This window comes from Castanea sativa, chromosome 4 (assembly GCF_040712315.1).
Source record: "Castanea sativa cultivar Marrone di Chiusa Pesio chromosome 4, ASM4071231v1".
Taxonomy (NCBI): domain Eukaryota; kingdom Viridiplantae; phylum Streptophyta; class Magnoliopsida; order Fagales; family Fagaceae; genus Castanea; species Castanea sativa.
In genome coordinates, this window is record NC_134016.1 from 31381078 (window position 1) to 31453166 (window position 72089).

The window sequence follows — 72089 nt, forward strand, 5'->3', positions numbered from 1 at the left end:
TATTACTTAGAAGATCAAGATGAACATGTTGTTCCACGACCATGGAATGTAAATAATTTTCGAAGATATTATTATTAATAAAAGTCTTGTTAGCCATCTGTTGATCTCTATATGGTTATTAAGTTTCTTCCTTTGGCGAATGTCTATATAGGTTAGGACTTGTTATTTGTTTAAGTGTTAAACAGAACCTTGGTCATGCTTAGTTTCATGGACCACATGTCTTGGGTAAATTAATACTTGCTATTTGCTTAGGGGTTAAATAGAACCTCAGACATGCTTGGTTTCTCAGACTATATGCCTTGGGTAAATTAATACTTATTAATTGCTTAAGTATTAAACAGAACCTCGGTCATGCTTGGTTCCTCAGACCACATGCCTTGGGTAAATTAATATTTGTTATTTTCTTAAGTGTTAAACAGAACCTCAGCCATGCTTGGTTCCTCAGACCACATGCCTTGAGTAAATTAATACTTGTTATTTGCTTAAGTGTTAAACAGAATCTCTACCATGCTTGGTTCCTCGGACCACATGCCTTGAGTAAATTAATGCTTGTTATTTGCTTAAGTGTTAAACAGAATCTCTGCCATGCTTGGTTCCTTGGACCACATGTATTGGGTAAATTTATGCTTGTTATTTGCTTAAGTGTTAGACAGGACATCGGCTATGCTTAGTTCCTCAGACCATATGTCTTGGGTAAATTAATACTTATTATTTGATTGCACAATAAAAGGGAGCTTGTCCAAATCAAATCCCTTAGATTACTTGTTTTGGATGAATCAATAACTCTGGAATAATCGGGTATTAGCCAAAATCCCAACTACGTTGGGTTCTTAGGAGCAGATTTTAAGCTGAAAGGAGCCCTTTTGAATTAAGTAAGTTTTATATGTGTCATCAAATGCAGTATTTGGTATCAAAAAGTTTCTTGTGTTAACAAAGGGACCTAGACTTATGGGGACAAATGAACGTTCCCACCTTAGCCAAATTTAATATATATATATATATATATATATATATATATATATATATATATATATATATATATATATAATATAAAATAAAGGGAAAGAGGTGCAAATAATTAAGTAGCTAGGAGTACACAAGTGAACCAAATTCAAAATTTTCATTAATATCAACGAAATACAAAGCAAAAAAAAAAAAAAGCAACTAAATTTATATTGTTCCTACTGAAAACATAAGTACAAAAAATGAAGGAGATCCCCCCTCCCCTTAAGAAGTAATTTTTGGGTTAGGGTTAGCTGGTTCTTTTTCTCCCTCTTTGGCCGGTTCGGAAAAGAAGGTGACTAGTGGAGTTGTGGAAGGAAGAGTGGTGGTAAACAGTTGATTAGCGGGCAAAGATGTCGAGGTACTAGCCCCTTCAGCGACTCCGTTGGTAACTACTCTCAGGGCTGGAGGGTAAAAGACCTTTTCGGGTTTCCTTAACTCCAAGGAAGAATCCATCTCGATGAGGTTTAGGGCCTCAGTCCAGAGTTGGAGGCAATAAACACAGCAGGCTTCAGTCACTTGGGCCCTAAATGTCTCCTCTGTCTCTATCACCCCTATATAATATTCAGCTTGCTCTGCCTTGGCCACCGCCTCCTCCTTATCCTCTATCTCTTTCAATTGGGCCTCAATTTTTTCATGAGTGATGCCCAACTACTCCTCAGCCTTTCGGAGGTGTTAGCACTAATCCTCAGCTTGCTTCTCGACGCTGGCCATAACAACCTTAGCACTCTTTCTCTCCCTATCAGCCTCGGTCAATTTAAGGGTGAGGTCTTTGATTTTCTTCTCGGCAATAGCTAGAGTCTTCGCAGCTGAGACCCGGCACGCCTCCTCATCTTTCAACTTGGAATGGGCATGGTCTGCCCATTCCTCAGCCACATGAGCTGTTTGGACTGCCTAAGTGAACTGAAAAACATAAACTGTTAAATCATTATTTATATATATACACATGCATACAGGAGGGAGGACAACGCTAAGCCCTTACCATGGCCAGATCTCTCTTGAGGGTTAGAAAGATCTCATGCTTTTTTAGGCTCTTCAGGTTAGCCATATCTTGAGAGAGAAGTAGAGGCTGCTTTAAGGTGTTGGCCACGTAGTTCACTTTCCCTTATTGGAAGTCCCTGATGGAGGAATCAATGGGCAAAGGGGCTCCATCCAACTCCAATAGTGAGTTCCACGTTGTAACCTTAGTACGGCGATTTGGCACCACTTTGGCACTAGAGCCTTCAGCAGAACTCCTCCTTGGCTAACCTTTTGGAGTTTTTGCCCCCTTAGCAGGCTCTTGTTCCTTGGAGGGTTGAATCTCACCCTCCTTGGATGTCTCCTTTCCCCCATTTTTGTCCCTTTTCTCTTCTTTTTTAAGGCTCAGCAAGAGAAGTTCGGGAGGGAAAAGGAGTGGGCGGACGAGAATTAGCGGCCACCCCAGGCATGGTTCCCCCAGCATGGGACTCCAATAGCTCGAGTAGGCTGGAGTTCTTCTGTTGCAACACCATAGCTTACGGGATGTCAGTCGTTCCTTGATTGCTACTTATTTAGGCAGAGGGCAAATGTCTTAAACTGACGCTTGGGGACTCTGCAAAATCTGGCCGGTCAAATATGTGAAGTCCTCCTCCAATTCCACTACCTCGAGTACTCGGATAGTTTCTTCTCGTTCTTCTTGCTCCAGAACTGGATGGATCACTTCCTCATCAACAGTATTTTGGCTAGTTATGTCAACGTGATGGGTCCCTTAAGAGGGAAGGTTAGCAATGAACCTAGGAACTGCAATGTCGGTAAAAGGTAACCAAGGATCCTTCGCCTTGATTACGTGCTTAGGAGATTGGACGCTAGAAGAGATAGGCTTGTACCTGAGAATGACGTGAGCAACACATAATTGACTGTCTTTGTGAAGGAAAATCTCAGACCGAAGTATACTATTAAGATCCTCTCGGTTGACCAAATTGAAGTTTGGCGCTGTAAATTGTTTGTCTGCAACAACAAAAGTGAGGATATGATTAGAAACCATGAGTTACTTAAAAAGAAATGTTCTCGTTGAAGAGCAAATTGCCCGTGTATAAAAAATAAAAATAAAAAGAAGAGGAAGAACAAATCAAAGGAAAAACTTTGCTATCTATGGGAAAAACGGCTCACTTAAAACTATGAATACCCCCACCTAGCTATCCGTCTTGCGTTGGACAATGCAAGTCATCGTGCCATTCACCCAAGACGATCAGAAAGTCTTGGTCCAGGCCCTTGTTGGATTCGGGAAGACACGAGATTAGCCTGACTAAAAGAACCCTAGGTTTAAAGTAGTACCCTGTGTCTTTGAGGTATTGAAAATTGTATACCCAATTAACATCATGATGGGTGAGGTTAGCTCCCATCTTATGATTTAAGGCATCTACGATACCTAATATCCTAAATAAGTTAGGCGAACACTGGGTCAGGTAGAACCTATGAGAAAATAGAAAGTCCCTAGTCATTCTACCAATGAGAATTTGCATTCCACCCTCTATAAATGCAATCATTGGTATCACTACGGCCCCCTCAGGCCTAAAGGCATGTAAATCTTCTAAGAGGCAATGCTCTATCGTCACCTCGGGTGGTATATTATACTTAGCCTTAAAAGCTTCTATACCCTCAGGTGTGTCAACTAAACTAGCGAACCTACCCATTTTTGGAAGTAAGAATTGTAAGACGAGGAAGGGAAGGACCCTAAAAATTATGTGCAAGCTAGAAGGTACTTACAAAGAAATAGACAGGGGCACCTCGGACTGCTTCTTTGAGAGACTGAAGGTTGGGAAATGGAGAAAATGGTCCCCTCACATCCCTTATATAGGGAGAAAATATGAGCGGGAAAACTCCAACTCGAAATCCTATGGAAGATTTCCACCATAGGATCTTCATCGCGTCGTAGAACATGGGAGACAGTGCCGTATTAAGCAATAAATGGAGCCTTGCGAATGCCAAAGCGTCAAGGATGTGTGCATAGTAAGCGAAAAGACACTTCCACGAGAGAACACTCCCAGAACGTGTGAGAGTGGAATATAATAATCAAAACCCTATCCTCAAGGAAGAGGAATGGAGTTTTGAGGGGCTATTATGGGAGCGAGTGATCCGAGCATGTCAAGAGGCTTTGGGCCCTGTCCGAGGATGACTAAAGACTCAAGGATGGTTAAAGATCCATAAGCACGTAAATAGGCAGTCCAAGGAAGAAAGGTACCTCGGGAATACTTTGAGTGATCAATTGTATCGTAAAGTAGAACCTCAGGGAAGATATTAGAGTTGTGTAGGCAACGGAAAAAAGAGATATTTGGGAAGGTGACTATCATCTCTACATTTAATGTACTGCACCAATTGAACTGGCCGCATTTATGAAGAAATGACACCTGAACAGTGTTTTCACAGCTCACAGCCCCTCCTATCACCTCCAGAAGGGTCTTGATGGAACAAGCATTCAAAAAATTTTCTAAAATTTGGACAGATAGAAGGCTGAGATGCAAGGAGAGGGACTATATAAGGAAGTGATCTCCACGAAAAGAGAGGATCAGAAAAATTAGAGGTAGAGAAATAGAGAGAAGCATAAGAACTCATTGTAAAAGAGATATTCTTGATCAATATATGAACATTTCATCCTCGGATTTACTCGAGAAGTATATTTCCGCTATCCCTGTGTTTCTCACTCTAATACCTTGGGCCCAATTGTTTTGAAGTATGAATTTTTACTTAGCAAATTTATTGTTTTGAGCTTATTGGGCTAGTCACATTATTTTTAATGGGCCAGACACCTTACTTTTCGGCTCTTACAAGGTACATTACTTATGTTATTATTTTAATATTTATATTGAATGAAGTGACGAAATTTCGATTCAAAAAGTAAGGGTGAAACAAAGAAAATGGTCAATTCAAGCATTTTTCAAAAAAAAAAATTTTATATATATATATATATATATATATATATATATATATATATATATTTATATATATCCCACTACTACCATCTAGTCTCCCCATCCCATTGCTCGCTCACTCCACCGTTGTCTCCGTCATGGTGCTTAGCAATGTTCGCTTGAATATGTCTTTTTTAATTCATTTTGCTCTTTAATTTCTGTTCTTTCCTTTATTTAAAAATATATTTTAATATATTTTTTGTGGAAGGTTGGACTGATAGTTTGATGCACAAAGATGTTGAAAGGTCCATAACAAAGGTGTAATAAGGGTTTTAGGGTTTCTTTTATTTTATTTTAAAAAAAGAATTAAGCATAAAAAATGATATTTTTGTGGATAAATTTTAATTTTGATAATTTTGTGAATGAGGTTTATGATGGATTAAAAGGAAGAGAGTTGATATAAGTATTTTGTAATGGGATATAATATAGTCTTATTTTTTTAAATATTTACAAGATCATATATTAAGATTAGAGTTGATATAATTATTTTGTAATGGGATATAATATATAGTCTTATTTTCTGAAATATTTATAAGTTACATATTAATATTATTCATCTATAACAAACTATTTTTCTTTTATGAATGTTATTTTTTTTAGGTGTATTAAACTGGTAATTAAAAAAAACAATTTTTTTTTTATCTTGCCTTTAAATGCCCAACCAAGGGCAAGGATCTTTTTTTTTTTTTTTTTAACTAAAATAAATGATGTCACATTGCTCTCTTTGTCTATTAAAGAAAATTATGTGTTCTCTATAAATAAAAAAAATAGACTTTTTACTTTTTTTTATTATCTAATTATGTGTTCTATAAAAAAAAAAAAAAAACTAAACTTCTTTTATAAAATCTTTATCTGCTCTGCTAATGATAGAATATAGTGAGAATTAAGTTTTTCTAGATAGTTAAAAAGACAAGAAAAATAGAGTTCCCAGTCCCGCCATTAAAAAATCTTCTACTTAGTCCTATATTTTAATGTTGTCGTTAATCCAAAACCACTATATCATCATCTTATACTATAGTTCTATCTCCTTTAAAGAATAGAAAAGTGTTGTCTCAATTATTGTTTACTAGCCTCTGAGCACACGCATGAAGACGTGCTCAGAGATTCTTCTTTTTTTTTTTGTAAAAGTTAATAATTTGCCTCTATTATAATTTAGAAATATATATTTTTTATTTTTCAAACAAATAAAAAGGATTATTGTAGGGAAAAGACTTGGCTGTAAGAAATTGTTATTAATGGAAGAAATGAGTTTATTTGACCATCGAAGAAGTGCATTGTGAATTCCAATTGAGAAGACAAAAATGAAGCCCACAAAATTTACATGAGAATTAATTGGATTTTATAGATCTAATGGAGAAGTTGTTTAGTGTTTGTCCCTGAAAAACAAGTAAGAGGCGAAATTTAGGTGAACAGTGAACTTCACTCATGAAAAAAAAATGAGGACTTATAAATAAGGAAGAATCTCATTAGATGAAGAGAATAAATATTGTATACCTTCTTTTAGAGAATAAAGCTAGTTGTATGAACTGGTTTTTTGAACATGCTCCAAAACCAATTTTTTTGAAGACGCTGGAAGAAATTTAAGTGAGGGTAGAAGCAGTTTTTCCTTAATCTAATAGGTGGAAAAGAAACGTAAGTGTCGGAAATAACTGTATTTGAGAACGAGTAGGGGTGTTCGTGGGATGAAAAGATTTTTTGTGTTTTTTTAGAAGAGAAATGATATGTTCACAACATTTTTACAACAAATCCTAAGTGGCAGGTTGTTACTGGTTGTTATTGTTGGGGCAAAAAATTAATCTTAGTGTTAGATTCAAATTTGAACCTATAACAACTAACCACCTATAATTTGTTGTAAAATTGTTGTAAAAATGTTGTGGATGTAACACCTCTCTTTTTAAAAATAGGAGAGAAGTTTGAATCTATTTAGGACTCTAGCGAGAAGTTATACAGAGAATTATCTAGTAGTTTTTTTTAGTTTTTTAGTTTGAATTTATCTATTATTAGTGAGTTTACAGGAAAGAATTTTTTTTAAAATACCCTAAAATTTAGGATTTGAAATGGAGTTAAACGGCTGGTTTAGTGATTACTATTTTTTAGGAAAAAAAATGTATCAAATGTGCATGAGATGTATTTTTCTATTTAAATAGAGGGTGCTAATTTTTAGGAAAAAAGTTTCTCTAGTAGTTTTTTTTGTTTTTGAATTTTACTAAATTACAATATTAACCTCATTTTTTATTTTCTATACTATTATTTAAGGAGTTTTCTCCATTTGGATTCCTCATTTTTTAGTTCAACAATGCCCCTATATCCCTATATTTAAGTAGAGACAAAACTAAAGGACACTACGGTAAAAATGCAACTCTAACTCCTACTAAAATATTGCCTAAAATATAAGATCACTCTCCTGTTAATTTTCAAATTACTTTATCTACTTATGAATTAAATTTTCATAATAAAAATTATATATATAAAATAAAAAAACACAGATTTTTTCTACAAAATAAAACCACTAAAAAAAAAAAAATCATTGTACGCACGAAATGCGTGTGATAAGGCTAGTTTAAGAATAAAGCCTATCTAATTAGATTAGGGTATTTTTTACCGTAAAAAAACAATAACTAACTTTTTAAATCCTCTCAATATATACAGATAACTTCAATTTCTTGGAAAAATAAAATTTTAAGCGACGAAAATGCAAACTACAGGAAGCACATAGTTCTCAACTGTAATCGTAGAAAAATATTATGAAATGATTAATCGAAAGAAACAACTGGGCAAAATTTTTTAAATAACTATAAAACTCAAACAATATCATTAGTAAGCAAAGGTTTGAAACAAATTTGGTTTCTAACAAATCGAGTCCGATGGACTCGATTTTACTGTAGCAAATCGAGTTCTAAAGACTCGATTTCCATGAGATGCGTTGCTGACGTGGAGAAAAAATCCACGTGGAAATCGAGTCTCTAAGACTCGAGTTCCTTCAAAACAAACCCAACGCAGAAAACCCATCTTCCTCCTCTGTTCTTTTTCTCTTTTTTTTTTTTTTTTTTTTTGGTTCTTTCTCCATCTTCTGTCCGAAGAAAGTTCTTCCTTCTTCTTCTCCTTCCTCAAACATCCAAACCCTTTTCTCAAAATTCCAAACCCAAAAATCACGATCTCGAAATCGGAGCAAAAACTCAAACCCAAAATTCACGATCTCAGCACCGAAGCACCATGGGTTTGACGATCTCGGCACCGGAGCGGCTTGGGTTTGTTGATCTCGGCACCGAAGGTTCCTTTTCTGTGATTTCTGGTTTGGTTTGTCTCTTGATTCATTTTCTATTTTTTCTGGGTTGATTTCTGGGTTTTTTTTTTCATTTTTGGTTGGTCTATTTGTGTTTTCTGGGTTGATGTTCTCGGTTTCTGGTTTGCCAAAGAAATATTGGCGAGTTCTTGGGGGCGGTGATCGGAGGACATGGCGAGTTCTTCATTTTCTGCATTGATGATTTCTGCTGTTCTGGGTTCTGGGTTTTGGGTTCTGGGTGATCGGAGGACAAATCGTGTTCTGGGTATTTTCTGAGGGAAATCGAGTCTTAGAGACTCGATTTCCACGTGGATTTTTTTCCTCCAAGTCAGCAACACACCTCATGGAAATCGAGTCTTTGAAACTCGATTTACTACAGTAAAATCGAGCCCTTCGCCCTCGATTTGTTAGAAACCAAATTTGTTTCAAACCTTTGTTTACTAATGATATTGTTTGAGTTTTATAGTTATTTAAAAAATTTTGCCAAACAACTGCAAACAAAAATACATCTAATTAACTAATTTTTGTGTCACTACAATTAGACCCTCATATTAAATCTCTACTTCTAGACATTGCCGAAAGAATCTACAAAATAAAACAGGAAAGGAAACTTTTCAGCATGTTTCAAAAAGCGCAGAATACAATCTCTATAATTTGTTAAGCGTTCGGGTTTTCAATCTAATTCGGATTTTTGGAGCAGCAGAAGTTCCTTCTGATGCCTCAGGTTTGACATCAACCTTTTTGGTCATAACATCAGCTCTAGGTTCATTTGGATTTAATTGCCTGATATCAACCCTTTTGGTCACTGCATCGGATGCACTGGGTTCCTTTGGATTCAATTGCACTGATGCCGACTTGATTCTAGGTTCCTCTTTTTTAGTTGGTTCTACTGAAGATGAATTTGACACCTTGAGCAGCTTTGCCATCTCCTTTTCTTTACGCTTTTTCTCCTCCTTCAAACGTTTCCGTTCCAAATACTCAGGGTCATCCCGGTGTCCTTTATGGTCTCCCCGCTTCCTTTTCTTTTCCTTGTCTTTCTTCTTACTCTTCTCTTTCCCATGCCGAGAAGATTCCATCACAACAAGCGAACCACCATCAGAACCATGTCTACCAACTGAAAGAGTTTGAAGACTCACATATTTGTGTGCATCAGCATCTAAATTATTGTCTTGCGCGAAGCTAGATGATAATGGAACATCAGTCTGAACTTGTACAGAAACTTTGCTTGAATCAGCAGTGCACTGGAGTTCCTTTCCAATTTCATCACCATCACTAGTAGGTTTTGCACTACCTATGCTGGCAGTCAAACGGGAGCCATGATCATGACATGAGTTAACTTCCTCAAGAATTTGATTGCTAATGCTCACAGCCTCTGTCAAATTCCTTTGAGGTGCATCCACAGAAACAGAACTGCTGGCCCCATGATCAGTTTCATGTTGCCCACCTTGAGATTTTTCGAAAGTTTGATTATCAATCTCCTCGGCTCTACTGGTAGCAGCAGACTGTCTGACCCTGATCTTAATAGATGGCATCTTTCGTTCACGACTGTTTGAAACAGTATCTGATTCCTTGGAAGCAAGCGGAATGGCCATACCATCAAATGAAGAGTTTGGGATGACAGAACGGGGTTCCAAAGGATGTGGAGTGTTGGAAAGTGGCTCTGGAAGGTTTGGGATGTCAGAAGGTAGTTCTGAAGGATTTGGGATGTCAGAAGGTAGTTCTGGAGGATTTGGGATGTCAGGAGGTAGTTCTGGAGGTTTCACTTCAGGAACAAGAGCAGAAAATATGTTCTTCTGTTCAATGCAAGTCTCTGCATCACCCACAAGCAATGTTCTAGTCTCTCTGGGCACTCCGTAGAGAGTCGGGGGCCTGAAAATAAGAGCTCAGATTCAAACCAAATTCATTTATGAAGGAAAAAGAAAGGAATATACCTTACATGACACAACAATACTATCCTCAAACAGAGCAGAAAGTAAAAGGCTATTTGCAACATATATAAACCATCGAAAACCAAAGGAATTGCCAGAACATTGGACAAAAAGATACAAATATTGCCACTGAGCCCTAGCTCAACTGGCACTTCTTCCTTCATAATGGGTTGGAGGGTGAGGTCATGGGGTTCAAGACCTACTGGGTGCATGTGTAATTTACCAATTAAAAAAAAGGTAAAAGTAACTTCTATACTTCTTCAGCTAAAACATGAAGACGAAATAGGTTAACCATACCAATCCATTCAAATAAAACCAACCATTCCTGAAAGTTGAAACAATCATGAATTAGAGAAAAAGGAATTTAGACTAAAAGAAAAGGAGAAGCATGCCCACCTCCCTGAAAGGATTTGTATAATGCAGAATATGTGGTGACGAAGAAAGATACTGTTGAATGCTATACTGCTATCAAGCAGGGAAAGTAAAGACACGAGAGTGTCATTCTTTATGTTAACATTAGAACCAGATCCACTACTTATCTGACATAACCGCATAGCATGTATGCCCAATTTCACCTGTCCTGTAATAGTAAAATTTAATGTAAGTATTATAACACTGTCCAATGACACACTTCACCTTCTTACAAAACCACCACCGAAAAAAAAAAAGCCTCAAGGATTTTGTGAAGAAAAGCACCCCAAGGAATAATCAATTAAAAAAAGACATGAAAAGAATGACTTTCACACAGAAGAAGGTACTACAGACCTCTTAAAGATGGCTCTTCCTCTAGATATTTGACAAACAATGACAATGTGGCGTCAATGCCTTGGCAGTGGAACTCCAGATCAAGAAGTGCCTTGCTTGCTTCAATTCGAACTTGCCATATCGTCTTCAAATCCCGAAAAGGTCTTATAAGTTCTAAGACACGATCCTGCAGCCATTCCCACAAACTAGCCATGAAGGCCAAGAACTTTGAAAAGCAGTTAGATGGGGACGAGAACACTTACAAGAGGTATGAACTCTGAAAGCTTTAATGCAATCTGTGTCAATGTCCGGATACAGCTGACCGTTAAGATCCCGTTGTGGCTAGGCATCAGCCTGATACATGCCATTTCCAAGTACATGAAATCAATTACAATTATTACTATAACGCACTTTATGAGATATGCAATGAGTTAAATGCACCTGTCAAATTGCAAAAGTCGGTCGATCCGCTTGAGGAGAGAAGTTAAAAAGATAATACTCTGTAATGAATTAAAGAAACAACAAAGCTGTCAGAACAGCCTATGGTGGCAGAGAAATAAAAGTTGGATTTCTGAAGACAAATAAAACATTTGTGTTCATATGATTAATAATTGAAGGAGAAAGAAATAACATCAAATTCTATGTAATTTAGCATCAAGTGCAGTGGCACTTCTAACAAAGATTCAGGCAGGCCAAGCAAGACTAAAGCAGAATATAGAAACTCATGTAAAGATTAGTCATTCAATTCTATAAAAGTCAAAGAATAAGCTACAATATCTCATTTCTAAAAAATTGTTAAATCTGGTAAATATGTTAAACTGTAGAAGACATGAAATACATTGAAAATATAGAAAACACAATTTTGTTATAAACCACATCCAAAAGAATGTTGTTAGAAAACTGATCAGACATTAGCAATTAGTGTGACAACATAAGATTGAAAAGCACATAAGACAGCTCTTGGATCACCATATGCTGTACAATGACTAGGAATAGACCTGTATGCTGTATGTTTGTCAGTCCCTTCACCAAGTAATTAAAAACAAGCATTCAGACCTCTTGTCATTAAAAAAAGAATTGCAGAACACCAAAATAGAAAAGCAAAATTCAAACTCACAAAAGGGTAAATTCTTAGAGTTCAACACCCAAAACACTAAGTATTTGAATATACTGAAATTTAATTTACAGTAAATTAACTGTCATCATCATCAAAAAAAAAAGGTAAATGTGAGAATTCACCATTCCTCAAAACCCATTTTCAAAATTACAATGAATAAACTAAATACTGATTTAACAGGTAATTTCAAACCAAAAACTGAAAACTTAAGGATGCCCAAACTTAAATAACAGATTAAACAAGCAAGGTTTCAAGCATTTTTGGGAATTCACCATTCTTTGACTCAAAACAAACAAACATGTCTCATCGGACAGTTCAAAATTGCTTTCAAAAATGTAAAAATCTTTTGACATGTGAGGAAAAAAAAGTAAAATGACAATTTCAACAATATAACAGTTTGATAAAAAGTTGAACACTACCACCAACACATGATGAAAATGACAAAACAGTTGGTAAATTCACTTTAGCTTACCATTAGCAGCAAAGTTCAAATTATTACACAAGGGAACAAGAAACAAATACTCCATTGCATGTTTTCTTGTGTGTGTGTGTGTGAGAGAGAGAGAGAGAGAGAGAGAGAGAGAGAGATGATGATGATTACTAGTAAATAGCATAAATTCACCCAAAACAATTTTATATTACGTACTGAACACAGACAGGACAAGTGTAATAAGAGCCAAAAAGTGACCCAAAAAGAAAATTAGGCAAGGAGGAAAGAAAATAAATGGCAGCTTGAAATGGGATACCACTGGTAAGAAGTTACCATTGTAGTCGAGCATTACCAACTTATCAAAAACTAACATGTAAGTATAAAAGAATCAAGGAGAATAACAAGATTTGCAAACCTGTTGCCCAAATTCAAGCTCACCAACTGACTGGACCAGTGCAGCAAGCCAGAACACGTCAGAGTAAGGATTCCCATTATTGTCATTATACTGTCAGAGAACAAACAACCAGAAAAGGCAGACACAAAATCAGGTTAAACAATGAGCACAGTGAAGATTTAAGGGGATGAACATATAAAGATGAGTGCTGGTTTTGGACATGGGCAGGGAAGGAGAGGAGGGGAGGGGGACTAAAATGATGCATCAAATCACATGCCTATGGAAATGGTCATCCTCCAGTCAATCTCTATGGTGATGTACATTCAAGGCCAATATGGTCGTAAAGTGATCTTAGTGTAGCTTTTAAGGTACACAGTTTCTTCAGACAATGAAGATGTATAAGATAAATGATTATGGAGAAAAACGAATACTTTATAATCAATGAGAAAAGCAATGTGGTTATCAACCAGATGGTAGTAGAAGCAGCAAACAGGGGTGCATGATCAGTTGAGGTCAAAGTTGCTAAAGAATGTTCCATAAAGGGCAGGTATAGAGGTTGGGATAGTCAAGAGCCGTGGTCTGTGAGAAGCTAGGGACATTGGAATTGAAGAGAAGTAGGAAAAACAGGGCAAGGAGGAGATAACAATAGGATGTAGTGAAGTAGTTGGTGTTTTTCTTTTTATAAATTTTATGAATAAGGTCATTTGGTTTTAACTAATAAAAGGAGATAAATATGTAAAACATATCATTGTCAACCCCATACATCCAACACGTCTGTTTTATGCAAGATCAGTACATTTAGTTGGAATACTTCCTAACCTTTTTCGTTATGAATAATAAACTATATTAAAGAGAAAAAGACTCAGCACACAAGCAATATACTGAATGAGTAAAAATCATGGAAAGGTACAACTATCAACAAAAGTAAGGAAAGAAATAGGGGACTGAGTGGCTGAAGCAGCCCTCCACTCAATATAGTAGCATGCAGCAAGAACATTTTCAGATCCGTTAGAGAATGCTCCACCACCTCGAATGCTCTTCGATTTTGTTAATGCCTAACCTCATAGGACGTGAGTAAGATACCTTCTAAGAGTAACGATAAAAATTTATGAGAAAACAATAGGCCAGAGCATATATATAGTACTCATGATGCAACATCCACATCCTAAATCTCTCATCCAGGACTGAACCCAAGGCCTCTCTCCCTCTCTGTTGCTATAGGAGGCACTGACTTGGGCTGGTATTTACATGCAAAGTCATGGGTTGTAATATCCATTAATTTTTTTTCTTTTTTTATTATAATAATTTTGTAATTTCCATTACTTGTCATCATTAATTCATTTTTAATGATCCAACTAAAATCTTCTTCTTCAGTGCAACTGTGGAAGTGTAATATCATATATATTTCTTTTTGGGTTAAATTTGTTGGCACATGAACTATTTTACACAATTTTACACACACTCCCAACAACAACTGAAATCATGACTTGATGTCACAATTTTCAAGTTAAAATCATTACTTCAAATCACAATTTCAGTTGCCAAATCACGATTTCAGTTGCTTTTGGGGATGTGTATAAAATTATGTAAAACAGTTTGTGTGTAACAAACACTATTTTTTTGTTTTTGATAAATAACAAAACTTTTATTGAAATCACAAACAAACCCAAGTACATTAGGGATGTACTCTGGGAGCAAAACAATCAAGATCTCATATTACAATGGTCCAGCAAATCTGGATGGAAAAACATGAACAGGTCTGTAAGGCTAAACTCCAATCTAGCAAAGTATGAAAGAAGAACGACTTAATCTCAAAAATAGACTGTTCACATCCCTCAAAACTTCTAGTATTATATTCCCACCGAAGACACCACATTATGCAATGTGGCACTATCCTCCAAAGAGATATATTGCGGTGCCGGCTAAACTTAACTTGCCACGAAGTAAACAAATCAAAGACCCTCTGCAGCATAACCATTGAATCCCATCAAAGGTAATATCATATATGTATGATACAATGCCCCATAGTATGCTAATCACTACCTTTTTTGTTTTCCATTTGCCAAAAAACTAACACCCCATGAGACATGAACCCGTATCCTCACTTCATCCACCACCAAATTCTTATGCAGAGAAGCCATTTAGCCTAACGGCCATAGGCCAAAGACTTATAATTACAACTATTGAGTACTACTAAAGAGAACTCTGAAATAGTTTTCTATCACAAATTTTGAGACATTAAAAAAGTCTTCTTTTTTAACCACTATTCTTAGAAGATGCTTGTGCACTGCAAAGATGTTTCCAAACATTTTTTACAGCTGATGGAAACCAAGACATACTTCCTGCAACTAGGGAAGACTAAACCAGCCCAAGTCACAACATGAACCTAAACAAGTCGAATCAAATATATACATAGCTAAGAAATTATAAAATCTTCAGAGTAATTACATCTCCACTTTTGCTCAAGTTGCAGTGCCAGAACTATTCTATTTATTGGCAGTGTAACAATGTATATAAAATTAACTCAGGATATCTAATGCCATTTTTTTTTTTCTGACATGGATATCATCTAATCCCAATTTACTAGAAAGTAATATGCAATTACTAAAAATTACTTATGTTTTTCTGAAACAAAACTGCTTCAAAACCTGTTGCAAATCAATATCCTAGATATGCACAAAGAAAAAGAAAACAAACAAAAGAGCTTAAAAAAAGTACAGAAGAATTGTTAACATGAAAATTTCAACTAATGCAAACTAAGAAATCAACTCTTTGAGTTCAAAGGGATAGAACCAGGGGCAGGACCAGATAATTTACCTTTTGTCTGTGGGTAAATGGGAGGGGAATAAAAATGAAAAAGAGATATCTACAATATTTTCATCCAATTATCAACTTTGAAAGTAACATGGAAATCCTTATTTGTTATCAGAATTAAATTTAATATTTTTAAAAAATCAATAAAAAAAAACATAGCATAATATTAAGCCAATGTTATAATTTTGGGGTAAAGATCTATAATTTGGGAAAAACAAGCCCCCCCAACGCCATACCTATTTCCACCCCTGGATAGAACCTCTGCAATGGGACAAGCAAGAACACCAGAACACCACAGTTCTAATAAAATATTACCACGTCCTTTCCCTACGAATTAGCAATAAACACGGGATTTTTATTAGAGCCTTCACATCAAAGATGTGAAAAATGCTAAAAACTCATTTTACCATCTCAATCCCCAAAATACGCACCACAATAAAGCTGCTATTCTTAAAATATTTACCATCTCAGCTACAGTACTGTCATAAATGACAGTCTACTGTAGCTCAAATCTTATAAAAAAAATCATTTTTTATTACTTCTCTCATCTCTTTCACTGTTCTCTTCTTTCTTTTCTTTCTTTTTCTCTCACCGGTGTCACTTCTTCTCTCATTTCTTCTTTCTTTCCTTCTTTCCTTTTCTCTCACTGGTCTCACCTCTTCTCTCTTTTCTTCTTTCTCTCTCTTTTCTTCTTTCACCGGCATCCACAACTGAAAACCACGGTGGTTTCTGCCGTTTATTCTTTAAAAAAAAAAAACCACGGTGGTAGTGGCGGTGTTGAAGTTTTATGGGGGTTTTTTTTTTTCCAGTGGTGGTGGTCTTGGTGGATTGTTTGGGTTTTTTTTTGTTTGGAGGTAGCTTGTGATTCTGATGGTGGTTGTTTTGGCTGGTGGTGTTGGTTTATTTTAATGGGTTTTGTGGTGGGTTGTTGATGACGGTGGTTGTTGTGGTGGTGGTTTTGTTTTGGGTCTTTTTTGCCGTGGGTTGTGGCCGCCACAATGGTGGTGGTGGTGGCTGATGGTGGTTGTTTTGGGTTTTTTGCAGAGGCTTGTGGCTGCCACGGTGGTGCAAGTGGTGGTGAACATGGCTGGAGGTGGTTCCAGTTTGTGGGTTTTTGGTGGTTCCGGTTTGTGTTTTTTTTTTTTTTTCCCTCCAGTGGTGGTGGCCGGTTGCAGGGGTTGGTGGCAGTGGATGTGGGTTCTGATCGGATTTATGGCAGTAATGTTGCGGTTGAGTGAGTTATGTAGCTAGTGGGCTGTGGTGGATGGTGGGTTTTTTTTTTTTCAGTGGTGGTTGGTGGTTGAGTGGATTTTGTGGCTAGTGGGTTGTGGTGGCTGCTTTTTTTTTTTTTTTTTAGGTGGTGGTGGCTGGCGGTGGCTAGTGGTGGGTGTGGTCGTGGGTTTGCTGGGTTGAGGGATGAGAAGAAATATGAGATGTGGGTGGATTGCTTCAGGGGGAGAGAGACATATAAAAAATAATATTTAAATGAAGTGGTAAAAAAAATAATAGCTTTGATGTTGGGTGTATTGTAAAATGAGGTGTTAAATGCTATAAAATGACTTTCTGAGATGTTAAATACTAAAATTTTTAAAACCCTTGATGAGAATGCTCTTAGGAACTTATAAGTTATAATTTGTCTAAAGAATCAAAATGTGTGGAATTTTAACATTAAGAGTTTGTTTGGGTCCTTTGGGATTCACTTATTTTGCTGAAACTGAAAACTTTTTGCTGAACATACTGTAGATAAAAATAAAAATTAACTGAAATAGTACAATGAGACTCATGAATAGTACCAAAAAGTGCAATAGAGCCCATAAATAGTAGCAAAAATAAGCTGGCTTTTTATTTGGAGCCAAACGCACACTAACTTTGAAAATTTTATATGGATGAATTGTTATAATTGTGAATGGGATTTTGAGTAAAGTCTACTCCCACCAATGGCACTCCTTACCCTACACCCCAATTATACCATGCAGGTTTTCCTACTCGAAGAGAACTAGTTTCATCGATCCAACAACTGTTGACTACCAGGAATGTATCATGGTTCCTTGGATAATGTGTAGTTTTAAGTATTCCAGATATAGCAAGACCAAAAGGCAAATAGAAAACATTCTTTGTGGTTGTTATATCATGTAAATATTTCTGGTCATTGAGCATAAGTACCTTCAAAAGTTGTAAAACAAACTCGACAGCTTCTCTTGGACTTTTCTTGTCTGCAGCCCTGACCATCGCTACAGCATGTGGGATGGCCTGATAGAATACAGGGGAAAAATGAAAAGTGTTTTGCTAGTTATTAAAAAATCCAAAAAAGAAAAAAACAATTGTATCATAATGTGGCAAGAGAGTAATATCACTGTCTCATTCTAAAGCAATAATGTGTACCAAATTTAGAATAAACTAATAAAAAGGATGAAGTGAATGAATCCAGTGGCTACAGTCTGAACAGAACATCTTTTTTATGATTCATCTCTCCTCTGCAGCAGATGATACTAGCTTAGAGACAAAGAAACCTAATCAAGGAGTATCCATTCTATCCTAGTACATTATAAGTTGAATTTCTACATAGACAAATCTTTTTTTTTATATACAAGTAACAAAATTTTATTTAACAAAAAGGAAAAACCTGTGTACACCAGGGGTGTACCCGGAGAGCAGTACAATCAAACTTTCAAATTACAATGCTCAAGCATATCTAATAAATTAGAATAGAGAAGAGATTTAAAAGCAACACTTCAATCCAGTAAAGTATTAAAAAAGAGATATTTAATCTCAAGAATAGACCATTCACATCCCTCAAAGCATCTCACATTCCGTTACCGCCAAAGACAACACAAAATGCGATGCGGTACATTCCCAAAAAAGCCATAACAGGGAAGAGATTTAGAATCCTATATGCCTCCTTTGCCTCTAAGAGAAGCCATTACGGCTCACAAAGTGACATACAAAAAATAGCACATTCCCAAACAAAAAAACAAAAAAAACGAGGTGAAAGATAGAGCAGATTTTCCCTCATCATCTTAAAAAAACCAAATGCCCAACCTCACTTGCAAGTGGGAGGTAATCAAAGAAGATCATTGCAAAATGATAGTTACAACAAGAAAGCAAAACATAAATCGCCAACTGAAGAAAAAATAGAACTGTAAAACACAATTAATCATAGAATTTCAAGTATAAACTGATGAAGTCTTTCAAGTAAATGACGCAAGCTGATACCCCCTGGCCCCTGCATATGCAAGGGTGCAGTGTGTGTGTGTGTGTATACACATATATAATGTTTCTATCTAGTAAGGAATAGGTTGTACACATTCATAGCATCACATAGAAGCATAATTAATTCAAAATGAGACTTTTTACATTTTCAAAGTATAGGTACATGAATTTGCATGTAAACATAATTAACACACAATTAAAGTACAATGGAAGGATAATAGGATAATTAGAATGATACTTGGCACAAAATTGGAGTGCTATTAGAATCTAACTAACAATGTCCCGGGTGACGAGCGATGTATTTTGAAAGACTTGTGATAGGTTGACACTTCAACATGTTATAAAAATGTTGTGAGGTTTTATAGTGGTTGTAGAAGAACTCGAGGTTAGTTCTAGGATATGAACCAACAGCTTTGGTGAATTGACAAATATATTCATTTTACATAAATAATTAGTGCACCACCTAGAAATAATTAATATATAAACTAAATGAATTTACCCACTATAGTGTTGGTTTTAGGAAAAATTTTAAGTACTCTTGGATAACATGGCAATCCCTTCTCTCACATAAATGGTCAATCCCACTGTGAATTTAATTAGTGCAGTCAACTATTATATGAGAAAATGGAGTACCACGTCGCTATACTCTAAGGGTAATACACACACACTTAGTGAATTTATAAATATTTAATCATTTCAACTAATTTAAGCATACAATTAGTTTTTATATTTTTCATTGCATGTATTGATTTTGACTTTGATGGTTTTTGTTTCAATTGTCACTTCATTCAATAGCAGTGTAACCAATCAATTTTTGTAATGCCAAGGTGTTAATACTTCTAAGCTGGCAATTTTAGATAACAAGTCCTTAACCAAATAAGATAGATAGATCATTGCAATGCTCAAATGTGAAATATTTTGTGCAAGATTACATGAAACAACCACATAAAATCACATACAACTTATTACATATCCTACCTCAATGCATTACCTCAAGAACAAAGTACTCAGGAAAATCATGAAAGTCGTTTGGCCTGGCATAATTAGCATAAAACAAAATCTCTCAATTTCATATTAAAAAAATATTGCCAAAATTAACCATATTCGAAAATAATCATACTTGGGGAGTCCAATGTTTGCATCAAACCTCCGACTTTTATAAAATTTCACCAAATGAAATAAACCAGCCCAATCAGTTTCCTGCTGGTCAATAACATAAAATCCCACAAGTTAAAATCAAGAATTGATATCTGCATCACAGTACACATATAAATTAGTAGCCAAATGCATTGCCATTTAACTGCACAAGCAAGTATACAAGGTGAAAACAAGCAGCAAAAAGTTTGAATTTTGCCAAACTGATAAAATTTTGAATTTGTTCAATTAATCCAAAACTTAGGTATCAGGAAAATTTTGAATTTTACCAATTAAATGTGCATAGAAACCCAGTGACTATACCAAGTTAATCCATCAAGTTCCAGTTGACTAAGTTTGATAAATTATCGATTGTAAAATAAAGACAAATCTTCATACATACACCTAGGACTGTCACACAAAGCTTTAGCACTTTCCAAGATTCATAAATTAAAAAAATTATTATTTAAAAAAAAAAAAAAAAAACGAGTTTAAAAACAAAAAACAAAACAAACCAACCAAACCAAACCATTCTTTGTTGAAATGGGGAAGAAAGCTAACTAAATATTTTTTTTAAATAAAGAAGTATTTCAATATCAGAATAACAGTTATCAAAATAATGTTGTTAAATTTAAAGCCATGTCAAACAGAAAATCACTTTATACAAATAGGTTGGTGGATATTTCATGAAGAAAAATATATTTAAAGAAAAGATACAAGTGCCTCAGCATCTTTAGCAGATATGGTAAATAATGATAAAGTACCTCAGATGCTGTTTTAGCCAATGCAAAAGCTGCTTCAATCCGAACTCTCCAGAAGGCCTTTATATCAAAGAATGAGAGTTCAGATAACCAATTTCCATTAAATAATGACAAAATCAAGTACAAATCAGAAAGTAATTAAAACCTTGGAGTCAGTGAGGAAACTATTCAGGGCATTAACGACAGAAAATGAAAGCTGTGGCAATGCCTCTAATGTTGCAATTGCTTGTGCCTGAGCAATAACATCTCTGTCCTTCTCTAACTGATTAATCTGATTAAGCATAAGGATGTTACAAATAAAATAAAAGATTCACTAACTAAACATGGTCAACATAGTATATAATGAAGCACAACAATGTAGCTGAATCAAATATGATAGCACAACAATATATCAGACAAAGTAATCCATACATAGGATTTGGAAGAGCAAACCACAGAAAAGAAGCATTGAGATAATATACTTTCATCCTATTTATGTGTCTGTGTTTCAGAGACACTATTGTACATATAACTCTGGCTCTTACTTTTGTGTGTTTGTGTCAATAGATATACTCTTGTTATTCTTAGGTCAAAAATTACACTGAAATAATTGAACTGAAATTTCAATTGAACCCTCCCCTTCCCCAGGGATCCTTCATCTGGGATCCCTAGGTGAACCGCCAACTCCAACATCTGTCCATGTATGATCCATGATAGATCTAACCAACTGCCCATCCTACCTCCCCTACGTTCTTAATAGCCCATCTTTGTCTTAGTAAAATCTTTAAGTGGCATGTTTTGGTCCTCTTTCCCATTACTTAAAAAAAGTGAGCCACTTAAATTTTAGAGATTCTTCTTCTCAGTTCTCTCTATGATTGGATGAAGGCTATTAATTGTTAATGTTTCTCTAGTTTGTCTTGAACACTTAAATTTTAGATGTTAAGTTTTTCTATTTTAGGTGTTTCTCTGTTATAAATCCCATGTACTAGGGTCACAATCCTTTATACTTTTTCTAAAGCATTATCAGTTATTAAAAAATAACACACTCAATAACCAACTTGAATTTATTCTCAGATTCTTAAAACTACTTAGGCAAGAGTATAACACTTAATGACCAAGATAAATATAGTTCAGCAAAAGTGTGACTGAATACTACTAAAAATTGGCTGATGAGCTCATTCTTACCCACATCTGTACAGGCTGATGAAAATGAGTTTCAGCAAGGTATTCCATTTCAGGGTCTGCTCTCATCCATAATAAGGGGGATTCAGAACTGCCAAAGAAGGGGTAAAAAAACAATTAAGAAGTTCCAAGGAGAGACTTACCCGTAAAACCAAAAACCCCCCATATAGTTCAACTTATGAATTGGATTAAATTTTTTGATAGGTAAAAGAGAGAAAAATAAATGAATTGGATTAAATTCAAAACAATGAACGAGGAATCAGAGCATCATATGACTTATTGACCAATCATGCTACACCAAATGGTCACTTAAAGTCATACATTACCAGTCCTATCATGTCAAGTGTTTAATTAATTTTCATGTTACACCATCATCTAGCTCACCTAATTACCAAAAAATATCAAAAATAAATCATTAATCACCAACCCTCACTCAACTTCCATTATGGTTCCCAAACACTTCATCACCACCACCATACTTATCCCACCAAATAAAAACAACTCTTGTTTGTGCCTTTCTCTTATACTCTTCAAATTAACTCACAGTTCTTGATCCAAAACTAAAATACAATTCAAAGATAGCAAGCTTCAAATCTGATGTGATAGGCCAAATCCCCCAACCCATGAGCTGGATCACAAAGCCTTGGTATGCTACACCTTCGCCAATGACCCAGGCTTCCCTCTCTCTCTCTCTCTCTCTCTCTCTCTCTCTCTCTCTCTCTCTTCTTTTTATTTAATTTTTATAATTTTATGTTTCAGTGATAATGGTTGGGCCATGGTACTCGCTCTATGGCTTTCCTTTCCTCTAGTTCAATGCAACCTAGAACTGAAAAGTATTGGGAGAGATCAACAACTGTGAGGAGGTGAGTAGAGAGGATGCAGCAATGAAGGGACGGCCATCATGACCAGCTCTACGATTTTCATGGTGTAAAAAATAAATTAACTCCTACTTGAATACAAAACCGCACAAATACATTTCCTTCAAAATTTAAAAGTATGGGCATAGAACCCAATTTATAGATAGTAAATTATCATGGAACCTCTATTAGACATTATTTCAAACACTAGACACGAATGATTAACTTGGCATGCAAAGAAATAAGAGAATTGGATATAACTGACTCCAAAAAGCCTGTCACTGGCTTCCATGCAGTTAAGCTGGAGGCCAACATGGCGGGACTGACCATAAAATCTTGCCTTGATAACTAAAGGAAGATGAAGGTGATTACATGGAGACTAGGAAGATGAAGATCTCAGCATAAGCATTTGGCAAAAGGTCCTGCCGAACATGTCACTGACTTTACAGTGAATGAATTGACTGAGTTAGGCATACAGCTTATGTGAACTTGCTTATCAAAGGATGCATAATAGATGACCCAAATGCTAGCAATGTTCATGTCATGATTCAAACCCACCTCTTTTCTTTTTTAGTTAATTTTTTATAAACTTTCTTTTTTAGTAAAAGAAGCTAATATTCCACACACTTTTTTAGGATTATAGATATCTACAATTTATATTCAATTCAATTCCAAAGGCTGGACTGGTATAACAATTATCCAATCCAATCTAGTCTAGTTCAGATAATCTAGTCCCGTGCACCAAAAAAGGCCCAAGTTCTTCACTGAAATGTATTAATCAAGGTGCCAAAACAGTAAAATCAAGATCAGGATGTCCAAGTGGTGACAGTGCTGTCAGCAAGATCATTTGCTGTTAAATTGGATGGCAAAACTGTTAACTCTTAATCCAATCCCAACAACAGAGTTTGTGTCACCAGTTGAACTATAAGAAGCTCAGTGCATTAGAGACAAACTCTAGGGAGTTAAAATTTCCCCAAAAATAAATCGGATCCTCTTTAAGCTGAAAAAAAATAAATACCTGGAGCGCATATCTAGAGCAGGTGTAACATCACCATTATCGTCAGATCCATCAGGTTTTGAACCCTTTTTGGGCTTCTGAAAGCGTCTAGCAGCAAGCTTTGAATGGCATTGTATTTCCAAGAGCTGCCATGTATCGCCAGCCATTGGCAGAATCGGATGGTCATACATACCATCAAGCTCATAAACTCTGATACTCATCATCCCAGGCCAACCAATGTCACCATCTCGGTTTTCTGAATCTGCGTAAACATTAAGAACTGATGCACTGGAATCTGGTGAAGCTGTGCACCCCCGTAACACAGCCAACTCAACCATATTCTTCCTTTTGTTATAGGAGAACCCCATCCTTATAATTATAGACCCAGGACAGAGTGTAAGCAAATAAAGTCATTACAAAAGTTTAAACATGTATTAAAGAGCAAAATTCACCAATATAAACCATACCTTAGAACTGGACACCCACACGATCCTACCCACCGAGGAAAAAAATCTTTAAGAAATGGACGTTCAAGATTTCCAACCTTATTAGCCAAGTGCCGGAACTACATCTCACAATATTAATTACATTTAGATAACTGATTTTATTTATATATACACACACACACACACACACCCTTCAACATCCAATTAAAAGCATCGTGAATTAATACTAAAGCTAAGCAACAAAAGTCCAGCAGTTATCTCTAACCACACAACTATGCAAGATATTAGAGGATACACATTCATATCATCAACACACATTTCAGCTTCAGCAAGGGTTCTTTACTAAAAACATATGCAAAGACAATCACAGTAAAATACAAAGTAGAAGCTGTAACAAAATCACAGTAAAATGGGTATATTAGCTATACACCCATAGTGAATCTATTAAATCAGAGTCATCGGACATATTTGACGGCCTACCCTGCCTAATAAGAAAGAGAAAATGAGATTTCAAACTCTATGTAGACAACTCTTGTGAATTATGTGATGTATTTGGAGGGAAAAACACCCAAAAGTGCATTATGGGATGAATCTGGAGGAAGAGAAATGCTTAAAGTTTTGGGGGTGTAAGGCTTCAGTGTTGGAATTGAAGCTTTAGTTTTAAATTCCTCTACATGATTAGATGGCTGTCACTTCTTGCTTCTCTTTTTATAATTTGTTGAAGTTTATTAGTCTTTAAAATAGAGAAGATCATGGGTCGAGTTGAGGATCAACCCACCACCCAACCCAACCAGACAATCAGATCATGTTGAGCAGGTTGAGTGAAGAGAACCCATGACCAACAGAAACAAGTCAGGCTTCGGGTTCTAAAACCCAATTCCAATTGAGATGTCAGGCAAAACCATCCAAAATGTTCCAATCATTTTCAACTGATGATTCGGGTTCCTGAACGACCCTACTTTTAAATATAGAAGTTAAGTTTTCTCATTAGGTATTTCTCTTGCATAACTTCCATATACTAGAGTTTTGTTGGGGGAGTACTAGCGAATGAATTTAAATTCCACCTTGTGGAGTGGAACAATTTTTGCTCTCCATTCATACATTGGGGTTTGGGGTTGCGAAGAGAAAATTGGATACATCTTTAATCAAGCATTAGTGGTAAAAGGTTATATGGATATTGGATGGATCATGGAAGAAAATCATATATGGAAATGGGTTATCAAATCAAAATATGGGTAAGATAGAGATCAATGGTCAACAGGGATAATGAGGCGTAACAGTCTTTGGCAAAGTATCTAGGCTGGTTGGGACATATTTGCAAGCTATATTTGATATGTGCTAGCTGGTGGTCATAGAGTGAGCTTTTGGCTTGACATTTGATGCAGGATCTAACCTTTAAAAGATTTGTTTCATGAATTATTCTCTTTTTTTTATATATAAGTAAGATTTGTTTAAAAGCAAAAAGACTACTCTTATAGTAACTCCATTCATTCCTTCATAGAGTCGATCCATAAGTAGATATATTTCATTGTCATTCTTTAGGCTACTTCGTGTCTATTTTCACAAAGTAGTCTCATTTCAATAATATTATTTTTACATATAAAAAATAAAAAATAAAAAGGACATAAGGAAGCCTAAAGAATCCAAAAGAATAAATTTATGTACAGAGAGATGACTATAAATCAAGGATGGAATTGGTACTAGTGAGTTGCCAGGTTCTAGACCTATCAAATAAAGAACCACTAAACAAAGGCAACAATTGGGTTCCACTTGTTTCCATAAATGTACAACAATTTTTTCCACCAAATTGTCCACATCAAGCATAATGTAACCAAATTCCAAATGCCGAATAAGTACTTACCAATTCAATTCCTCCAACCAAACAGTAGGTCAATGACCTTCTCCAGTAACACCCACTGAAAATCCCAAAACATCTGAATGCAAAACTCCACAATTCAAAGGCAATAGAACAGTGTAACAACAAATGATCCACCATCTCCCCATAACACCTACACATACAACACCACCCTACTAGTGTATAGCCACGTTTAATGAGATTCTCGTATGCTAGGATCTTTCCCCAATATGCAGTCCAATCAAAGAACGAGACCCGTCAAGGTCCCTTAACACTCCAAATACTCTTCCAAGGGAATGTCAGATCACATTGGCCTTTTCATGCATTATAATGTAAGCAAACATTAAGGGTCATTGGAGATGCATGGATCCATAACCTGTTAGAGGGCTCTTCTTTGGACAGAGAAATTGGTTTGGAAAACATGGCAGCTATCTAGAATAGATTATGGCCCTCCAATGTCTAATACGGAGAGGAATAATTGCACAATTAACTGGATGTATGTTGCAATCATCGAGCTGAAATCTTCATCTCTAAGATCTCTATTTGAGTGGCTAGGTACATGGGAGAGATAGTGATAGCATAGGCATTCACTTAGACTTTATAGACTCCCTTGCTTTTAGACTGTACTTTTGTTTTTTATATTGTTCTTTAAAGAGTTTTTTGTATATACCAAGTGTACATTAAATCTCCTCTTTACCAATACGGGTATTTTTTTATCAAAAAAGAACAAAGCAATTAAGAGTTCACTAAGTTGTTGATGTAAGTGTACAAGTAGATGAAGCACTAGGGTTGCACCCCTTACTTTTTAATTAGTAAGTTACACACACCTAGTGGGCCTTGAACCCATGAACTCACCCTTAATGGGAGGAGGAAGTACCAGTTGAGCGATAGCTCATTGGTAGGGTTGTACCCCTCATTACACTATCTAATTTAATTTATTACTTATCAAAAAACATTTTACAGGCAGATGATGAGAACATAAATCTATGGTAGAATGTGATTACCTCCTTTGTACTAAGAGATCTCGAAGTACGAGTTCCATCCTCAGCCCGAGAAACTATCGTCTGCAAAATCTGTATAAACAAAACAATAAAGAAAGCCATCAGTAGGCAAAAATGTGAGTTCACAATCCACAAATCACAGTTAATATTCATATCCATAAATTATAGGCAAGTGCACAACTAAAGACACAAGTAACAAATAATTGAACAATTAAAAAAGCATGAACTTCCAATGATATGTTTATAAAAGAGAATAGAGGGAGAATGTGGCCTCAGCTGCGACAGAAAGGAGCAAGAAAAATGTGATGAACAAATCATTAGCAAAGCATATTGGATCCTCATCTTTTGCTAAAAGTTACATGAAAAAGAAGAAAAAAATTATGTCTCCAATACTCTCAACAATTGTTTATTTAACAATGATGGGCATTTGAAATATTATCAGAAATTTTAAAAATCTTAAATCATGAAAGGGCATTTAAATCATCTCAAGTGCAGTTGTGCAATATATATTACTGAACAACCAATCAAAGAAGTAAATAAAAATAAATATTGAACCTCTTTATTTTTTAAATTAACAAGTTATACAATCAGTGAGTTTTATACCGAAAGCCTCACCATCCACCTTGTTCTTGTAAGATTATTATATTTGACGACTATACAGAAATTATTTGATAAATAATAAAAATGTCATACTCAGTGCACAAAACTCAATTCTGCAGGAGGAGATGATTAGTAGGTAGCCTTACTCCTAATTTTTAAACTCATTAAAAACCTGCAAAAAATATCACAGCCATAATACACTAAGAGGGTGTTTGGTTCGTTGTGATGTGTCCTTGATGTGATGCACATTATGATGATGTGACATTAAGATTTTTGGTTTATTTTATTTTTTCTAACATTACCATAATTTAAAATTACAAAATATATCACATCATCTTAATCTCATCACCTTCCTAAACAACTTAATGTTGTATTCTTGTATTGAGATTACAATAATGTAATATTACAATAACATAATATTACGGCGTAATGTAACATCAAGGCAAACCAAACGTCCTTGACTTGTATACAACCAAAGGACCCAACAAGAAGCCTTAATAAAAAAAATTAAGAAAATTTTTTTGAGATCCTTAACAAACTAATCAAGATTAGCCATATATATTCTTTTCTGTCATTCTATCTTATCCACAATTATACTCTCTGCTACCTTCTTCTTCTTAATTGACATGACATTTTTTACTACTACTACTATTGTTGTTATTATATATATATATATATATATATATATATATATATATATATATAAGTAATAGAATTTTATTGCAAATGAAAATAATGGCGAAAATGCACTTTTGGTCCCTATATTTTAGGTCAATTCCCATTTTGGTCCCAAAATTGATTTCTTTGCTAATATCATCCCTAAAGAAAGAAAATCGTTTTTAAAATGGTCCTTTCTGTCAGGCTAGAAACGGAGAAATCTTACGTGGCTAACGGAATGCCCTGTTTGCTGACGTGGCTATTAAAATATTATTAAAAAATATTATTTAGCATTTTTAAATGCCATGTCAGCATTTTAATTTTTTTAAATAAAGCCATGTCAGAAAATTTATATAAAAAAGAAATTAAATTTAAAAAAAAAAACCTTAAATCTAATTTAATTAAAAAAAAAAACTTGTTTCTCAAAAAAAAAAAATAAATAACTAGGTGTTCTTCGTGTTCTTCCCCATTAAACCTAGGAAGAACTCAAACCCAGCCAACACCATCATCCCACAGCAAAGGAGCTATTTCATTTCAGGCTTATTCTTCTCTCTCCTCTCTCACTTCTTTTCTTTGCTCTCTCTTCTCTCCCTCTGTTCTTTGTTCTCGCCAAGACCCAAACCCACCAACCCAGCACCCAACGTCGCGGAGGCTTGTTCTTCTCTCCCTCTTTTCTCTGTTCTCGCCGAGACCCAAACCCACCAACCCAGCACCCAACATCGCGGAGGCTTGTTCTTCTCTCCCTCTTTCTCTGTTCTTTGTTCTCTCTTCGTGGGTCCGCGTGGATCGAATGGTGGATCGAAGCGTGGGTTTGATTGTTCATGGGTCAGAGCGTGGATCGTAGGAGTCGTGGTCCGATTTGGTTGATTTGGTTTGTGGGTTTTTTTTTTCTTTTTTTCTTGCTGTGGATGGTGGTGATTTCTTGAGAAGTGGTGGAGGAGGAAGTGGTGATTTCTTGTTGTGGTTGATTTTTTTTTTTTTCCTGCTGCTGTGGTTTGGGGTTGTGGCTGGTGGGCGACGGTGGAAGTGGTGGTCGGATTTGTGGGTTTGGCTGTGTGGTGTGCTGTTGGTTTGGGTTTTTGTTTCTCTTGTGGTGTGCTGTTGTGGTTCTGCCAATCTGGGTCTGTGTTTGTTGTTTGGTTGCTGGGTTTGTTTTCTGGGAATGTGGGTTTGAGTTCTTCCTGGGTTTGATGGGGAAGAACACAAAGAACACTGGACACCAAGTTGTTTTTTTTTTTTTTTTTTTTGAGAAACAAGTTTTTTTTTAATTAAATTAGATTTAAGGTTTTTTTTTAAATTTAATTTCTTTTTTATATAAATTTTCTAATGTGGCTTTATTCAAAAAAATTAAAATGCTGACATGGCATTTAAATATGCCAAATAATCTTTTTTTACTAATATTTTAATAGCCACGTCAGCAAACAGGGCATTCCATTAGTCATGTAGGATTTCTCCGCTTCTAGCCTGACAAAAAGGACCATTTTAAAAACGATTTTCTTTTTTTAGGGATGACATTAGCAAAGAAATCAATTTTGGGACAAATGAAAATTGACCCAAAATATAGGGACCAAAAGTGCATTTTCGCCGAAAATAATTACTCTATGTTCATTATGATGATCATAAAGCACATAGAAGAAATACAAGCAAATCAAATAGAGGATCTAAGAGAGAGTTGAAAATAAAATGGAAGTACAATTGGTAAAAACCCCATGCCTGAGACCATTCAAACAAACAAACAAACAAAGAACAGATCAGCAAGGACTTCAATTGCTCAATATTTCTCACTCTCCTCAAAAATATGGCTGTTAAGCTCTTTCCACACTAACCACATCACGTTCACCAACGACACCAAGTTCCATATATCAAAGAACGTTTTCCTAGCCAGTTTCGCCAACCAACAAGGAGGGATGCTACATTGTCCGGCAACACCCACTCAACTCACTCTTCCTCACCAGTGCATTAATCGATCTCCTCTACACATGACCAAATCCCTCTCTAGTGACTCCCTCATATTTTCATACAACAGGAAGACTCACAAAGAAAAAACTAACATCAAAAATTCAAAAGATCAATGAACTTAAGAAGTTCTTGGAAGAGAATGAATTAGTAACCATCATTCAATCAAGACAGACCATAAGAATAAAAACTCAAAGGGGTGCTAGCCAGACAACAAAGTATGTAGGACTCTTACATTACGAAAAGACTCAGGCCCCATCTGCTTTTCCAACATTTGAATGATAGCCACCTTTAGAAAATTAGTCAATCAGAAACATGATAAAAATTATGTTAAAAGTTAAGGAAATTTGAAAGAGGGTCAAGCAATAATTCAAAGTAAACTTACAGACTTCCATGATCTTATTTTTCCATATAGACCAATGCACTGGGTTCCATACAAATCCTTACAAGATGCAGAGAAGCTCAAAGCAGTTGCACCACTATCATCAGCCATGCAAACAGCACAATTCGCCTGCACTTGTGGAAACAAAGTGGTTAATTCACATGAAATTATATAGAATCTATATAAATTTAATTCTTGCATTTCTTTTTTCCCTAAAGACAAATGGTTGCAACCATTACCTAGATTTAAACTCAACTGAACATCAACAAATTACAAATTTTGAAGCGTAGTGGGAAGATACTCATAGGTGATAATCTGACGAGGAGAGGTTTGACAATAGTGGATTCGTGTTGTACATGCAAGTCTAGTGGGGAGATAGTGGATCATCTCTTGATCCATTGTGAGTGGGCCAATCAGTTGTGGAGTTTAGCTTTTTAGATCATTTGGGGTTTCCTAGGTGCCAGAGAGAGTAATTAATCTTTTATTTGAATGGAGGGATAGGTTGGGAAAGCATTCGTCAAAAAATATTTGGAATTTGGCTCCATTATGTTTGATATGGATTATTTTGCAGGAGCGTAACAGTCACACATTTATGGATGAAGAGTGATCGAGGAATCAGCTTTTAGCATCTTTTGTTGCCACCTCGTTTGAATGGGCTTGAGCTTGCTGGATTCACATCTAGTAATTCCATTCCAATATTATAAACTCTTTCTTCTTGTACATAATCGTTTTCATCTTTTTGTTTTGTAATTATTTTGATTACTCCGTGCCTTTTTCACTTTCACAAGAAGTAGTTCGTTTTCAATAAATTACTCTACTTATCAAAAAAAAAACACACACACACACACACACACAAATTTTGAAGTGCAACAGCAGTGATATGATAAGAATTTAGTAGGATAAGGGATGTTTCGGTCTCGGAGGGCATGCGTTACTCAAATGGGACACTATTTTGGGACTCACAGTTTCGTCATTTAGTGTATGATCAGGAGTCACAATCTTTGGATTCGTTTATGGATTTGATCTATTCCCCTTCTACCATCGTATCTTTCCCATGGAAATGGTGTGGCAATCGAAGGTTCCTCTTTGGGTAGTTTTTTTCTCTTGGACAGCATCTTTAGGCAAGATTCTAACTACGGATAATCTTCGGAAGAGGCATATTGTTATACTTGAATGGCATTATATGTGCAAAAGGCGTGGAGAATCTGTGGATCATCTCCTCCTTCACTGTCCTATAGCCTATGAGATGTGGAGACGGTCTTTTGCTTGTTTAGTATTATTTGGGTGATGCCACAAATGGTTATGGATTTGTTGGATTCTTGGCCATGCAATTTCAGGCAACATCGCAATATAGTTATATGGAGGATTGTGCCGCACTATTTGATGTGGTGTATCTGGCAGGAACAAAATACTAGAAGCTTTGAGAGATGCGAACAGTCCATTCTTGAATTTAAGTCATTTTTTCTTTTTACTCTTCTCAAAAGGTGTTTAGTTTTACCATCTTTTTCTTGTCTTTCCCTTCCTGTTTTGCTTGATCATTGTAATCTGGTTTCCTGATGTTGTTGCCCCTATAGTACATTTCCTGTGTACTTGAGCTGTGTTATTTTTTATTAAAATTTTTATGTTACTTATCCAAGAAAAATTATTTAACGGTGAGAAGAATATCAATTTTTTGGTAATTGATGTTCAATGAACAATTCTAATAATAGCAAGAGTTTTTCTTTCTTTTAGAAGTACAAAAAATTTTAATAAGAAAAGAGAGGCAACAACCAAATTATGAAGATCTCTCAAGGTCAGGAAATAAAAGAAAAATATGGAATTTGCTTATACTGTAACCACCCAGAACATTGCTCAGAAATAGAAGTAGAAAAACTCACTAAAACCAGCAAAAGTGAAGAATACGAAGGATAGAAGTGACCAAAGTTTTTAAAGTATTTCCCTCGGTTTTTAAAGCACTTCCCTCATGTAATAAATCTGTTTCCTCATAAACTGGCATTAGCCAAAAGATGCACTTTACTAGCAGTCTGATTCTGGACCTTAATGTAAACAACTTTTTTTTTGGATAAGTCACCTTAATGTAAACAACTTGTTCACATGACAACAGATATTAGGTAAGAGGCATGTGCAGCACAAATGGAAAAGCAAACCTTATAACGCCGATAACGAGCTTCATTGTTCCCCAAATTTTTCTTGATAAAATAATCAGTCAAAAAACCAGCCAGACCATCCAACAGCCACTCTGGACAATGAGCATTAATTAATAGCAGAAGAAAATAAATTTTCTCAACTCTTAATTGGAATAATCAGTACCAATAATCTGAAGTCAGAAAGGCACAAACCAACATACTCTAATAGCTTACCATCATTTGGTGCCTCAGGAGTGATATATACACCAAACCACTGTCTTGCAAGGGCATACGCAAGTTTAATCCTTGTGTCTATGGTCTGTTATAACAAACATTTACCTATCAACATAATGCAGGAATAGAAAGGAAACCACTAGTTGAAGGCAGCCATTGACAAGAAAAAGGAAGACTTGTCCAATCAGAATACTGCAATCATATATGGCCTCAAAATCCTTTATATGCATTTAAATGATAAACAGCAAGCCAATAAGAATTAAGAAGCCAATATCCATGACCAGTTGTGCACTACAATTAAGTACAACTTTGGCTTTAAAATAACTTATGATGATGTTGGGAGCCTGAGGAACGTAGATTTACTTTCAACTTCCAAGCGAAGCATTTTCTAAAAGGGAAACAAAGGAAAACTTCTTTAGAGAGCTAAAATAAGCCAAACCCTATAGTTCTCGAAGGAACTAAAAAGCCAGACGAACTTTTATTGATGATCTAAAGTAAGAAGTCTTGAACAAAGCTCCCTATGGTTTTTTAATATTAAAGAACAAAACCAAAACCCTATAAATGATTAACCAAGATGTTAGATTTAGACTAATACTAACCATAAAAAGAATTAAACAAAAAACCCAACCCAAATACCCTTAGATAGCTAAAATAGGGTGAAGAGAGAATAATGCTGCTACAGTTCTCATGAATGGTAATGTATTACCACTGTGAACAGTGAATTTTATCCCCCAGTTCTGGTCCTGCATCATCAGTCTACAGGGACTAGAAGCAGTATGTTGCACAATCATAGACCAAAGTGGTGAGTAGCAAGCTTTGGCTTCTTTTGGGTTCATCTTTTAGTTAAAAGCTGTTCTTGCTTTTTGAGACATCTTGCTGTCCTATGATGATGTGAGCACTCTGTTGTTAACTTTCTCAATATCCATATGATGATTACACTCAAAAACAGAGGTAGTCAAGGCTTGTGATAATAGGGCGAGCTTAAAGAAAAAATGCATAGTAGACCATTTCTTTTTTTTGATAAGTAAGAAGTGTATTTATTAAGAAAAACTACTTTATGCGAAAATAACACGTAGTCAAATAGTACAATCAAGAGAAAAAGAAAAACAGAAAATGAATTACAAGAGAGGAGAACTTATAAACAATGGAAGGGAATCACTAGATGTGAGTCCACAAGCCCGAGACTAGTCAAACATATAACCACTAAATGAAGCAAGCAACTAGTCTCCTGAACTGTCCACACCTTCAAACATGCGTCTATTACACTCCCTCCATGAACACCACATCAGACACAACAGTACAAAATTCCAAATGTTTGACAAGTGCTTCCCCAAAGAGACATAAACATTATTTATGTGCAGACCAATTCAACTTCATAAATTCTAACAAAAAGAACCCCAACCCCCCGGGGGCAGGGGGCATGGGGTGTCATTGAGTGTATCTTTTAAAAAAGTACGAAACAAATTATCTACATTATGTAATCATTTTATTTTCTTCTAAGAATGAAAAAATTCTTTTATTCATCTATAGTCGGCTGGGAAGCACAGGTGCGGCGTTTGGGCCGCCGCACCCGCGTCCGACGCGGGGACGCGCAGGCGACGCCGCTGCCTGTGCGTCCGTGCCGCGTCAAGCATTAAAAAAATCATTTTTTCGGCGCGATTCGCGCCGATTCGCGCCAAAGGGCGCCGATTCAGGCTGACGCGCGCTGATTTGGCCCGAATCGGTCCGTATCGGGCGCAAACCGATACCGGCCGAAATATGCCGATACCAGCCGATATCGGCCGAAATATGCCGAAACCAGCCGATATTGGCCGAAATATGCCGATACCGGACGAAATCGGCTGATACCGGCCGAAATATGCCGGTACTGGCCGAAATTCAAAAAAAAAAAAAAAGGTGTAGTAGAGAGAATAGGTGCTGTTGAATGGCTTTGGAGCATGTTGTTAGACTTGGATTGGCGGGAAGTGTTTCTTCAACTTGCAATCTTAAATTTGGTCAATCTTAAATTTGAGCAATCTTCCACTTCCATATCCTATTGTTCTTAAATTTGGTATATATTTATATAATGTGAAAAAATTATGTTTAGCAATATATTAAAAGTATAAATAAAAATATTTTTAATAATTTTTTAATCGTTGCACCCGCACCCTACTTTTTCAAAAATTGCCGAGTCCCGCACCCGCACCCGAATCCCGAAACGCACCCGTGCTTCATAGATAGTCGGCAACAAGGAAGTGTAGTGTTTCCCCTCTTAAGAAATGAAGAAAATTAATATAGATGTGTAGTCTTGTAAACTCGTTAAAATAAATATACTGATCAAATTCCATTTTGAAGGCCATAATTAATTGGAGAAAAAAAAATATCAGAATATATTAAGGCAGTTCCTAAAATCAGTTGAAAGTGGTGTTATTTACTGGTACAGCAAAGAGAAAATTATGTAGCATGTCACTTGCCTAGTACAATAGTTTTGCACTTCAAGGTAGAAAGAGCCCAAAATATAATAGATTAATGCTCAGATATACCATATACATAATCTATTCTCGCTACCGCCATCCATGCAGCATTTCCCCATCCAAGATTCGCATAGTTGGTCCAGCATATTTCCATCACCTTACCATATATTTTGCATGCAATGGCCCAGCATCATAATTCATAGATATAAAATTGCATGCATCCTTTTCCCCATCATACATTAAGCAAATATGCATGCTAACACGTTTGAGTGAGTGTGTGTGCGTATAAGGTAGAAAGTTCAGCCACAATAAGTCTAATTTATAAGAGAAGAAGCAATGCCAAACCTGATCAATGACCTTCTCATCAAATAGCACTTGAGAACTAAAGATGCTCACAGAAGCCCCCAAACTCAATGAGGATACTGCCATCTCAGGCTCTATAAAAACTTGCTTGTATGACTCAAATGGAAAATCCACCGAAAGGTAATCCTTATAACAGCTAAAAAAAGTAAACGTAATGTCAAGATACAATATAAAAGGGAAAAAAATTACATCTTGAAATCAGACCAACACCAGTCACAAGACAAGGATGAAAAACCTGAATGCATTATGGAAAAATTCCACAGTATTCCGAAGCTTTAACATATTAGCAGGCAAACACATGTGTGATATGAGATTAAATTGGTGGTCAGGAAGGATTTCAAATGGTGCAACTGCCAAAGATATCCACTGAGCAGCAACAGGAACATTTAATTTATAGACATATGTTTTCCGAGAAGGATCATCCTTGCTCAAAACCTGAAAAATCAAAATGGCAGTATTCAAAATGTTAAAAACACTAAATGCCTGATTGATACAATATTGGATGACATAACTACCAAAAAAAATGACACGTTATTACTTAAGGAGTGTATCTTTCCTCCACAAGAGCTTACATCTAAAAATAACTAAGAGAAGCACCTACGATGCAAATGATTTACTCATAAGAACCACAAATATTTGATGCTTATGACAAAAGAAGAAAAAGAAGAGATGAACATCAGCCGAATTGGACCTTGGTTATTTATGAATTGAAGATTCCTCCTTTTCTCTCCCCCCCCCCCCCCCCCCCCTTTTATTTCTTTTTTTTTTGGCAGGTGGGGAGGAGATAAAACGCATAAAATAAAGAGCCACAATGATGCAAATGATTTGAGGAATCTAGCACTAGGCTGCAAATAAGCCAAGCTAATTTCCACCTACTTGTCTAGCAGCAGAATTTGGCTCACTTGTTTGTTGATTAAGCAAAACTCAAGCCTGGCTTTAGGCAATGTCTCTATCTCTTAAATTTTATTGAATAACATAAACAAAACAACTCATTAAATTTTCTAGACATATATGATGAATAGACATACCACACTTTTCAAGACACGTATGTCAAAAGGTATCTAATGAATTCGAAATTGTTCTTGAAAAATCATTATTTTCCTCATTTTGAATAATATGGACATATTCAAATTTTGTCACCTCTACATATATTCCACTCCGTTGAACGCTTAACCATGCATTTGTAAAAGTCAATCCACGTGGAGAAGTATCACAATGAATAACTTAATGTTTATTAGATATTAAAAGGAATTTCCATTTTTATGATGTGGAACTGCACCGGGGGGGGGGGGGGGGGGGGGGCCTTCGGACCAACACCTGGGAAGTAAACCAGGTTACACCTCACTCATCAGAACAGTGCATCAAGTAAGCTGGGAAAACTCCTAGTGGGTATTTGAACCCAGAATTTCTAAGCTACACCGCATCCCAAGCCTCCCACCACTACCCTGACGGGTGAAATTTAAAGGACTTTCTTAACATTAAGAAAAAAAAAAAAACTAAAATAAAACATCAACTTCCTCATAATATGTAGAAACAACACCATCAACTTGTGTACATTTAAAGGAGGAAATAATAAAGCTATCATAACTAAGTTTTGGCAGCTAGCCCCACTCCCCTTGTCTAGATATTTGGCATCAGAGCCTTTAGCACCAACATTGCCAAAAACATGAGTCCTAAATGTCTTTTTTTTCCAATTACGCCTTAAGTGCATATATATCAATTTGGCAATTTGCGGAAGCAGGTATTTGATTTAATGATATTCAACCAAAAAAAAAATTTTTGAAGCACTTGTACTAGGTTATATTTTATTTTTTGTTTGACCGGTACTTGTATTAGTCTATTATGTTCATTCTTATACATTAAGTTAACTTTATTAGTTCACACTTTTGTTAAGGCTTCTGGAGATATCTTTCATATATCCCTGAGTACAAGGTTGATGCTGCCTTTTAGGTTTCTTTCTAATGCATTATTAGTTTAAAGAAAAATATATACTTCTCTTTATTTGCAAGTATGTATGAAAAAAACATGTAAGCTTGACAGTATTATCTATGTCACTCTAAATAGAATTTGTGCTTGCAAAGAACAAATGAAATCATTAGTCATAAGCAGAACCTGTATATTCTATCAATTTAATTATATGAATTCCTCAAATTTCCCACCAAGAGCCTTGTAGCTCAACTGATTGGCACCTCCTTATATTTCCAACAACATCCAAGGTTCAAATCCCCCCTCCCCGAATTATCAATTATCAAAACAAAAAAATAAATGTCTCTAGATAATGACGACATTAGTGGGCAGCATTGGATTATTTATAAGATAGTAACAAAAATGCTTCTAGATAATTATTCAAATTTAAAATAATTGTCAAATATATCATTAGCATGTTTCATTCAAATGGCGTCACACTCCTAAGCTCCCCCAACTATATTTGTTTTATTAGCAAGTCTCTATGCATGCCAGGATGGCCATAAGACAGCCTCATTCAAAATGTCATTCACAATCAAGTACCCCATAAAAAAAATCTCACATATTATAAGAATTGCAGGGATAGCATGTCAATTCACTTGTTTTGCACTCTTTTCATGATCCTTAGCAAAAGGAACTCAATCCCTTCATTCCCCCCCCCCCCCCCCACCCCCAAGAAGTTAAAAAGGCCTTAAATTTAATTGACTTCACATATATTGAATTCCTGTCCATAAGAACCCAGGTATACACTACCCTGTATAAATAAGGTTCTTCCCTTGTTCATGAGAAGGAGAGGGTGTGGGGGACGAAGGATCTTGCCTCCAAATCAGCTTCTAATATGTTCCAATGAACTATAACTCAATTGGCACTTCCTCCACCCATAATAATGGTATTGAGGTGAGGTCTTGAGTTCAAGACCCAATGCTTGCATCTACAACTTAGTAATAATAATAAAACCCTTATAGTTTGCAATATCTTTACAGAAGAAGTCTACGACCACATGAATTTGCTTATCATTTACAATATCTTCAAAAAGGAGTCCTATGGCCGTGTCCTTGTTCATAAAAATCAAGAAGGGGGAAAGGAGCTTGCCTCTAGATTATAGCTTATGATCTGCAATATCTTTACAGAAGAGTATTATGACCACATGAATTGCTTATTATTTACAATATCTTCGAAAAGGAGTTGTATGGCCATGTAAATTGAAAATTCTTAGCTATTTGTGTTAGACAAGAGGATAAACTCAACTGATACTTCAGCCCTATCTGATCATTGTTGACTGGAATAGAATATTCTCAAATAGCTTTAGATGAAGGCTAGGGATTCCAAAAAGGTTTTCTACTTTCCTCTACCGTGCCTTTTTTTTTTTTGGAGGGATGGAATGCCAGTTATTGATCTCCTCCAACAGGTAAAAGAAAATTGTTATCCATAGATTTATAGTTTACAAATCTTTGGATATAGAAGCACCAAGCCTGAAAATGGTTCAACTTTGATTCACAAGACCAAAAAAATAAAAATATAGCAAATTTGTTAATAACATTCTTGCCATTTTGTTAATCATATTCTTCTCACCAAATATATTCTCTAGTTTAAAAATGGCATCAAACCTGAGGACAACCACACTAAGGCTGTGTTTGGTTCAGTGTAAAATATTTTCTGAGTGTAAAATAATTTCAGGTGAAAATATTTTCTGGAAAGTAAAATAATTTCAAGTGTTTGGTAACATTTTGAAAATGCAAATTTTCTACTAGTTTCTCACATTTTCTCGGTCATTTTCTCAACTTCCAAACAAATTTTATATCAAAATCCACAACACCCACACACCAACACCCACACCATCACAACAACAACATCAAAAACAAAAAAATTAGAGATCAAAGAGAGAAAGATTGAGAGATTGAGGGAAAGAGAGATCGGTCTTCAGCGGCGGCAACGATCTTCAGCGGCGGCAATGAGAACGAGATGCAAGGCTTCGATCTAGATGGCGGCGACGTTGGAGCACAGCCTGCGGTCGGTTGTCAAGATCGGAGCTCAACGGAGGATGGCTGGGGTGCGATCTCGGTGCGAACGAGCCGGTGCTGGAATGCGATCTCGGTGGTGCGGCGTGATCTAGGCGGAGGTGGGGGCGGCACGATCTAGGCTGACCTTGGCTTGGCTGGAGCGGCCGGAGCTTGGCATCGGACTGCGTGGGGAGTTGAGGTTGGTGCGTGGGCTGGAGCTGAAGTGAGGTTGGCGCGTGTGTGAGAGGAGTGTGTGAGGAGTGAGTAATTCCGGAAAGCATTTGAAGGTAAAATAGGAACGGAAATTATTTTACGGCTTGGCAAGCATTTTTTCGGTCAAACTGAATTCTATTTTCAATTTGACTTTATTTTCAGGTGTTGCCAAACATGGACCCGGGTGTAAAATATTTTCCGAAAATCATTTACACCCAAAACAAACACAGCCTAATTGTGATTTTTTCAAAGATGAGGAAATGTCTCATCTTCAAACATTCTCAAATTGTTTAGATGAAGGCATGGGATTCCAAAAAGGTCAAATTTCATATTTCTTTTATCTTGCTCCATGAATCTAAAATGGCCACAGTTTTCTATTGTCCTCTACGGTGCCTTTTTTGTTTTTTGGAGGGATGCCAGTTCTTGATCTCCAATAGGTAAAAGAAAATTTCTTTCAATAGAATTATGGATTACAAATCTTTGAATACAGAAACATCAAGCCTGAAAATGGTGCAACTTTGATTCACAAGACCAAAAAAAAAAATATATATATATATATATTGCAAATTTGTTAATAATATTCTTGGCATTTTGTTAATCATATTCTTTTCGCCAAATCTAATCTCTAGTTAGAAAATGGCATCAAACCTGAGAACAACCTCACTGATCGCAAAATTTTCAAAAATGAGATGTCTCATCTTCAAATAGTAAGTCAGAAGAAAGATTTGAAGCAGAACAAAAAGTGCTACTGCCTACTGCTACCAAAGCTATTCTCCTCTTGAAATCAAGGCTGGCAATCCACATAGAGAGATATTATCCTGATCAAGGGAGTTTTATCCAATAACTAGTCTATTACTCTAACAAAGCCCCGATCCCAGGGATGCGTGCGGTGAGCGTGGATTGAACACGCGTCCTTCAGATCTTCAGTCTGACGCTCTCCCAACTGAGCTATCCCCGCAAATTATGCACCAGTTGGGAATCGAACCCCTGTTTGCACCATGGGAAGTTATCCTATGAAGTAGCAGTAATACCCTTTACTAACATCTGGGGATGCAAAAAAGTGCCTATTTTACTTCCTCAAAACTTACTTTATCTATTTTACCATCCCATTTTACAACTCACCCAACATCCCAATTTCTATTTTTACATACAATTCATTAAAATAATATAAATTATACCAAAAAATAACATAAACAAATCAATTCTCTCTCTTCTCTCTCTTTCCTCTCTACCTTTTTGTCTCTCTTTCCTCATTAAAATAATATATATTTTTTACATCCATGTGAACAGTTGGCTCTCATATATGAAAACCAACTGCTCATAGTTGATAAAAATAAATAGAGACCCACCCCCGGATGTGGCTAGATTTTGGGTTGTTTGTTGTTAAAATAGCAACCAGAGGGTTTTTACACCCCCCAATGCTAGCGCTCGTTGGTGGCCTATAATTACTCCTCCAAACATTATGTAAAACTGAAAACTACCCTTTAATAACCACAAAAAAGAATCCACAAGTGCAAGAAATTTGAAAAATGAAAAGACAAATTTTTTTTTTTTTATATGTGAAAAGAGGAAAAGACAATTAATTGATGAGCAATTTAAGCTTAGTAAAATTGCTCTAGCCAATCTGCAGTCTATGACATTTAGAGTGACTTCAATAGCAGGCAGCCATGATCTTCTGCAAGATTGGGAATAATTTACAATTTTTTTTAAGTAAGATTTTTGGGGATTAATTTACAATATAATGACAATGAGTTCAATTATTACTTTTCTGTAAAATATTTTAACAGAAGTCGATCACTTTGCTCATGAGCTATCCCATGGAGGGGAATATTTCAAGTATTATGTGGTCCAAAATTCTTAGAGGATGCAAATTTCAAAACTAGATTTCAGTTTTCTATGAAGGAATAAGGGAGGCCTAAAGTTCCCACTAGATGCTCCACCATGTGGTTCACAACCCTAAACAACAGAATCGATAAATCAAGTTACCAACAAAATGAATTTAAGTTAATCACTTTATGACAAACCAATTTCCCTATCAGTTCAAGATCTTAAATAGTGTATTCACTGATTCATTAGCCTTCCTTTCAAATATCCCTTCCTATCCAATCACCTTTAGTGCTTGCTTCTTTGATCACTAGTTTTTTTTTATATATATAATTCAAGAGTTACAATGGGGGAGGGGGAATTGGAACCTTGGACGCCAGAGAAAACCAGTGTAGTCAAAGGCGAGCCGGGTGCTCGCCTAGGCGCCCAGGCGAGGCGAGGCGCCACTAAGGCGCCTCAAAGGCTCTAAGGCGAGGCGCCTTTAGTGAGGCGCTCGCCTTTAGAGCCTAGGCAAGCAAGGCGACCGCCTTAAGCCATGAAAAATGCGTTAAGGCGAGAGCCTCAAGTTTTTTTTTTATATAATTTTTAATTCTTAATTTTTATTTTATTTTAAAATTTTTTATAGAAGTTTGTTGTGAAACCTATTTTTAGACTATTAATTTCAAAAGGCATGTTATAAAACCTATTGTTAGTTAAATTAATTTACAAATTTGTTTTGTAAGACTTATTGTTATATAGAAGCTTATTGTAAAATGTATTGTTAGAACTAACTAATAGAGCCTAAACCATGTTAATCTTATATTGAAATAATTTGATAGACCTAATTTTTTCATGCTACACATTGAAAAACACTTCATTATAATATTATAATACACTAGGTACATATCATTTAAGTTCTATATGTATAATAAATATATTAAGAATTTGGCGCCTCGCTTTACTCGGGCTAGCGCCTTTTTGTCGCCTCATGCCTCGGGCAATACAAGGCCTTGGCGCCTTAAGGTCGCCTCTCGCCTTTGACTACCTTGGAGAAAACATTCCTACTATATTAAGTAATTGGTCAGCTGCATCTGCGGATGAGTGTGAGAGCCATTTTCTAGCTTCTTCGAGTATCAAAATTCAAAATTACACTCGAGGATCATAAGACATGTAGCTGCTATAGCTTGTTTGAGTATCATGATTCAAGATAACACTCAAGGATCATAAGACGCTAGCTGCTAAAGGTTTCTTTATCTTTTTATTAATATCTTGGTATTTTTCAAGAAAAAACTTATACCTTAGTAGTTTTCAATTAAGGATTTTGCAGGTCAATTTTTGTCTGAACACACTATTCTTTTTCTTTTTTTTACCCCTTTCTTGGCACCAGAACTTTCTAGCCAATTCTTAGCTTCTCTATTTTTCCTTGTGATTGACCTAGACATGTTCTTTTTGAGCATAATATTATTGCAACAGTTTAAAAGAATATTCTTCTTCAGACTGTAATGACCTACATGTATTCTTCTTCAGAATGCCATAAAGCCACATTAATTCTATTACAAATATTTTAATTAAACCAACCCACAATATCCTTTGTTAATTTAAAAAATGTGGAATGAGATTTACTGAGTAATGACAGTGAAAATATAAAGTGCATTTATACATTATGTATAATATGGTGTTAATGATGTAAAGCATTCAAACAATTACAGTATAGTGTACAACGTAAATTATAGCAGAGATTGAGTTTCAACCATTCTATGAAATTTTATGTTTCAAACAACAATAGACTCATCACAACAACATACATATCTTACATGGAAGTGCTCATGATTCTTGTTCTCATACACAATATAAACTATCTCACCTGATATAGCAAGCTTCCATTGCTGACAGCCACAAGATTGTTGGCAACTGTAAATTCCAGATCATAGCTGAACATGTAACACAAAACCACAATCAATAAATACCGTAATGAATTGTGAAATGGCCAAAATTACCAAGAAACACCCGCACACACATGTATGGTCATACAATCAAACTGTTCATACCAGCAGCGCTGTGAACTGTCATCCATACAAGGGAACCAGCACCGTGCACGCCTTATCTGGTTATCAGTATGTACCACATTGTCCTTAAAGTGAATCCCCGCCTCTGCTTTCTCAACCCAATATTCAATACGAATCAATCTCACATTCTGCACCCAACAAATAACCTACATGAGAAAACACTAGTAAACCTCATCACAACAACCCATTATCGCTCTCATATAACAATGGGTCTTCCATCTCCACTCAAGTTCACATTGGCAATCACACTAATACTATAAATTACTTAACACCCAGTAGTCGAAAAATGGATACTTATTATATAAACACATACATATAGAAATGGAAGCTACCAGCTAAATTTCAAGCATAACTACCGAAACCCTAAACCCTGAGATAGAAACTATAACCTGCTGCTTGGCCTCGCCGGCCGGATGGAACCCGTTCTCGGCTACTACCGGTGGCTGCTCGGGCTGTTCATTCACACTCACACTCTTCAAACCCTTGCAGCAATTAATCAACAAATTGGGGATCAATTCCCTCTCGAGTGCCGATATATACACGGAAGTGGCCACATCGGCAGCAGAGCTCGGCGTGGACACCGCGCTCCACCTCTTGTCGCTCTCCACATTACGAGCGTACGGGTGGGGGTAGTACTCGAACTCGGCAGGCTCTCCGTCGACCAAAACACTCCCAATCCCCAAATTCTCGGCGTGTAACCCTACAATCCCGATCTCCGGCACCGCAATTTCCAGCTCCGTGTGCCTGAAAAAGCAAGAAACGAAAAGGAAATGCGTAATTTGGCAAAGAAATACATGAGAGAGAGAGAGAGAGATAGGGTTTTGAGATGTGGCGGACCCGTGGATTTGGCGGTGGTCGAGGTCGATGGAGAGGCAGAGCTTTTGGTGGCGGACTTGGGCAGCGGAATTGTTGTCAGACTTAGCAGCGTCGTCGTTTTTGGGCTTGCGAGGCTTCGCCATGGCTAATTGGGAGTGTAGTGCATGTGTCTGCAGGGGAAGGGTGGTATTTATAAAAAGAAATGAAAGGCACTCACGGGCTCTCCTTGGTTTTTAGAGCCCATCTAATTGGTGACGTTGTGCCCTAGCGTATTTGGATTGTCCTTCGGTCGCAGATGTGACTTTTCTTCTTTCTTTTTTCTCTTTTTTTTTTGGGGAAAGTTTCTTTTGTTTTTTGAGGATTTTTTTTTTTTTTTTTTTTTTTTGAAAGTGTATTGGACTCTTTTTTTTTTTTTTTTTCTTGATTGGCCTTGCTAATAAGTATTTTAGGAAACTTATGGTGTGTTTTGTATAAACCATTGGAAAATTATGTTTTAAGTTTAAAATGAGTATTTGTAAAAAAAGTTATCAGAAATTATGGTTATAAATCAGAGTTTTGAGATTTAAAAACATTTTTTACACTTTCAAAATACTTAACAAAATTAATCATTATTAGATTTGATTTGAATGTTTTTTTTAGAATATATATAGATGATTTTATTGTAAATATTTGGGGCTGTTTGGTAAGAGTATTTAAATATAGTTTTTTGTTTTGCAATCTATAAAATGGAGAGTCTCACACTTGAATTTATTGTTTGGCTAATATTTTCTAAATACAGTTTTCAAAAAACTATATCCTATTTTCTTGATTTAAAATAGGATTTTGGAAACGGCTTAGAGAATGTTTTCAGGATACAAAAAATGTTTTTAATGACATAGTTATAAATAAATTGAAAACAGTGGACCCCGCATATTTATCCAAACTCTTTTATCTCTTAAATATAGGAGTTTATCTTTATTACAAAAAAATTCTCACATTTCAAATTTGAAACTTCTCATTAAAAATAAAATAAAATAAACATGATAAGCTCTATTCCCTTATTATTGTCCACAAAAAAAATTTTAAAAATCTACAGATTCTACACATTACTTTTTGTAAATATATACAATCTCAAAAATAGAAATGGTCTCCCAAACAATTATTTTTGTTTTTAATATTTTGAAAATAGTTCTGGGAGCCAAACACGTAAAATATAAAAATTATTATCTGAAAACTAGTTTCAAGTTCAATTTTTTGAAAAACTGTTTTTATACTGTTTGGAATATAAAAACAAAAATCCCCCTACCAATCAAGCCCTTGCTTTTTTGAATAGTATGTTCATGTTTTTTGAATAGTATGCTAATGTTGTACTTCGGGTTAGTGAAAAAATTATTGCCCCAATTTTTCACTACAACAATCACGTAATCAATTACTTTCTCAATAGTATCCATCACAAGCATTTGAATTGTTGTTATTTTATTTCGTGTTATCTGCAGCCTCATATGGTTGGCCATGTGCTATCTCATCCACCTTTTTGGTTAGAGAATAGAGAGTCTTTTAACCAACACTTCTCGATCTTATTTATGACAAGACAAAAGATAATGCAAATCAACTCTAAAAGCCATAATTCTTCATCCCATCAAAAACTCCAAAAGTCATAATCATAGCGAGATTTTATGACTTTACCAAACAAGGATGACAAAAAATAAAAAAGAAATAACATTAACACCAACTAATTTTGGAAAAAAATAATAATTTATATTTTGATATCCTCTTGAATCAAAAAAAAAATTCTGAGATAAACAGTAGAAAATTTTATTAATAATAAGAAAACCAGAATATAGAAAACAAAGAGAGACACCTTGACACCTCGGACTAAGGGCTGTAGTGGTCTTAGAAAGCCATAAAGAAATACATCTAAATCAGACCAAATTTTGGGCTATCATAAGCCGTTGGTACTCTTCAAACACGCCACTAGCACTCTCGAGGATTGTCTTTCGATGGGCTTGAACTTGCTCAAAATAGAACCTATTTCTTACATTCCAAATCGCCCAAGTTGTAACAGCCCATCATTCTAATTCTGGTTGGCTCAATTTTTGTCTCATCTAATTGAACAGGAGAAAGAAATCACATACCTCATTGCTGCACTTCTGTGTTCTCCCTTTGAATAATGACTAGACATTTCTTGCAAAAGGGCAAGTCCACAACAGGTGACTAGCCATTTTAGGTTCTTGATTGCATAACACGGAGAAAATATTAAAATAGCATTAATTTTCAAACAATATAGTTAGTAGTTAAGTTTTACAAACTATATTTTTTACTAGCATCTCGAGTCTAAAAGACTCGATTTTGGGGCTATAAATCGAGTCTTTAATGCTCGATTTTTATAGCCTGATTTTGTCTGATGTGACATTTTTTCCACGTGACGACTACTTGAAAATCGAGTCTCTAAGACTCGATTTACAAGTCAGATGAAATTTGAACGCCAAAAAAAAAAAAAAAAAAAAGACCAGGCAGCGCGCGCCCGGGCCGCGCGACCCAGGCAGCGCGTGCGCCCAGGTCCGCGCGACCTGGGCTGGCCTGGGTCGCGCGCCCAGGCCGCGCGACCCAAGTGGGCTGACTCCGTTTTTTTTTTTTTTTATTTGGTGGTAAATCGAGTCTTAGAGACTCGATTTCCAAGTAGTCGCCACGTGAAAAAAATGCCACATCAGACAGAATCAGACCATAAAAATCGAGCATTAAAGACTCGATTTATAGCCCCAAAATCGAGTCTTTTAGACTCGAGATGCTAGTAAAAAATATAGTTTGTAAAACTTAACTACTAACTATATTGTTTGAAAATTAATGCTATTTTAATATTTTCTCCGCATAACACACAAATGGGTTCCACTTGCACACGACAACGATGTAGATTGTCTCGGGTAGGTAGACAATTTGAACATGCTCTCCACATAAACGTGCGAACTTTTGGGGGCACATTCAAGGTCCACTGCTTATTCCAGACAAACCCATGAGCCCGAGCTGCTAAGTGTTCTACTCTAGATTGGTTCTTCAATGGTAAAGCCAGCTGGTAGGCTTTTCTAACCAAAAATTGCTGAGCTTTGTTCTCCTTCCACACTAAGGTGTCCTGGAAGTTAGGGTTATTAAGTGATATAGCCAAAATCTGAACCCAAGTACGGTAAGCAAAGGTTGTGAAGATATTTCCTCGGTCCCATTGTCTAGTGTCTTGGTCAATAAGTTCACAGACTCGCGTGTCCCTGGAGACTTTGTTGAGAGGCACAGGAGAGTGAGACAGCCAAACATGTGTGAACACCCCAATCTTTCGCCCATCACCAACTTTCCAGCGTGTCCCCTCTTTGATGATATCCCTTGTTGCAAGGATGCTACACCAAACAAATGAAGGATTGTTTCCTAACTCAACCATTATGAAAAAGCAGTTTGGGAAGTAGTGGGCTTTGTACACTTGGTGGAAAAGTGACTGGGTATTTTCTATTAGTCTCCAAGTTTACTTTGCTAACATATCTAAGTTGAAAGCATGTAGGTCCTGAAACCCCATCCCTCCCTCCTTCTTCGTTGTGCATAACTTCTTCCAATTAATCCATAATATCTTTCATTCATCATGATTTTGACCTCGTCAATATTTGGCAAGTAAGGAATTAATGTCGTCACATATGGATATAGATAGCTTAAATAAGCTCATAGAGTAGGTGGGGATTGTCTGTGCCATTGTCTTAACAAGGATTTCCCTTCCTACTTTCGAAATGAATTTCTTCTTCCACCTCATCACTCTTTTAGCTGTCCTTTCCTATAAGTCCTTGATGGTGTTAACTTTTGATTTTCCACTAGCCATAGGTAAACCAATGTACATTTCACAATCCATCATTATTTGCGTTCCTAACATCTGTTGGATCTGCCCCCTGACCTCTGGCTTTGTGTTCTTGCTAAAAAATAGAGATGTCTTCTGTCGGTTAATGGCTTGACCGGAGGCTGCCTCGTATTGTTCTAACTGATCTAAAAGTCTTTGGCACTTATTTACAATTGCTTGGCAGAATAATAGACTATCATCAGCAAAAAGGATGTGAGAGATACAAACCCCATGTTGGCTAGACATAACCCCCTTGAGCAAACGCATCTCTTCAGCTTTTCTTAGTAGAGCAGATAAACCTTCCACTAATTAGGAATAAGTATGGAGAGAAAGGGTCACCTTGTCTAATGCCTCGTGTGGGAGTTATGAATTCCTTAGGTTCCCCATTGATTAGGACAAAATAGGAAGTCGTGGTGACTATCTCCATTGCCAAATGAACCCATCTCGGATCCATACCTAGTCTAACCATCATTTTCTGCAAGAAACCCCATTCCATTCGATCATAGGCTTTACTAATATCAAGTTTGATTGCCATTTGTCCCACCTTGCCTTTCCCCTTATTATGCATTTTTTGGAGCAATTCACATGCTACAGTAATATTGACAATAATTAAGCAGTTTGGAACAAAGACACTTTGGACATCATAAATAACATTAGACAAAATAAGCTTCAAGCAGTTAGCAATAACCTTAGAGAGAATACAAGAGACAATGTTACCCAAATTGATTGGCCTATAATGAGCCATATGTTGTCGGTCATTTTTCTTTGGGATTAATACAATGTGAGTATGGTTCATTTTTTTCAACATGTGCCTCGAATTTAAGACTGATAGAACAGCTGTTGTCATCTCAAAGCCTACAATATGCCAAAATTGTTGGAAAAAGAAATGAGACATACCATCAGGTCCCGGTGATTTGGATAGGTGCATTTGGAATAAAGCTTTACGAACCTCCTTAAGTGCATATCGCTGTGTTAAAGTTGAGTTCGTGGATGGGGTGATCCGATTATCTACTGAGTCCAAAACGCAGTCAATATTGGCTGATTGTGTAGTGCTAAATAGATTCTAAAAATAAGATTTAGCCACTTGGCCAATTCGTTCCTCTGAGGACTCCCATACTCCTACCTAATTGCAGACCCTAACAATATGATTCTTGCGGCAGCGTTGGCTTGCTATCTGATGAAAAAATTTCGTGTTTTTGTCGCCCGTAGGAAGCCAAATGGAGCGCGATTGTCGGTGCCAAGAGAGCTCATCCTGATGTAAGAGGGTATTAATGTCCGCCTTGAAACCTTTGATAGTGTCTAGGTGGTCCACTCTATGCAGGGAGCACAATTCCTCCAATTGTTTTTGCTTTTCCTATAACTTTGTTTTTGACTTACCAAACATCACACAACTCCAGTCCACCAATGCAAAACGACAACTTTTAATCTTTTCAAATAAGATGGCCATCAGACTTCCATGTCCCACATCAATTACCCATGCATCTTAGATCACAGCCCCACAATCTGGATGATATGCCCATTTTTCTTCAAACCTTTGTGGTTTTTTCTTTTTTCTAGTTAGTTGGTTCGGGTTTTGTGTAGTAATAAGTAGTGGAATATGATATGAATAGGATGCTTGGAGGTGAGTTACATGCCCATGAGGGAAGAGTTCTCTCCAATCAACTGTGGCACAAACTTTATCAAACTTTTCCTGCACAAATTCATCACCAGGTCGGCCATTATTCCATGTAAAGACATACCCAGGAAGCCTATATCTATCAATCCACACCGTAGCAGAGTAGCCTGAAACTCTTGCATAGGGTGTGGCGGTTTAGGTAGTCAGCCTTGTTTCTCTTCGAATTATAGAATCTCATTGAAGTCACCAAAGCATAGCCAAGGAGCTGAAAATCTAGAGTGGAGGTGTTTTAAGAGTTGCCAAGACTCTCCTTTCCGCTGTGCTTCCGGCCAACCATAGAAGCCAGTCAATCTCCATGATGTAGTAGGTTCATTAAGGATGAGAGCATCAATGTGGTTTAGTGTGTAGGTTTGGATATGCAAATTTACCTCCTCCATCCACAACAGAGCTAAGCCTCAATTTCTATGAACACTCGGAATAGCCAGCATGCATCGGTAAGGCAGGTCCTCTTGGATCCGTCTCATTTCTACTATTGACTGCTTTGTTTCCATAAGAAACAAAACTTTTGGGAGCTTTTTCCCTCACAAGTTGAAAAATAATACATTTGTTGGTCGAATACTCAAATGTGAATGAACATTACGCCATTTATGTTAATTTTGCCCATGAATCTCACTTAACAATGGAATCATATTATTCCTACTAACTCAACTTGTTTTGCTTCTAATAACATATAAAATATAGGGTTTGCTTTTATTAAGACTAAACAAATATGACACAGAGATAAACCTATACGGTTATTACGCCTTAATGGTTTTCTTTGCCAGGGCTTCAAATCAATTTCAAAGTATGTGGGTATTGATGTGATGATAAACTTCATTGAAATTTTAAATTTTTTTACCACCAAAATAAAATCACTCCCAAAAGTTAAGGACCAAAATCATATTTAAAACTTTCATATAAAAGAAAGTTTACAGACAAAACATTTAACACATGTTAATGTGACAGATTATTAGTGATAGATAAAAAAAATTATGTTAATAATGGGCTCAAATAAGAATCAGTAAAAGCTTGTTAACTCAATTGGTGTAAAAAATGTTTTCAAAATTTTTGTGCATATAACATAGCTATTCGTTTAATGTTGTGTATATGAATAAATAGTGTTTTTTTATTCTAAATATTCAGTTTTGTGAAAATTATTTTGTTAAAAAGCTTTTATCATAGCTTATTTAGTTATGTAACCTTTTTTGAACTCAATTTTATCAGAATCGAGTACAAAATAAAACTTGATTTTGCCAAAATTGAGTTTTGTGCAATTCAGTCATAGGTGGCAAATGTGAAACTCGAGGCAAAATTTAGAAAAATTCAATTTAAAAAAGAGACTATATAACTAAATAATTTGCAATTAAAGTTTTGTAACAAAATAATTTTAAAAGACACAAAATTTATCATAAAGGCCATGTATAAAGACTACCTACAAACAAAACAATCAAGTATAATGTTGTTGAGTCGTCCTACATTGGTAAGGTGATATATTGAAAATGAGTTTATCACTTGCTCCGCAACACTAACTGTCGACATGCAGTTTTGGTGTTGGCGTGTGAGTGTATTCTCTTATCTCATCCCTTCCTTTATATGTGTGTGTTTCTAAAAAAAAAAAAAAATAAAGACCAAAAATCACATAAGCCGACTTATCAAAAATAGATTCTGGTTCTAATCTCTCCAGCAACATTAAATTAAAGTTATCTAAACCCAAGAAAATGGGGAAAAAAAATAAAATAGAAGAAAAAAGGGAAGGTTTAGAAAGAAAAGAGTTATTTTTTTAAAATAATTTTAAATTTCATAAAAAAATAGTTTTCTTTTTTTTTTTTTTTTTCTTTTAAAAGAAAAATTCGATCTCTTTGGAATTTGACTTCACATAAACTATTGGATTCCTATGAAAACCATACCTTTTACCAGAGTAAATTTTTTCCAAAACATCTCTCACTCCTCCCCCCCCTTCTATCTCTCTCTTTCTACCAACTCACCTGCAAGCGGAGAACTCGTCATTGGAGACACCGCTACTCGTCGTCGGCACCACCACCCGCTATATGACCGTTGAAGTCGTCACCGCCCTCAAGTAGATCTCTCCCTCTCTCACACGAATCACAACCAGCAACCCCCAAGAACATGAGCGTCGAGCCCTTCAACAAGTACACTTTCTTGAAATCCCAAATTTTTCTTTTTTTATGATTATTTTTCGAAAACTTATGTTGTGCTTTTTTGGTGAATTGAATTTTGAAACACAGGTTGGTGAAGCTAGCGGCGAGGGCTTTCTACGATGACATAACGACGAAAGGAGATAATCAACCCAAAACTGGCCGCAGTGACAACAGAGGAATCGCCGTCGTGGTCCTCGATGCCCTAACCAGGTTCGTTGCTTTTGAAAACATGTTTTTTGTTTTCACTGTTTTTAGAAGTAATTTTTTTTTTTTTTTTTAAAAACCTGAACTTATATTGAATTGATAGACGACAATGGGTAAGAGAAGAAGATTTGGCAAAGGACTTGAAACTGCACTCGAAGCAGCTTCGTCGAACTCTGAGATTCTTCGAGGAAGAAAAACTAGTTACTCGAGATCATAGAAGAGAGGTCTGTGTTGTTCAACTAATATAAGTTCTGTTTTGCACTTCAATTGAGCATACAGTGTATTAGTTTGTCTGTAAAATTTTGTTCAAATGAAGAATTCAATTATTAAACCAAGTTGTTACAGTGCAATTTAGGCCTCATTTTGTATATGTGTTCTAGTTTGGTAATTTTATTCATGTAAAAGAAGCATAGGTGTGAGGGCTAGAATTTTGTTCTCTTCTTTAAGTTTTTTCGCTTTTTTTTACTACCCTATCAATCTTGTAACTGGGCCTTGTCAACTACTCAAACATTCAGCCCTGGGCATCACCAATCCTATGAAAAAGCCTCTAATAATATTCATAGTAGGTGTTAATACCTTCAACACAAACTTTTTTGGTGACAACTAGTACAAATTCTTAGCTCAAATTAGTTGATAAGTAAAGAAAATTGCATTGAACTTATATGACAAATAATACAATAGGGGCAATATGAAGTATGCTAGTTGTACCCCCCACATGAATCCCTAGAAATGAACAGTGCAAAGAGCCGATAAAATCACACAAATTCAAAAGCCTCCTCCCACCAAAGGAATAAGGACGCAATGAAATTGGGATTTTAGCTTCTCAATATTATCCTTTCAAGGTCCTAAATCTTTCCCTCTAAATGTGCCACAACACAAGGGAACCATATTCCATACCATATTTTTAAAAGAAACAGGTCTTTGACATATCTCTTGCCTTAATCAAACACATTAGATGAGCTTGAGGTACTCCTTTGGAGCTGTCCTACATTAAATAAGAGAATTGATGTAACCCTTTTTGTAGGCCCTAGAAGATGCTTTTTTCTTTTTCTTTAATATTCTCTTTTATTTCCTGCAATACGCCAGCATTAGACCTCAACCCTAGCACTCCTAAAGGTCATACTTAGTGCTTGAAGCTCCCTCTATTGTGAGGTCTGGGAGAGGTGATTGGTGGGTGGTAGTCTTACCCCCCAGCTTTAATTTGGAGAGGCTGATTTCCGAACTTGAACCCATGGCCTGTCACTTTGGGTGGAAGACATTTGCTATTGTACTAAGGCCCGATCTCTAGCACTCCTAAAGGTCAAGTTCCTAATAAAGTTCCTGGAATTTCAAGCATAGCCACTTTTCTGCCTCCTAATCACAGCCCAACAAAAAACCAATAACTTAGAATGCATAATAAGGCTTTTATAAATGGAATTTATAAAATTTCCAATATCCATAACCTTAGCTTACTGCATAACTAATCAGGAAAAATAATATTCGCATATGCACCATTTCTGACCAATACCCCCCCACCCCCCTGGGTTCTACATTGTGCAATTCATACCATTTCTTTGATGAGTGTTTCTTTTGTTTCCACTAGAATTATTTAATGTACATGTCATACTTATCCTTCTAGAAAGTAACTTTCTTTTGGTTCTTCAATGTTTTCAGCGCTCTTGTTGTTGCTTGTTCATTTTCTCATGAAGTTCATGCATACTAGCTGTTGGCTCAATTATATAAACCCTTTTATTTAGATATATTCTTCATACGCCATATGTTGTCTGGTTTTACCACAGACAGCTAAGGGTGCGAAGATATATAGTGCTGCTGTAGCTGCCACAGCTGATGGTCATCCTCTAAAAGAGGGGGAAGAAAAGGTTAAGATGCACACTCACTCCTACTGTTGTCTGGATTATGCTCAGGTCTCTCTCTCTCTCTCTATATATATATATATATTTTTTTTTTTTTTTTTAATTATATATATATATATATTTTAAATTTTTAATAAGTTCATACCTTCATTTTTTAGTGATTTAATTAGACAGAGAAGGAAAAATGATTCTTTTCTTATTATGGGTTTTTTTTTTTTGTTCAATCTTGATTATCCATATCTCCAGTTAATCAGATGTTGACCATATTTTGGCTACTGCTAAAAGGCCTAAATGAAAAATGGTGTCGATGTGTTGCAGATCTATGATGTCGTCAGGTACAGATTGCATCGTATGAAGAAAAAACTGAAAGATGAATTGGACAACAAGAATACAGTTCAGGAGTACATATGCCCCAACTGTGGGAAAAGGTCTCATTAACTGCTGATTTTTCTTTTTAATTTTCTTTTCTTTTTTGAATGTGTAAGTCACACACACACATGCTTGCATGCGCACAAATCTGGATGAGTTTTATATTTCTAAAAAGTTGAGTTTCAAATGTTCAGATACACTGCATTGGATGCATTACGGTTGATTTCTATGGAGGATGAATTTTTTCATTGTGAAAGTTGTAATGGAGAACTTGTGGCTGAGAGTGACAAGTTAGCTGCTCAAGAAGGAGGAGATGGAGATGACAATGCAAGAAGGCGAAGGCGTGAAAAGTTAAAGGACATGCTTCAAAACTTGGAGGTTTACTTTTATCATAACTATATATATAATAATGTGTTCATACTTTTCTCTTGCCTTGGATGTGATGCCTAAATATGAAATGATATGAAGGCTGTAATCTTTTTGTTAAATTGGTTATGGTTTATGATAGTTACTGTTGTTATCCAATTTTCATATTTTTCTATTACTCAATTTGTTATAATTCTTACAAGAATATATTTATCTGTAGTGTGTGTGTGCAATTTGAAATTGGAAGGGAATTTCCCTTCAAATTTGCAGCTGTGAAGGAGGGCTAGCTGGGGTAGATATTAGGTATAAATGTTACTAACGCTCCGTTTGTTTTGATGTAAAATATTTTCATAATTTTACTGTAAAATATTTGACCGTAATATATTTTCAAGTTTTTGGAATAACAAAACACGTGAAAATGAAAACCACTAACAGCCACCCCAAATGCGCAAAAACCACCAACAGCCACCCCAAAATGAGCATAAACCATTAAACCAATCCAAAAACCAGATTTGGAAGAGAGGAAAAAGACAGCTACCACCTAAAAATCTGACCATTAAACCACAAATCTGAGCACAAACCACCAGCAATCCACAACATACGAGCAATCCACAACATATGAGCATTAAACCACAAATTCGACCAAACAACTCCATAACCACTTAGAAGAAAGCCAAAAAAACCAATGAAATAAAAACTAATTTCAGATCACAGTTTTGTTTCGTCTTTGCTCGCCACCGTAGCACCTTCCAGACGTTCATGGTAGATCATGACTGTAGCGCCTTAGCACCTTCCTTTGATCTACCCATGAAACAGAACTGCGATCTACATTTTAGACAAATCAAAACCCACAAAGTCTTCCTTGGTCGCTGCTATCCACCATAGCATCTTCCTTTGATCGTGACTATCCCGATCATGCCTTAAATCTTCCTTGACCACCACCGGCATCACATCTCCCCACCAAGAAGCCCTCCTCGTGACTTTCTCTCTCTACGAGATGGTATGAGAGAAGGGAGACAGATCCGACAATGGGAGGCGCCGATGGAAGGTACCTCAAACCTTGGAGCCGGCGATTGGTGGGAGAGGGGACTGGAGGTGGCTGGGTTTTTGGAGAGAAATTTGATCTGGTAGACTTTGAGCTTCAAGTGAGTGTAGGAGTGTTGTAGGGTGATAAGTGTCGGGGTGTGAGAGGAGTGAGCAAATGTAAAATGTTTTTCCAAATTTTAAGTGTAAAATATTTTACATAAATTTGCTTAAGTTGATTTAGTTGACTGAAAATATTTTACTCTTGACCAACTATTTTACTGCAAAACAAACACCGTAAAATTGGAAAATATTTTCGTGAAAATATTTTACATTGAAACAAGCAGAGCGTAATTGAAAAAAAAAGAAAGAAATGAAAAGAAAAGAAAATTACGTATGGGTTTAAACAAGTTTATATAGAGAGATATCTAAGATTTTTATGTTTAGTGACCTTACTGGGTTATGCCTAAGAGGAAGTTGGATTTGCTAGCTTGTTTGAAAGAGAGTTTTGGTAGACTCTGAAATGCTGATTTATGGGGGGCTGTTCCTTTATGCATCATGTGGACCATTTAGAAAGATTACAACCAATGCATATTTGAAGGGGCTGAACACTTGTTGGATTTAAAATTGTTTTTCGATGTGTTGAGTTGTCATTCATTTTCCAATTTGGAGGAATTTTTAGATATTTGTAACTCTCAGTGGTGTTTTCTAGCTACCCTAGTACACTGCCTGTGTACATGAGGCACCCTGATTTAAGATTTCACTTATTAAAAAAAAGTTTTCTATATTTGGACCCATTTTTTGTTGTAGTAGGATAGGGTTTGAAGATTATCCCATATGTAATAGGCTGTTTGAACTGCTGAAGTCAGTTAATTGCTTGGGAATACCTTTCTCTCTGGTTGTTTGTAGTGGCCTTCCTGGATCCAGCTTAATTCTCTAAAATGGAACTGTGTAAGTAGGAAAACGGTGTCCACAAGGACTTGATTATCTGTATGAATCATTTTGAAGAACTCCAGAATATCCACTTGCTTTCTCTAGCACAGATCTTGGAGGGCATATATCCCACATGTATGCAATGAATGCAGAAAACAGAGCACATGATTACCTACTTGAGAAATCTTATTATAGGTTTTCAGATGTTGGATTTGCATAATGTTTGGCCCACTCTGAAACTGAATTATTGGTCCTTGACAAAACCTTTGAATTGTTGTTAGATATTGCATTTGGAAGATGGTGTGGAAATAAGAATAGTGCTGATATTTCAAAATACACTATTTACTACTTTTCTTGTATACATAAGAAAATGCACTGCAGTTGCATCATGTACGTAGATTTAAGATTGTCCATCATACACAATTTCAGTTTCTACAAAATCCATGAAAGGAATTCATAGGTATTCCCTTTTTTTTTTTTTTTGGATATTTAGGAACTCATAGGTATTTGTGCATCTCCTTCAAGTGCTTCAAACATTTTGCCCGACACTATGTAATGGTGGCATTCATTTCTCTAGCCCTTTTTGCTTTTGTATGTGTATATGTGCATGCATGCGATGGCCTTCAGCATGATGACATATTACTTATGTGTCAGTTGTACTCATTTTTGCTACAGAAGTCATTCATCAATGGGTTGGCAGTCATTATCAAGATTAGGTGTTTTTTTTTTTGGGAGAGCTGGCCTTCATTTTGGTTTTGCTTAAAGCAGCTCTTCTCATTTTACATGAAAATTATGCTGGTTACGGTTCTTCTTATGTAAACTACATTGTCATTCTTTCTGAGCTAGCAAAATGGAATGAGTGCAGGTACAGCTTAAGCCATTAATGGATCAACTCACTAGAGTAAAAGACTTACCTGTTCCTGAATTTGGCACGCTTCATGCATGGGAAGCTCGAGCAAGTGCTGCTGTGCGTGCGGCAAATGGTGATTCTGGTGCTATTGATCCTTCCAAATCTTCCCAGGGACTGGGTTATGGTGGAACGTCATTGCCTTTTGTTGGAGACACCAAGGTAACCTTGTTCTCATGTCTCTTGCCTATCTTATCTATTAGCTTTGAGATTTGAGTTGGAGCAATAAAAGCTTCCTTGTTTCTTAAAATTCTATACTATTGATTTTTTAAAGATAATTCAATGGTTGGGGGAGGGGCGATTTGAACGCTAGGCGTCTTTGTTGGAAACACTAGGAGGTTCCAGTTGAGCTACAAGGCTCTTGACTATATAATATTAATTTTTAACATTAATCATGTTCAACATTTTTGGTCAAGATCCCAAGCTGTAGGTAAGTTTCCTAAATTGCACGTCTACTTAAATACCGGTCAGAATTTCTGTCCTCATTAATGGCTACTTTTAAGGGTCATAGTTCTGATGTGTTTTCTTTTCTTGAGTAAAATATTGGTGATAGACCTCCTTCATCCTTCTTGAGGACTTTGTACTTGCCATTCAACTGTAGGAATAATCTGATTATTTGTATCACTGGTATCTGATATACATTGGTTGATTTACTTTAATGCTGCATTATCTGTTTTGTCCAAAATAGATTGGGAAGGAACTCTTCATCAAATTATGACTAAATCTTTAGCAATGACTGATTTATCCAGAAAAGTTTGGTTTGCGGCCAACAAACTGTTTGGGTTCTTAAATTTCCTAAACTGAAGGAGATTTACTTCTTGTACTACCAAAATATGTGATCTTGTTATAAAAAGAAAAGAAAAGAATGTGAACCTATATTCTATCATTGTGAAGTGTAAACACCCGAGATATTCTGCAGAAGTGATTTTCTGGGAATCAAATATTTATAGACCAGAGGCAGAGGTATATCATCACTAATTGTTGGGTGTTGGGTGACTCCTTTTTAGATAATCATTCTATTTTTTTGGTCTATGATTTGATGGATGCTTGTAATTTATGTATTTGATTGTTTTGGTCCCCTGCTGTATACTTCCTGTATACTTGGGTGACTCTTTTTTATGACTTTGAATAAAATTTTCTCTACTAATAAAAAAAAAAAAAATGTTGGGTGTGGAATTTCTTACTTACATACTTTCAACATCTCTTTCATTAAATAAATTGGATGGTATGAGATATTGTCTTGTTCATTAACATCTAGGAAATATTCTGCCAAAGTTATGGCAGTTAAACCAACTGTCATACGAGCTCCAAGCGGGTCATTCATCTGACCATATACTACAGCCACTTTTGATTATGCAGTATTTTGTTTGTTAATTACTACAGATTATAAGCAGTTTATGACTGGGTCTTGGCAGGTTGAAGTTGACTTTTCTGGGACTGAAGGCAAGGGAGAGAATATTAAATCTGAAACTGAAAGTTCATCTCTGAAAGTTTTGCCACCATGGATGATCAAGGAAGGAATGAACCTCACAAAGGAACAACGGGGAGAGGTCAAGCAGGAGTTGAGGATGGATGGCAGTTCAGCAGCTGCAGAATTTTCAGATGACAAAAAGGCAACAATTGAAAATGATGATAAGAAGAATATACAGGTTCATGCAATAAGAAAATAACAGAGATGAACTATTATTTTATTTCTTGTCTTGATCTGATTTGTATAGTTTTTTTTTTTTTTTTTCATTTCCCCCTCTTTTTGTTTCTTGTTTTTATATATGACAAAAACGTTTTTTTCTCTTTTTATTAGTATATTTTCTTACTAAACAAATATTTTCATTTTTTTCTTCATCCAACATCACTTCATTTCTGCTTCTTAATAATTTGGTAGGATGAGTATATCAAAGCATATTATGCTGCTTTACTCAAGAAACAGCAAGAATTGGATGAAGCTGCTAAGAAAGAACAGGAATTGTCAAATACACACTCCTTGAACGGTGTTTCTGACACGACTTCTAATCGCCAAGTTGGGATGAAGTCAAAACGTGACGAGGATGAGGGAGATGATGATGTGGAATGGGAAGAGGCTCCAGTTGCAGGTAAGTACTGATCTTTTCATTTGTGTTAAAGCTTCAAGAATTTTTCTGGATGTTTTGGATTTTCTTATAACCTTTTAATAATCAGTTAACGTCCAAGCTAACAAATGATTAAGATACTTATATGATTTCCAGCTCTTACTAATCCGTAATTATGAAGTTGTCATGTGATGGTTGTTCAGTAAATGACCTGATGTAAAAAATGACAAATTACTAACATGTTTGAAAATTTTCCATGCTACAGAAGTTCTTACAATGTTGGAATTGTTGCTGTGGTTATTTTTCCCCCTTCAAACAATAGAATTTATCTCCATATCCCATAGATCACAAAAAATCTTCACACTTATCATAGGTTGAATGTTGCACCTCCTCTATTACAAGGAAGAGAAATATCAAATATTATTAGGCTACAAGGCTATTAGTTGCTCCAGTTGAAGTGTTAATTGTCATAGAATGTAAATTTGAACTAGTGATTTTATGCTGCTTGAATCTTGATAATTTTGAATTTTGTGCTTTGGATTTCCCTAGAGGTGATGTTCTGTATTGGCAGCTGAAAAAATTAGTAAAGAGTTATTGGAATGGTTAAAAGCCGGTATGGAATTTTATAGTGGCAAATAGGGGTCTATGTATACCCATTCAACCCATGCAACCCACCTGACCTGGACTGACTTGAGGCCGTCTACGATTGGCTTCGAAGGCCTACGAGGTTGGAGGTCGGGTGTTTTCTTTAACTTCTTTTTAGGTTTTGAAAACATGGGCAACCTATGCTGATTGAAATAGTTAAAATGCTTATAGGTTTAAATGCAGCATGCAGGCGTTGTTTATTGAGATTTCATTTCTACCTGATGTTGACATGTGCCCTCTGACCTTATCCCTCATTTATTCTCTCTCTCTCTCTCTCTCTCTCATATTGTTGACAATCCTTTTTTTTTAAATAAGTAATAACTTCATTGAAAAAAGAAGAGAAAATACAAAGGGGAAAAAAGCACACGGCCTTGTGCTAGAAACAACAGGGGGAAAAAAAATAACAATGAAAGTACAAAAATTAAGCATCTCTAGTAAAGAAATAAAAGTAAAAACACCCGCAGCATTTGCCCAATCAAACAAAGTCTGAAAAAAGAGAAGATTCAACTCATGAATCGATCTTTCATTCCCATCAAAGATACGTGTACTCCTTTCCCTCCAAATGACCCATATTAGACAATGAGGGATCATTCTCCAAAGCAACTTAGATCTGAGTTTGTTGAACTTGTTTGACCAACATGCCAAAAGTTCCACAACACTACGCGGCATGACCCAATGAACCCCAAATATTTTTTTTTTTGATAGGTAACGAAAAATTTTATTAAAAAAGAAGGCAACCCGACCCCAAATTGTGAACTCACCATATTCCACAACTCTTGAGATACTGGGCAGTGTAGGAGTAAGTGGTCAGTAGTCTCCCCATTCCTCTTGCACATCCAACACCAATCCACCACCACCACCACCGCTTTCACCTCCTTAAATTATCAATGGTTAAAATTTTCCCCAATGCCACTGTCCAAATAAAGAAAGTAACCTTTGGAGGCACTTTTGGTTTCCATGGAAAAGAATTTGGATTTTGGGGTTGTAAGGCCCTATAATAAGAATGAACATCAAAAACACCCCTAGTAGAGAGTTTCCAACAAATTTTACCCACTCCATTCCTTCTCTAAGATCCAAAATAAATAAGGTCCATAAATGATACAACCGACTCTAGCTCCCAATCTTGAACCAGTCAAGTAAATCTGATATTCCAATGGTAGTTTGCCTCTGAGGACAACTACAACTCAGCCACTGAAGCATCTTTGTTACTAGCAATATTGTAAAGTTTTGGGAAGATATTTTTCAAAGGAAGCCCCTCACACCATGGATCACGCCAGAATTTAATACAAGAACCATCCCCCGCTTTAAAGATGATAAAAGGATAAAAATCATCCTATCCCTTTCTGATGTAATTCCATAAACCAACCCCGTAAGGCCCCTGCATGCTACAAGAACAACCCCCCCCACATGCTACCATATTTTGTTTCTATCACCCTTCTCCACAAGGCAGTCCTTTCCATAGCATATCTTCACAACCATTTCCCCAAAATAGACTTATTAAACAAAACTAGATTACGCACACCCAATTCCCCATGTTAAACTGGTACACAAACAGTCTTCCACTTAACCAAATGATACTTAAAACTCATCTCCTAATCTGCCCCACAGAAAATCCCTTTGTAATTTTTCAATATGTCTGGCAACACTTACCGAGATAGGAAACATAGATAGGTTGAATGTAGGCAGGCTGGATAAGGTTCTCTTCAATAAAGTGATTTGGCCCCCTTTAGAAAGATACAATCTTTTCCCCCGGCCAACTGCCACTCCATTTTCTCCAGCACACCAGTCCAAATAGCTTTCGCCTTGAAAGTAGCACCTAAGGGAAGCCCCAGATAAGTCATGGGTAACGATGCCACTTTACATCTTAAAATACCAGCCAAAGTTTCAACATTCTGTACATCTACAACCAGAACCAGTTCAGATTTCCCCAATTTTATTTTTAAACCAGATACAATTTGAAACAGGACAACCACTGCTTTCAAATGCAAAATTTGCTCTGGATTCACTCCACAAAAAATCAAAGTATCATCTGCGAATAAAAGATGAGAGATCTCTAACTGGCCCCTAGAATTTCCACCCACTAAAAACCTGAAACAAAGTTGCCAATTCTAGCTCTCTCAAACATCTGGCCAAGGGCCTCCATAATAATCACGAACAAGGGAGGGGATAAAGGGTCCCCTTGTCTCAAATACTAGCTCTCTCTAACATCTGGCTGAGGGCCTCCATAACAAGCACAGAAAAACGAACTGTGGAAATACATGAAAAAATCCACTGCCTCCATCTAGAACCAAACCCACACCTTTGAAGCACATACAACAGGGAATTCGAATGCACATGATCATATACTTTCTCCAAATCCAACTTACTCAAAACCCCATGAATTCCAGATTTAAGGTGGTTGTCTAAACGTTCATTTGCAATCAACACTGAATCCAATATTTGTCGCTCTTTGACAAAGGCATTTTGAGGTTCAGACACCACTTTATTAAGTACCTTTTCAAGCCTATTAGCCAAAACCTTTGCTAGGCTCTTGTAGACCCCAGAAATCAAACTAATCGACCGGAAGTCCTTTATGTCCACTGCCCCAGGCTTTTTTGGAATGAGGGTAATGAATGTAGCATTAAGACTTTTTTCAAAATAACTGTGAACATGGAGATAATGAAATACCTTCATAACATCTTCCTTTAGAATAGCCAAACAAGATTGAAAAAAAGACATTGTGAACCCATCCAGACCTGGTGCTTTATCCCCATTCATATTGGATACCACCTCAAACACCTCATCCTCTGAAAAACATCGTTCCAGCCAGCAAGACATTTTGTCTTCCAAAACAGAAAATTCCGTTCCATCCAGCAAGGGCCTATGGATACTTGACTCCGAATAGAGAGCCTTATAGAACTCCACTATCTTTTCCTTGATGGTATCCTGATTGTTTATCTCCTCCTCATCCACCAATAATCCCCCTATGGTGTTGTTGCGGCGATGAGAGTTTGCAAGTCTATGAAAGAACTTTGTATTTTTATCCCCTTCCTTCAAACAAAGCAGTCGAGATTTTTGTCTCCAACTAATTTCCTCCATCAACATAATTCTCTCAAGATCCGCTTTAGCCTGATAGTGTTCACATTTTTCCCCTTCTAGCAAGGTTCTAGTCTCTTCAATCTCATCCACAGCCAAAATACAGCCTAGTAGAGAAACCTTCTGTTGAGCTATATCACCAAAAACTGTTTCATTCCACTTCTTCAAATCTAATTTGAGGGCCTTGAGTTTATTAGCCAAAACAAAGCTTGGCGTACCATGAAACTGAAGAATCCCACCAATTTGTTACCAAGTCAGGAAACCCATCTGCCTTCAACCATGTATTTTCAAAACGAAAAGGGCTTCGTCCCCTACGTAAGACATCGCACTCCAAAAGAATAGGAAAATGGTCTGATAATAAATGTGGGGGTTGTCTCTGAGTCATCATGGAAAATTGCTCCTTCATAGTCAAAGATACCATAAACCTATCAATCCAAGATCTGGATAAACTATTAGACCATGTGAAAGCACCACCCTCCAAAGGGAAATCCATCAGCCCATGTTCGAAAATAAAGTCTGGGAATCCTCGCATTGCAGGAGTAATATACTCTGCACCCATTCTTTCTCTAGGGAAATGAACCACATTAAAATCTCTCCCCACACACCAAGGCACATAACACCAACTATTCACCCCAGCTAGTTCCTCCCACATCAGTCTCTTATCAGCATTGGAAGTTGGCCCATATACCCCAGTGAATGCCCATTCAAAACCTGAAGACAAAATCTTGAAACAACCAGACACAGAATAGTCCCCCACTGCTTCATCCACCTTCTCCATAAATCTTTTATCCCACATAAGCAGGATACCCCGAGAAGCCCCAATTGAACCCACAAATAACCAATCAACAAACTGGCTACCCCACAAGGAACTTAAACTACCTCTAGTTACGTACTCCAACTTGGTTTACTGTAGACAAGTTACATCTGTCTTCCATTGCTTAAGTAAATTCTTCACCCTCAGCCTTTTTGAGATGTCATCAGATCCTTTCATTCCATGAAAGTAGCTTCAAATTCATAATTCTGGTTTCACCCTCCCACTGTTGTTTGTTCTTCTTTTGGAGCTCCCAACCTCGTTGTTAACATTAGTAATCAAATTCTTCAACTCACAACGCCCTCTAGTTTCTGAACTATTTCTTCGGAGTAAAACTTCAAGATCATCTTCCACATTAACTTCCATAGCACTCATCAACTCCATGATAGCCTCCTCAAAACCATTGGTCCTCACACCCATATATTTCCCTAACCCATTAAATCTTTTCATCACCCAGCTAGATTGTTGTTGCTCTTGTGATCAGCTTTCATCATCATTAAAGAAAAAATCTTCCCTCTCACTAGCCGGTATCTGACACCATCAATGGCTTCACCCAAATTGGTTCCTCCCCATCAAGCCCAGTCAAAGCCAACTCAGAATTTGGATCAGCCATAACATTCTCACCTAGACTTGGAACTGATGAATTGTTATCAGTGTCATATACTCTGCCCTCCCCCATGTTGTACCAGCCCTCACCAGAGTTTGGCGTCTCTTCCACCGCTATCAATGCTTTTTATAAGTCGCCTACTGTCGCTAAATTGCAACATCCAGTTACTAGAGTTGCCGGAGATGTGATGGACAGCAGCTGCGGTGGATGGGTGAAGGTGACAAAGTCCCGATGAGATCGGCTCAACGAGACTATCGCCTTTTGTATTTGGTGATTCTGTGTGGGAAGAGGTCTGTCCTTTGCAGAGAACTAAATGTCGCATTTGAGGCCCCAAAGGAACGGTGATATTAGTTTCTAACCGATTGGGCTTTGTTGTTGGGCCTGTTGAGTGGTGCTGCTGCTCCTATAGTCTCCAAAAGTTTTTAGATGCTTGGCCCACAGTAGGAAATTTAGGGACAAAACTATGTGGTTCACCACTAATGGGCTCCACATCACTCATTGGGCTCAACTCCTCCACATCAGCCCATTTCACCACATATTTCCCATTCGCCCATTTAAAAAATAAAACACACATTTAATTCTGGGTGGTCTTTGACTTGTGATGTATCCCTAATATCTTGCTCCACACTTTAGTGGTTTCCTTCCCAATAGCTGTTGGTGTAAAGGCAGTATTAATTACTACATTTTTGAAAGACCTCGAATCACACAATTTGACCATCCTATTGCCCTCCTCTTCTCCTTTTGTAACACCATCAAGGATGGCTGTGTGGATTGTGTTTGTGGTGCTCTTGTGGTGGTGTCTTATTGTTATGTGGCTTCTAGGGTGGGCTGTGGTGCTTTGGGGTGGTGTTTGGGTGTTGCTACCATGAATAATGATTTAGAGGGGTTTCATAGTCATGGGTTGGGTGGCATTCTTTATGAGGACAGCAGCTCATGGTTAGATCCTTACTTTGGATAATCTTATGCTTCGTGGCTGCACTTTGGCAAATCGTTGTTGTATGTGTTTCTGTAATGAGGAATCTGTGGACCACATGTGGACCACCTGCTGATTTCTTGTCCAGTTGCTCATTCTCTATGGATGTATATGCTTCGGCTGTTTGGGATTGATTGGGTCATGCTAGGTTCCGCTGCAGACTTATTTTTTGTTGGTATCAATGGCTTAAGAAACATAATTCTGATATTTGGAATCTGGTTTCGGGTTGTTTAATGTGGAATGTTTGGATTGAACGGAATCGACGTTCTTTTGAGGATACGGAGAAATCATTGGATTAGTTGCTAGATTTATGCAGACGGACCCTCTTTGATTGGTCTCGGTGTTGGGGCCTTTCGGATTGTTCCACTATCACGGATTTTCTTTTGTCTCTTAGAATAGCTTAATGTCTGTTTGCGTTTTTTACCTCTTTTTTCTACTTGTTCACTATTGTGAACCCTGTGTATTTTTCATGCTTTTTCTTTTTCAATAAAACGTTTTCTTACCTATAAAAAAAAATGGGTTGGGTGTATGGTGGATGATAGTGATTGATAGATTTTGTGATAGGATTTTGGGTGGGTTGGGTGTATGGTGGATGATAGTATTGATAGATTTTATGAGAGGATTTCAACTGAACTGTCTACCAAGTTGAAGGCAGAGGTTGGTCAGAAACTTGATATTTTTCATTTAGAATCAGGTTGAGAGGTGGTTTACCCTGATGCAGGACAAATCAGAACTTTGTAACATGAAAATTAAACAACAGGATATATAGGGATAGATGACCTAGGAGCAGCACCTAAGCTTGCTTGGAGTGGCTCCTTGGGTTGGCTGTAGTCAGCACCAGACCATGGAGAAAACTTCAATAGAAACTTTACTCATCAAAATAATCTCTCTTTTATATGAGTACACCACTTAGCTTATGTAGGAGTACTATCCCTAATTCTAATTGCTATAGAAAACCTACTTATTGAATTATAAAAACAACCCTAACCTAAATAAAAATACTAATAAAACTAACTAATCCTTTAGTTTTCATTGGCATAAATAGTTGACAAGCAACAGACACGAATAAATAGCTGTTGATGTAACTAATCCTTTAGTTGCTATGCTATATGGGAAGCACTACAGATTTTCACGATGGACTCCTTCATTTTTTCTTCCTTCCACAAATATTCAATGTGAGGAAGGACTCTTCAATGACAAGAGAAAATGATGAATAAAAAAAACAAAGTTTTAAATGTTGAAAATGTTTAAGGGATTTGGAAAATATGAAATATTGTACTAACTTAAGTGGTATCTTATCCTCTCTTAAAATTGGGGATGAGGGTTCAAGCCATAGGATAAATTCCCATAGGTTGCATGTTCATGTGTCCCTTTGTATACAGCCAGAGTACTTGGGTGACTCTTTTTCTTTGATTTTTAATTATTTACTTAAAAAAAAAAAAACCCATCGGGTGTATGTGCAATCTATGCGTTGAAAAATAAATTTTTGTAGTTGCATATAAAGTCTCTATATAATGGTGGTTAGCTACTTCTTATTAATAAAGTAGGTGGGGTAAGGCAATCTACTAAAGGTATTTTTTGGTAACTCTATTGGTGGAATACATTCTCACAGAATGCATTATGATAGAATGCATCCATTTCAAAATTTGCGTTTGGAATGATGCTGAAAAATCTAGTGAAAGCTTATTATGTTGAATATATTTAAGTGTGGTTATGAATTCTTGTAGAATGCCTTTTTTTTTTTTTCCAATAACGGGGAAATATTTTTGGATGTGTTACTTCATTTTTTAAAATAAATATTAAATTTTACATCCTAATACATATAAAAATGTCAAATAAAAAGTCCAAAGGTAATTACATTAGTTTTATATATTTAAATACAATTACCATTGGTATTAATCACCTCTCCCAAACCCCACAAAAAAGGGGAGTTTTGTGCACGGGCTAAGACCTTTTTATAGTTACACAAAAATACATAATTCTATAATCGTCATTTGCACTCCCTTATGAGCTAGTGGAGATGACGTACGTGCTTCATGTGTGTGTGACCAATGAGCTGCTGCACATTTCTTGCGATTACTGGTTGTCCTGTGACCCAAATGAAATCATTCTTGTGATTTGTACAACCGTCGCCAAAAAATAAATATTTAAAAATTAATAATAAAAAATATTTCAGAGATTGGGCATATAGTACCAATCATAATAGTTAACAAAATCTATCATACCAAACACAGTGGACACTGACAAAACCATCTACCATGGTTTTTCCCCCAGTTCTGGCCATGTAAAATATCACGTGTCCACGTCCACACATGATGGTGCCTTAACCATACCTACCTGTGGGCATGGGGATACCCATATGTGATTGCTTTCTCCTCCTTGTTTCCAACTTTGTGGGTTGATCATCCACAAGGAGGAGACTGGAGAGGCCTTTATGTAATAGTGTTGATCACCAAATGCCTAATCAAGGTAAAGAAGTTCTATGGACCAGCTAGGTAGCACCAACCGTATTCATGATTCAAAATACCTAACTATAAATAACAGTTTCCTGGCTGAAACTTAATTGTAACGAAAAGCAGGGTGTTTTGATGGATCATTGGAAAGAAAGATGATCATGAGTAGATTCTTTAGAAGGCATTTAGCTCAGATTAAGGAGACTATGGAAATTGTTTAATATAATTTGATTCAGCATCTTGTTTATGTGGGGAGGTGATGTCACTTAGTCCCAAAATAAAATTATATAAAATGACTATTTTAAGAAGGGGCCTGTTATCAGGAATTAGTGTAAAACACCTTGTCATGCATCTTATGCAGATAATTCAGGAAACAACGTTCAAGCAATGTCATTGATCCACTCTGCAAATTTAGCTCCAAAAAAGCTTTTCTTTAATTAAATATCATTGTGAAATCAGAATGGCACAAACTGAAGTTTAAATTACCATTTGTTGGACTGCAAAGCTCCTTGTTTGAGTTATTTTGCTGAAGCAACCATCATTGTGAAAATTAATGATGGCTGTTGATGAAAATCATGCCTTCCATTAGGGGTTTTTTTTTTTTTTGGTATTGATTATCCAGTAATGGATGACATAGTTTGGTGGTTATAACACTGTTTCTCATAAATTATGACAGGCAATTCAAATGAAAATTACAAAGTGAATGACTTGAATGTTCAAGCTGATGCTTCAGGAGATGATGAGGATGATATAGACTGGGAGGAAGGTTAAAGAGCACAGCTTTTCTCTCCTTGTAGATGGATTAGCATGACTTCCTTTTACCAGTAAAGTTTTTGGGAAAGTGAAGTTGTGATCAGTGCAAATTTTTCTTCTAACTTGGCACTTTTCTGATAGTTGTTATCTTATAGCCATGTGTTATGTTTACCCTTGATTAATGAAATACAATGTGTTCTTGATCTTGGCCTTGTTGCAATGCCTTTTATTAATGCGGATGGAGTCTGCGCTAAGCACCCAAGAGTGCATGGCATTGTTATAAATTATGATTCAATGGATGTAATACTCATATTTTTGTTTTGTTTTTGTCAGTAATGGCGTGTTTTGTGTAGACAGAACTGTAGAAAAAAGCAGCAGTAATAAATAAGCTTAAGTTTTTTTTCAAGATCATCACCTCGCATTTCATCCTCTGTGTTCTACACTTATATGGGTAGGCGTTCTGTATTTACTTTTTTTTTAAAAGAAAGTATTTACTCTATATTCAGTTGTGCATTTTTTAAGCACTTCCGGAACTTTATAAATTTTCAAAATTCATTTTCCCATAATTAGTTTATGGAAAATCCTGTATATGTTACAAAGTGAGCCTTACTGTATGGATTTTATGAGTAGAGGCAGGTTGATCAAAACCCAAATCTTGTCTATGTAACTATGCATTCAAGTTATATATGAAAGCTTTGTTGTCATGTCCCATGTCATTTATGGTCCCTGATGTTGCTCACTTAACTTGGACTAAACCTTTGATTGCTTAAGGTCTTAATTGTAAGATAATCACATGGTTGCAAATTTCCTTTTCTTTCTCTTGGGGTGGTCCAGATTTGATATCAGAGTTCGGTTTTCTTGGTTTGATATCAGTCTTCGATTCACTAATAAAACCCGAACAAAGTCGCTGTTTTAGTCAATCAAATCAAAGACCTCTCCATAGGAAACGAGCTTTAAATTAATTAAGTAATTAGCATTCAAAAAAAAGCATGTGCGCCCAGAAAAGCCACACTAGCCACATTTGGTGGGGTGTGTTTGTAGTTTAGTGGTTGACTTATTAAACCTTTAAACAAAAGTTGGTAATCATCGTTTTCTCTTATTTAGAGGACGGCCAACCACTCTTTGAAAATTTATGGATCTTAAGGGTTCCCACGTTAACATGTTAAAAAATCAAATGGTCAAATGTGATCTAATCAGGATTAGCATTGAAATGGTAAAGCCGTAAAGGGAAACCCATCTCTCCAATATGGTCTACCCGACAAGAGCCTCTTGTTTTGCAAAACCCCATTCAAAGTCCTTTTCCACTTCCGAAAGACATGCACACGGAGAGAGAGAGAGAGATGGGGTCATGGGTGTTAAGTTCAACCTAGCTTTTGGAGGTCGTGCAAGCACACACAACCATGATGGATCTTTGTTCTAAGCGGGTATATTCATGTATTAGTTGTGCTGCTTAATGTCAATCAAATGTAGTTCCAGCAGTGTATTTGAGAAGAAAAAAAGAAAAGAAAAGAAGCTTCGTTTGGTGGGCGATAAATAAAAAAAAAAGATTAATTTTTCCTTATATGTATTTGGTTGTGGGTGGAAAAATAGAATTATGGAAAATCATTTTGTTTGGTTAAGAATAAAAATGAGATGATAGAAAATGTTATTTGTATAAATTTATTTTCAGACCCTTATTACATAAAAAAATTTAATAGTTTATAAGGAAAAGTGAACATTAATGTAAAAAAAGAGAGGCTAAAATGCAAATTGCACAATTTAAGTTTTTGGCTGAAATTGATTTCTTTTTTTTTTTTTTGGAGAGAATGGTGAAATTGATTTCAATCCTCTAACTTTACTTTCATTTAATTGAGTTCTCTAAGTTTCAAATTTATTTAATTTAGACACTCGGTCAAATTTTGTTAAAAAATTTCCATTAAAATAAAATTATTTTCACATGAAAAAATCTATAAAATTTATAAAAATATTTTATAGATTTTTTATATGAGATTTTTTTTTTCAATAGTTAATTACGTACTTAATATTATTTTTTTAATGGAGTTGGACATAGGGTCTAAATTGAATAATTTTGAAACTTAGAGAACTCAATTGAATAAAAGTAAAATTAGAGGATTGAAATGAATTTTAATCAAACTTAGAAGGTGAAATTTGCATTTTAGCCACACAAAAAAAGAAAAGCAAAAAAAGAGAGGAAATTAATGTGGAGGGAGGAGAGGGGAAGATGGGTAAATTCTTATCTAAGTCCTCTTTCTTCCTAATTTTCTCCTCAATTTCGAGAGAAAATAAACCATGCCAAAGTAGTGGGCCCAAGGTGTTTTGTTTTCCATACCCCTATTTTTTCACCCAATGGCACTATTCAATAACCCCATTATTTCCCCCCCACCCGTTTTCCATTTCCATATTTGCCCCAATCAAATGGGGCTGAAAAGTATGAGTATATAAAACTTAATTATGATCATGGGCATATGGTATTTAAATTTGAAATTTATGAGATCTAGCCGACAAAAGATAAACATATATAAAAAAAAGTCATCTTATCTTAACTTATTAAAGTCATTTAAAGTACAGCATTCAAAAATATTTTTACACAACTTATTTTTTTCAAATAAAGGAGCAGAGTTTGTGTGCTAATCCTGACGTAAACCAAAAGAAACAGAAAAAGTAAATCAGTAGATAAAAATAAAAACAAAAACAAAAAAT

At 36.2% G+C, this 72089-nt stretch overlaps 2 protein-coding genes and 1 non-coding gene across 4 annotated transcripts; 1 reads left to right on the forward strand and 2 right to left on the reverse strand.

Moving 5' to 3' along the window:
- Window positions 1-8703: 8703 nt before the first annotated feature.
- Window positions 8704-44906, reverse strand: LOC142630321 (transcription initiation factor TFIID subunit 2). 2 transcript variants are annotated; one of them, XM_075804301.1, is made up of 25 exons: window positions 44716-44906; window positions 44268-44622; window positions 43861-44006; window positions 43677-43743; window positions 36067-36266; window positions 35814-35967; window positions 33016-33100; window positions 32803-32894; window positions 30659-30784; window positions 30509-30562; window positions 27064-27132; window positions 24226-24323; window positions 23780-24127; window positions 21908-21995; window positions 20889-21014; window positions 20747-20803; window positions 19969-20048; window positions 19840-19882; window positions 17802-17888; window positions 12846-12935; window positions 11325-11383; window positions 11147-11237; window positions 10905-11070; window positions 10536-10719; window positions 8704-10080 (listed from the first exon to the last, which is right to left on the reverse strand). In XM_075804301.1, exons 1-25 carry the CDS (start codon window positions 44835-44837, stop codon window positions 8859-8861), a joined length of 4209 nt encoding a protein of 1402 aa, XP_075660416.1. In that variant the 5' UTR covers window positions 44838-44906; the 3' UTR covers window positions 8704-8858. The 2 variants fall into 2 exon arrangements, with proteins under 2 accessions (XP_075660416.1, XP_075660415.1); XM_075804300.1 differs by having other exon boundaries at window positions 19969-20051.
- Window positions 40895-40967, reverse strand: TRNAF-GAA (transfer RNA phenylalanine (anticodon GAA)). The gene has a single exon. It is a non-coding gene; the product is annotated as a tRNA-Phe (tRNA).
- A 7198-nt stretch (window positions 44907-52104) lies between the features above and the next one.
- Window positions 52105-69800, forward strand: LOC142631587 (uncharacterized). Its single transcript, XM_075805785.1, has 10 exons — window positions 52105-52342; window positions 52439-52561; window positions 52659-52779; window positions 54334-54459; window positions 54727-54836; window positions 54972-55155; window positions 57965-58168; window positions 59422-59655; window positions 59889-60096; window positions 69313-69800. The coding sequence occupies exons 1-10, from the start codon at window positions 52320-52322 to the stop codon at window positions 69405-69407; spliced, it is 1428 nt and encodes a 475-aa protein (XP_075661900.1). The 5' UTR covers window positions 52105-52319; the 3' UTR covers window positions 69408-69800.
- The last annotated feature ends 2289 nt before the right edge of the window (window positions 69801-72089 follow it).

Coding starts and splice junctions, on each gene's coding strand:
- LOC142630321 (XM_075804300.1), bottom strand. CDS start 44,837: ATGGCGAAGCCTCGCAAGCCCAAAAACGACGACGCTGCTAAGTCTGAC. Junction 43,744..43,860: donor GACAGTTCACAGCGCTGCTG/GTATGAACAGTT, acceptor TTACATGTTCAG/CTATGATCTGGAATTTACAG. Junction 30,785..32,802: donor CTCGTTATCGGCGTTATAAG/GTTTGCTTTTCC, acceptor CCACAAGTGCAG/GCGAATTGTGCTGTTTGCAT.
- LOC142631587 (XM_075805785.1), top strand. CDS start 52,320: ATGAGCGTCGAGCCCTTCAACAA. Junction 52,343..52,438: donor AGCGTCGAGCCCTTCAACAA/GTACACTTTCTT, acceptor TTTGAAACACAG/GTTGGTGAAGCTAGCGGCGA. Junction 55,156..57,964: donor ACATGCTTCAAAACTTGGAG/GTTTACTTTTAT, acceptor GAATGAGTGCAG/GTACAGCTTAAGCCATTAAT.